Below are 60,948 nucleotides of genomic sequence, written 5' to 3'. Positions count from 1 at the left end.
GTGGTGTACATAGGTACAGTTACGTATCCATATTCAGAGTCCAGGACAAATTGTGAAAAATGAAAGTAAATGCCATCTGATGTTGAAGAAAATAATATGTAAAATGCTGGACTTCCTCATTGATAACATCTACATAAAATTGGGGGGTAAGACATTTAGGCATCCCCATGGGCACCAATTGTGCTCCCCTTATTGTGGATCTGTTTCTTAATGCATGTGAATCGGAATTTCTGTTCGGATTGGCAAAGTCTAAACAAGGTAATTTGGGCAAGAAGTTTAACGTAACCTGTAGAGATATCGGTGATCTGATATCGTTCAATAACAATCAATTAGCCACTTCCCTTCCACTGATTTACCCACCATGTTTTTATTTTCAGGTGAACAACTGACTTGCCTTTGCATGTGTTTGTGACGGGTGCCACCGGTGCTACAGCAAACGCTCACCTATTTGCGAACACCTCGTATCATTACTATTTGATAGTGATTATAAACACATGCCCATGATATACTCGGAAAGGTACAATCGACTCTGCTTTATGCAGAGATTTATATTGGATATGGAAAGGGTTTTGTCGCTTCATTAACTTCACCTGATCTGAGACCTGTGGCTTAACACCGCTTTGAACAATATTTCAGTTATTTCACACAGTGGCAGCTTGATGTGGGAGGAAATCCCGAAGCGATGTGTGTATATGGTGCTCGGATTCGATCCGCGATCACAGGTTTCTGGTACGTCTAGGAGACGCATCTCTGCAGAGCGAATTGCTCCGTCTAAAACGACAAAGCATACCGTAAGCCCTCATCGATTTGGAACTAAATTAGATAAAATTGCAAAGTGTTTGTTTTGTAGCTGTGAAAACCCGTTTGGTTTATAAAAAAGACAGACAATAATCATATATGAACTCATTTCTAAAGCAACGACGAACGATTTTTTTAAATTTTCAGAAAAAAACAGCCCACATTGTCATCGCTACTTTGGCGTTAGAACCATTTGAAAAGGAGCGTAACCTTTTCATACACTAATTCACTTACTACACGTGCGCACCATTAATCGCAAAGGGCGAGAACGCGACAATATCAATATGTTGCAATGGGGCGACAATGCGACAACCGGACAATAGGACAAATGGATAAAATGTCGCGTTGTCGCATTGACGCGCTTTGCGTTTGGTCAATTTTGACACTTTTTGCTTGTTTTCTTTTTTTGCAAGAGCGACAACGCGACAATGTCCCATATAGGATTCCATACTCGCGCAGTCAGGCCTTGTGCGGGGACAGGGAAAAGGAGGGATGTTACTGGATTTTGTTTCCAAGATAATGAGTTTGATACATCACGGGTATTGGCATATAAGGACAAGAATATTTACATATAGTACCAACTAGTAAATGACTTTATAACGCGTATCCAAACCATTGGCTAAATACGCCCGTAACCTAATCACCCCTTGTAATTATAACTGAGTCATTCCCGGGTCACCACCCTGCACCGTGCCCGGGGCAATAGTTCCCGCGCGAGCGTCAACCCTAAGTCCACCATTCGCGCACCGTCTCTCTTCAAGTACACACGTGTTTCGCTGTATCTTATCGCCTTCCCACCCACCCATCCAGCTTGCCACACCTTTATTTTCCTTTTCAGCCGGTATGTGGCCTCTTCACCTGGAATGCTATAGCTAATCTCTTCTTTTCTTCAGCGTTCCTCTATTATAGGTACCAGCAGATTGTATATATATATATGTAAAAAAAACCGTACATATGTAAAATAGGTTTTCAGGGCGCTTGTATATATGTAAATGACTACCTTTTAAACGATTTTGATACATGTAAAGAAACATGCCTTTAAATTATGTATATGTGTGAATATGTAAATAAACATGCCTTTACGGATATTGTCATTAGGGTACAAGCACAAGAATATTAAGTATTTTTAGTGGTTGAACTTTAGTATTTGATAGCATTCAGTCTCCTGAATAACATAACCTTGTATTTCTACGTGACCGAGTTTTGGCTTCGTGTGAACTCATAAAATTGGTCATCTGCTAGCAAATTGTATTTACTGTTTGTAGGTCGCACTTGAGAACGAGGCTTGGTTTTTACGGGAAAAGATATCAATTACAAAATTGAGGCTAAGTTCCCACACTGAATGTTTAAACATGGCCACTGACAGGCTGTTTCCGTGAAAACCGTGTTAGCCCCCAAGTAAACTCACACAAGGTGTAAGTCAACTACAACTACAAGTGCAGTAGCTTCGATAATTGTGTGACGGTTAATGGTCCGTTTGCTTTTTAACATAGAGTGCTTATCAGACCGCTCACAGAGAAGTTCATCATGTGTATACACAATATCGGGGTATTCGCAGTAGGACGACCCCTCGAATTTTTCCATTCGCAGGACGACGACCTGCCGGTACGCCTTTGATGTGTGGTGTTGTTTTAGGAGGGGATTAACTCATTGGTTAGTGTCAAAAACTGAAATATGTACACCAAAACTCAAATATGTTCACTAAATTGGGGAACTCTGATTTTGATAATCTAGTGAGTACCATTTACTCAACTGAATGACTCAACAGTTACTCTGAAACATGTACACGAAAACTGAAATGTGTTCACTAAATTGGTGAAACATGCATGGTAGTCTGTCATCATTCTATATATGGCAAACGCGCAGTTACAGTACACGTCTCTTCCAACTACACGCGACAGTAGATACCTTTGTACTGGTGGGAATATCAATGCAATAGAAACAATCTATGCCCACAAAACTATCTTGTTCCTTACATTGATCCTCTTACGTAGAAACAACATAGAAATAGGTTTATATAAATACTCTAATACTATTTCTTACAACACGCAGTTCATTTGATCACTGCACAGCTACAGACACGTCATTTATCTCAGATAATCTCTAACAGTTCAACCAGTGTGTATGGGGAATACTGTGCAACCTTGTGACCTAGTTTCTTATCAACATGGTGCGAATGGGCGGCGCTTTGTCACAGTTGTGCACGCTCTAAAGACCATGACATGTAGACCATGATAATTATGTTGTCGCTCTCCTCCTTGGTGATAGAGAATTTGTGTCATGAGTGTTTAGTATTAGCATGTGTTGAGCCTCAACCCCAACCCAAATGATTCAAAGCAATTTCACTGTTAAATGCTTTAATGTTATCAATAACAAGTACAAACACATAAAATAATGTGTTTCTCATAATGGTAGTGTCGCTGAATTCTTTCCTTGTAACATAGGAGTCAGGCAAGGCGAAACCATATCGCCATTTCTCTTTGCCCTTTATCTAAATGACCTTGAGTCTTATTTGTCAGATAACGACGTTATTGGTCTTGAAAAAGTAAATGATTAGGTTCTAAAAGAAATTGGAAGTTTTATCAAGCCATTGGTAATTCTTTACGCTGATGATACAGTCCTAATGTCTGAGACGCCTTCCGACCTGAAACTATGTTTAAAGGTATTTGAAAATTATTGTAATCACTGGAAACTCAAGGTAAACACTAGTAAAACAAGAAATGTAGCTTTTGCTAAACGATTTTATAAAGCCATTAAACTGTTATCGGACCAATCTTCAAGAGCAATGTTTACTATTTTTAGAAAAATACGAGTATTGGAAGTACCAATTGACTGTCAACTTAAACTGTTTGACTATCTTGTTCAACCTATATTGTTGTATGGATCCGAAGTTTGGGGCTTCGGAAATACTGTTATACTGGAACGTGTTCACTTAAGATATTGTAAATATATTTTGAAGGTTAAGCAAACTACCCCTGATTTCATGGTGTACGGGGAATTAGGGAGATACCCATTAAACATCCATGTTAAGTTAAGAATGGTATCATCATATTGGTGCAAATTAGTTCCGTCAGAAACCAAATTATCAGGTATAGTGTACAAACTTATGTTCAAACTCCAAATTGCCCACCCAGAGTTTAAGTTCCCACTTGTAAATGAAATCCAACGTATTTTACAAAGTACAGGTCTGAATCACATTTGGCTGTCTCAGGAATTTCCCAGTATACAATGGATAAAGCCTCACGTCAAAACTGTCCTTATAGATTATTTTTTACAAAGGTGGAGGAGTAGTAAAGTAAATTCCTCAAAAGGACACTATTATAATCTGTATAAAGATATCCTCTCATTAGAAGACTACTTATTGTATTTACCTCATAATTTACGCATCTGAACCACCAACCACCGACTCCCAACTGAAACTGGCCGATGGTATAACCTCAATAGGGATGATAGGCTTTGCTCTCTTTGTAAAAATAAAATTGGTGATGAATTTCATTTTACACTAGAATATCTCCCATCATATTATTGTTAATATCCAAATACTGAAAAAATTGTTTCACTTATGACTTGTTCTTATAAACCTCTCCTCTTACGACTAGCCCAGTATGTAAAATATGGACTGAGTATGCTCCACTAACTATTGTCTAATTCCTTTTTATATATGTCTCTCTTGTCAACTTCTTTATGTCACCTAGGTGATTCATGAGAAATAAACATCTTCTTCTTCTTCTTCTTTTTCGTCAAGACCTCCCGCTCTGGCCCTGCTAACTCACTCTGGACAGACAACATGTGGGATTATATTGGAGACTTAGTGACATATATAAATTCTAGTTTCTTTTCTTGTTTCATTGTTACCTTGGTGAGGAGAGAGGAGGATTTCTAAAAGTTTTGCATTGCTGTGTAAGAATTACTATTTTTCTTTTCTGCTCATAAGAATGAATAGGAACATTGATGAGCTTATCGCTTCATCACTGATCTTAAAATGAAGAGAGTCACTGGGCTCCCTTTTATTATATTTGTATTAAGATAACTGAACAACTGGGTTTTTTCTGTACGATATGTTCATTTCAGAGGCTAGATGTTAGTCTAAGTCCTGCCTTAAAGCTACAATAATAACACAGTTTTGCCATGTAAATGTAAAATAATTTATAAAATGTAAATGTTGAATAATTTTTAAAATGATTATAAGCGCATTTACCGTACATACTCCAGTATAATATACGTTGCTTATTTTTCATCGTCGTCATCATTGTATGTCATTATTAAATATGAATTAATGTATTTTGAATAATATGACACCTGGCTTAAATTAACCCAAGGAAAGCTCAGCGCTCTCCTCTCTTGTTTCAAGGCTGGCATCCTATAGCAATAGTTCTCCATTTGAGGCCTGACAGTACTGTGATCGCTACGAACAAAGCTGTGTTATGTCCAATGTATTTCACGAGGTTTGCATATGTGCCAGACCTGCCTATAACATTTGAAATCGCACCTTTACATCTTAATTTCTGGACCTACAGTTTGAAATAAGGTTTGAAATTGTAAACTGTCCAAATTTTTCCAAAGGGTATGCACACACGCTCATGTAAATGTCATCAAATTGGTTTTGTGTCAGTACTCCCTGGTATGCATGGCATGTTGGTCGTCAGCAACCCATGCTTGTCGTAAGAGGCAACTATGCTTGTCGTAAGAGGCGACTATGCTTGTCGTAAGAGGCGACCATGCTTGTCGTAAGAGGCGACCATGCTTGTCGTAAGAGGCGACCATGCTTGTCGTAAGAGGCGACTATGCTTGTCGTAAGAGGCGACTATGCTTGTCGTAAGAGGCGACTATGCTTGTCGTAAGAGGCGACTATGCTTGTCGTAAGAGGCGACTATGCTTGTCGTAAGAGGCGACAAACGGGATCGGGTTGTCAGGCTCGCTGACTTGGTTGATGCACGTCATCGTATCCCATTTGCGTGGATCGATGTTCATGCTCACTGTATTGTCTGGTCCAGATTCGATTATTTACAGACCGACCGCCGTCATGTAGTTGGACTATTGCTGAGTGCGGCGTTAAACAACAAACAAACAAACAAACAAACATAACACACCTGCCAGGATAATGGACGGGTATGGACAATGGTGTAAATATGTTAATTTTTACATTTCCATGCACTCCCAAACAAGGCATACATGCAAATATATGCAAAATATGTGGAATACTTCGTAATGTGTGCATTGACATTATACCAACAACATTCCACACGTCAGGGACCGCCTCCGTGGTCTTGTGGTAGAGCGTCCGCCCGGAGAGCGGAAGGTCCAGGGTTCGATCCCGGGCCGCGTCATACAAAAAGACGTTAAAAGATTGTACTTGTTGTTACCCTGTCTGGCGCTCGGCATTAAGGGGCTAAAACAAGGACTGGTCGGCTCGGAGTCAGTATACTGTGTCTGAGTGGGGTATTCATGTTAAACTGCGGCATGGTATCTCAGTGAGCTAGCACTATAAATCGGCATCAGTCCGGACTAGTACAAGCAGCCACACACACACATACACGTGCATGCACGTCGCTATTCTTGGACGCGACGTTAAACCCAATTTCACCTCACCTCACCTCCACACGTCAGGAAAAAGTATGTTTCGTGTGTCGCGCACGGTCGTCGTAAGCACGCAAGAACACGACATAATTATACACTCTATTTGTGGGAATAGTAATTAATTTCTATGTCGTTTGTCTCCTGCTGTTTGTGGGTGAAACATTAATATACCAGTCTGATCTATACGCCACCCAGGGTATTGTACCCGTATCAGTATTATCGTAATGTGATCAAATACTGACGTGTCGTTATTTGATAATTCACTTAAACCCCACTGCCGTTTAGGTCGAACTGTACCATTGGCCCAGTGAGATTAGCCCCAGATTAGTGTTCCCAGTTCCTGTGATTTGTGACGGCAACACCGTGTTATTTGAGACTTGGTCGGTCGATTGAATTACACTGCAAGAAATCTATTTGAACAGCAGACATACCTACTTCAACCAAGGTAAGCATGTTTTCAAAGATTGAAGAAATGTATGACTTTATGCTCCAAGGTAACCATACCGTGTTACGTAACATGTCAATGGTATGAGATACGCAAAATGCTTTTCTGTTCGTTTAACCAACAAGTAACAAGATCGATTTGAAAGAAATGTCGAAGATACATATATACTAACGGAAAAAAAGTAACTGTGCTTCATATAACGTGATGTAAATGTTATGTTAGTGAAAATAACAGCACGACATTTAGTCACCCGTCCGATCAATGCAACAACGCGTGTGGTCTGACGTTGATTAATGAATAATTTGCATACTCGTATATGCAAGGTGAGGTGAGGTGAAATGGGGTTAAACGTTGCGTCCAACATTATTGCACTTATATAGCGACGTGCATGCACGTGTGTGTGTGGCTGCTTGTACTAGCCCGGACTGATGCCGATTTATAGTGCTAGCTCACTGAGATACCATATGCATGCCGCAGTTTAACATGAATACCCCACTCAGACACAGTATACCGACTCCGAGCCGACCAGCCCTTGTTTTAGCCCCTTAATGCCGAGCGCCAGACAGGGTAACAACAAGTACCATCTTTTAACGTCTTTTGGTATAACGCGGTCGGGGATCGAACCCCGGACCTTCCTTTCTCCGGGCGGACGCTCTACCACTAGACCACGGAGACGGCCGTATATGCAAGGGGCCGACGTATGGTTCTCAGTAGGAAGTGACCAACTTGGAGACGATGGCTTGCGGTATATACAGTTTTACTCTATACATGTAGATATATGCATACAAAAGACACTATGTGCCAGGTCAGCACATAGTGGTTGCGGTTGTTGTCTAGGTGCCCCGGAGCACCCAGCCTAACCCTAGCTAGACTAAGGGTAAGACCTTTCTTTTTCTTTTTCTTTCTCAATCTCTTACTTACTTACTTATATTAGGAGATTTTACGTGCGCTTTCCGACTGGAGCGTATTTCGCACACGGGCCCGGCCGGGCCATTTAGTGGTATAAAAGTGGTAGCGAGAGGAGTGCAACCAAGGAGGGGGGTTTAGTGGTTGCTTATATAAAGTTTTGAAATTTTGAGATTTGGAATACATGCCTTGGGGGAGTGGTTGGGACTAAGGGAGTGTGTGGGGGTGAGCTGATGTTTTTTGGATGTTTAGTGTTGGTGGTTTAGTGAAGTTTTAAATACGGTTAATTAGTTCTGTTTTGGTTAGGTAAATGCCTAGGGCTTTGAAGTTTTCTATTTTATTTTGGGGGTTAAGGATTGCTTCTAAGGTAAGAGCGTTATTTGGATTTAGGTTGGTTTGTAATGTTGTACGTTGTGTGAGGTAGTGGGTGCAATGTAGTAGTACGTGGTCTATTGTTTCTGGGTGAGTGCAGTGTGGGCACTTCCCGTTTGCGTGTTTTTTTAGTTTTAGAAGGTGGTTATTTAGTTTGGTGTGTCCTGTTTGGAGTTTGGTGATTATTCTATCGATTTTTTTGGAGGGATGGAGGATTTTTGGTTTGGTGAGGGGTTTTTTGAGGGTTTTTAGGATTTGGGTTTTTGTGTTTTGATAGAGGTTATGCCATTTTTGGGTGATTTTACGTTTGTTTATACTATTGATTTCTGCTTTAGATATTGGTAGCTTAAGGCTTATGTCTGGTATTTTTAGGGATTGTTTTGCGGCTCTGTCTGCGTTTTCATTCCCGTAAATTCCTACGTGAGCTGGTATCCAGATAAGTTGTATGTTTTTGCCTGCCTCTGTTAGTTTGTTTACGCTTTTGAGAATTTGGTTTATTAATTTGGGGCGGTTTTTGGTGTTTTTGTTTTGGAGGGCCTGAAGTCCGCTTAGTGAGTCTGAGAGTATTAAGATTTTTTTTTGGTTTTTGGTGTGATGGCTGTGGAGCGCCGTGGCGATACCCATGAGCTCTGCGGTGAATATAGATTGGTTGTTTGGGAGTCGGAAGGATTGAGTATTTTTGACTGGTTGGGCTATATGGACTCCGAAACCTGTGTGATTTGTGATCGGATCAGCGGATCCGTCTGTGTATATGTGACACCAATTTGGCCATTTTTGATGGATGTAAGCTAGTGATGTGCTTTTAGCTAGGTTTGGGTCGGTTTGTTTGTTTATTGTGTTGGCTAGGGATGTGTCTATTTTGGGGATTTTAAGTTTTGGGGTGAATACGTTTGATTGTTTGCAGTTTTGTTGTTGGTTTCCTATTTGGTGTTCGTTATGGTAGTTTATTATTCGTTGGGATATTGGGGTGAGTAGAGGGTGTTTTCTAGTTAGTGCCTGGTTTTGGGGACGTATGTTTTGGTTTAGCATGTTTTGGAGAAGGGGGTTTGATTGAGATGCTGCCCAGAAGTTTAGTGTTAAGTGTTGTCTACGTAAATTTAGTGGCATTTCTCCTGTAAGGGCCTGAAGTGATGTGAGGGAGGTGCCATGTTGAGTACGTGTTACTAGTTTGAGGGCTTGATATTGTATTGAATCTAGTTTTTTGGTTAGGGTTTCGTTTAGGGTATCGTATATGGCACAGCCGTAGTCTAGTTTAGATCTGATGTGTAGAGGCTGAGGAGGGTATCTTTAGAGGCTCCCCAGTTGGAGCCGGTTAGGCATCTTAGTGTGTTTAGATCTTTGCTACATCTGGTGGTTAGGTTTTGGACGTGAGCATCCCAGGAGAGATGCTCGTCGAAGATTAGACCTAGGAATTTAGTTTGCTTTTGAAATATGATTGGTTTATTGTTTAGTTTGAGGAGAGGGGAGGCCCGTCTCATATTTTTGTGTTTGAATACTATTCCTGTCGTTTTTTCGGAGTTTAGGGAGAAGCCCCATTTGTCTGCCCAGTTTTGTATTTTGTTTAGGGATTTTTGTAGTAAGTCCTGAGATGTTAAGATACTTTTGGAGCGGATCCATAGGGCTCCGTCATCCGCAAATTTTGAGGTGTTTATTTTGGGGGATAAGCCATCAAATAGGTCGTTTATCATTATGTTAAAAAGTGTGGGGCTAAGAATGCTGCCTTGAGGGGTGCCGTTTTCCAGGGGACACTGCTCTGACAAGGCCTGGTCTATACCCACTGTAATTTTGCGGTTTTGGAGGAAGCTTTGGATGTAGTTTACGATTTGACCTTTAAGTCCTATTTTTTAAGTTTTTGGATTAATCCGTTATGCCATACCATATCAAAGGCTTTAGAGAAGTCCAGAAAGATGCCTGTTGTGTATTGTTTGTTTAGTTGACCGGTTTTAATATCCTGTTCGAGACGAGCGAGGTTATCTAGGGTGGAGCGGCCAGGAGTGAAACCGCTTTGATCTGAGTTTATTATGTTATTTTGAGATAGATAGTGTTGAAGTCTATTTTTGGCCATGGATTCCATTACTTTGCAAAGGTTGGAAGTAAGAGAGATTGGTCTATAAGAGTTAGCTTGGTTGGTTGGTTTACCGGGTTTGGGAATAGGTATGATTAGCGCCTCTTTCCAGGGGGTTGGTACATGGCCTTTTATGTAGATTAGGTTATATAGTTTGAGTAGTGTCTGGAGTAATTTAGGGGGGAGTTTTTTTAATATTTGGTAGGAGGTTAGGTCTAGTCCTGGGGCTGTTCCCTTTTTCCTATTTTGGAGTACATAATTGAGTTCTTCTATTGTGTACGGCTGATTTATTTCTAGGGCGTCATTATTTGGGTCTTGGCTAGGTTTGGTTTCTGTTTTAAGTTTTAGTTGGAATTTGTCACTGAAATTGTTATTACTGCTTGTGGCCGAAAAGTGGTTTGCTAGGTTGTCTGCTTTTTCGCTAGGGGTTGTTGAGTTATTTATGTTAGGTGTCTTTTGGTGACGTTTTAGGCCTCTAACGGCGTGGATTTTACGCCAGACCGTTCTGGCGTCTGTACGGTTGTTTAATCCCTCACAGAATTTTTTCCAGTCTCTAGTTTTTGCTATTTTAACTAGGTTTTGTACCTGGTGGTTTAGTTGGTGAGCTACTGGTATGTGGTTATGGTCGCGTTTGGCTTTGTTGAAGGCTGTTTTACGTTTTTGTCTAGTTAGTTCTATTTCCTCGTTCCACCAGGGTACAGAGGGCCTACCCGATTTATTGGGTTTTTTAAAGGGGATTGCGCTTTTGGCTGCGTTTATTATGAAGTCCGTTAGGTTTTGGCAATATATTTCTGGGTCACTATTTTCTAGTTCTACTAGGTTAGCTTGGTTGCATATGTCTTGGAATTTATCCCAGTTAGCCTGGTTGTAGTTAAATTTAGGTTCTGAACTTTCGGATTGATTTGGGACGTTAGTGTTTCCTATGGTTATGTTTATGGGGAAGTGATCACTTCCTAGGGGGGCGTCGTGAACTTCCCATTGGGTACTTTGAGCTAAGTCTGCTGTACATATGGTTAGGTCGACAGCCGACATGTTTTTATTGTTTTTGTCGTATCTGGTAGGTTGGTTGTTATTTAGTAGTACTAAATTATTTGTTTCTATCCATTCTGATATTAGTTTGCCGTGATTATCTAGTTTATCTCCCGTGCCCCAGGAAGGGTGGTGGGCGTTGAAGTCTCCTAGAAAGATGGTAGATTTGTTGCCTATCTTTGTGAGTATGTTTAGATCCTCCGGTTGGATTTTCTGTTGTTGCCAGTGGTAGATGTTTATGATGTTTATTTTTTGGTTTTTAAGGGTGATTTGGATACCATTGGCTTCTAGGTTTGGGGTGTTTATTTTGATTTCCTCGTAGCTTATGTCTTCTCTAATTAGTATTAGTAGGCCACCTGATGCTCTTATTATTTTGGTTTTAGGTCGATCATGTCTGACTATGTTGTAGTTTGGTAGGTGAAATTTGGATTTATTGGAGAATTTAGTTTCCTGGATGCACGCTATGTGTGGTCCTTGTTTTAGTTTAAATCTAGCTTTTAATTCGTGGCTGTGGGAGTTAAGCCCGGCCGCATTCCACTGAAAGATATTTAGGCCTGTCATTATGTGGGCTTTTAGTGTTTGGAGATTACGATTTTGGTTTGGTTTTTGGTTTATAGTCCTGCGATTGCTAGGTTGTAACTATCGTAGAATTCTTGGTAGGTTTGGGTAGTTAGATTTAGTCTATGTGCTACCTGGTGTAGGTTAGTGGCTTTAAGGTCTGGTTTGATTTCTTTAAGCATGTATACTAGTAGGAGTGTGAAGCTATTTAGTTTGGTGGTTAAAGTTTCGGGTTCAGGTTGAGTTTGGGGTTTGCGTTTGCGATTTTTCAGGGTTTTGGGGGCTGAAAATGTTTTATCATTTATGTTTTGATCAGTTGTGGTTTGGGAGTCATCTAGGTTAATTAGATTGGTTTCCTCACTATCCATGGGAGTTGTGTGGGTGTTTGGTTGTGTTGGAGTAGGTGTACTGGGTATTTCAATGGGTTTAGTAATGTTTAGTTTTTCGTGTGTTGCTTGCTCGTGTGTGGTTGTTGTTGCCCTGGTGGCTGTAGATTGTATGGTGTTGGGGTGAGATATGGTAGGTTTAGTGAGTTTTGGTTTAGGTGCGGGTGTGGATGCGGCGACTGGTTTGGGTGTGGCGAATGTTGGCGGGTAGTGTTGGGTTTGGGTGTTTGTGGCTGATGCTTGTGGTGTTGGCATGAGGACGCCGTCGTACGGGCTCTGTAGGTGTGGTTGGTTGTTTGGTTGTGGTGTGGGTAGTAGGGGTGTTCTTGGATGCTGTGTCAGTTTTCGTGTTTGTAGTTTGGCCGAGTCGATGTTTATGTGTCGGTTGGCCTGTTGGGTGAGTGTGTGTTTGTGGGGGCATTTGTTGGATAGTGAGGAGTGGGTGTTTGTTTTGCAGTGAATGCACCAGGGGGCGCATGGCCCTAGACATTGAGGTTGAGCGCAGTTTCTACATTTAGTTTTTTGATATTTACATCCGTTAGCGGTGTGATTGTATTGGAGGCAGTTTGTGCACTGTTTGACTTGTTTGATATAGGGTTTAACTTCTAATTTAGATGACGCTCCGAAGGAGATGTGTTTAGGGGCTTCTGGATACGTTTCTGATTTTTGGAAGTTTATGATGACTATCGGCGTGTTGGTTATTCTACCGTTCCTATTTGATGTAATTCTTTTAGTGCTGGTTATTTTAGGTTGGGGGAAGGAGCCTGTGTTTAGATTTGCTTCGTTACTGTAGAATTCTAGGTCCTCCTCTGACTCTCTAGGGTTTACTCTAATTACTCCTCTAGTGTATAGTTGCCAGTTTGGGGTTTGGTGGGTAACTGTGTATTGAAATATTTCCGTTATTTTTTTGGCTGCGTTAAGTGATTGTTGGTCCGGAAAGATGATCTGAAATCCTTTGTGGGCTTCCCTGATTTTATCGAAGAGTATTTGTTGTTTTTTAAAGAATGATCCTACTTTATTGGCGGAGAGTACCTTACTTAGGATGTTTATGGGGCCAGCCGCGCAGAAGTAGAGGGCGAAGGTGACTATAGATGCGGGGGTGGAAGGTGATGCAGGTGTTGTGTTTGAAGCATTTAGCTTCCGTTTCTTTGGGTTTGTTGTGGTTGCAGGCGAATCCGGAGTTTTGGTGGGAGAAGCGACTGTGGTTTGCTTTCCGAATTCGTGCGGGATGAGGGTTTCAGGTGTCCGATCGGAGGTGTTGTGGGCCTCCGATGGTGTGGGTGTGTCTGTGCAGTGGATGTCTGCCTGGGTGATAATGCGTGTGTCGGTCATGTCTGTGGTAGTGTAGCTGTTGTAGGTTTGTAGGTTTTGGTTTGGGGGAGGAGAGTGAGCTGGGCTTAAGAGGGGGCTTTGTGTGTAGAGTGGGTGACTGGGTGAGTAGTGTTTGGCTGGCTTCTACGCTATTTGGGTTTTGGCTGGTGAGTTAGTTTGTTTAGCTAGGAGATTTTGGAGAGTTGGTGTTTTAAGTGGGCTTGGGGTGAGTTACCTTTGGCCTAAGTTTGAAAGGGTGTGTTTTGGTAGTAACTAGAGGGTTTGAGGGTTTGGTGTTTTAAGTGGGCTTGTGTGTGAGTGGTTTTAACCTAGATTGTATGGGTGTGTTGTGATAATTACCGATGTGTTGCTCTTGGGCTGGCTATCAGTGGAACTGTGCTGGCTTGGGAGGCTTTGCTGGGTGAGGTTGGCTTGGTGGCTGGATGGCTTGGGTTGCTTCGTAGGCTGGAGAGGTGTTGCTAGCTTGGAGTACAAACTTCTCAATCTCTCTGGACCAAGGCTTATATAGCCAAGGTCACCTGACATTTAGTAAGTAATAAATATAACAGTAATTCATCAGCAGGATGGCAGACGGTCGATGTACACAAAAATGGGGATTAACAATTAGGATTAGCATCTTATAAATAACAGCAATTAAGTGTTTCAAGGCATATAGATGTCATGGCTCCAGGGTAATGAGCCTTTGCAATCAAATGTTTTTCAGACAATGGATGTCGTAAATCAGTCGCTATGACAACTGTTCTATCATAACGTTGTAATTGACAAGATATCCCATACCTGGTAACAGCAGACGGAGGAAGACGCCATAAAAGATGGGTTGCTTTAAGGATACGTTAAGTCAATATAGCAACTTTGCAGATTTTAATGCTTTACAAGATACATCACAAATGCCTGACCAAAATTAAAATTGAAAAACGGAAACAGCGTAAAACAGACGATAAAAAAACGACAACGGAAATCGTCTCCCTAACGAAACACCCCGCCACTAAGGGATACCCCGCTTGATGGGGTTAAAAGGGGATCCTGGTCTTCTCTACTTCTCTACATCCCACAGAATTGTTATATCTGGCCAAATATGTGTAAATTGCGTAAAACGTTATCACCTAAAAATATATCCACTTTGAAACATCTGTCCAGATTCATCATAAATTTGAACTCATTATTGCGTTAAGGTGTCTAATTTTATTTCTTTTGATGATGATGATTATTTTTATTACTTTATTTGCTTAATTTCTATTTATTTTAGGCTTGTTACCATCTTGATCTGCATTGTATATTATATGTTATATATATATATATACTCTTGTACCACCGTTGGTGGTTTTTCAGAGAAATAAAACTGAACTGGTGTTTGACGCGCTACGCAATTTCAACGATCACGACGATCACGACGATCACGACGATCAGGCCGACGCCCTGTCTACCTTCTTCTGCCTCGGATTTTTTAATGCATGAAATACATCTTTTTAAAGTAAGGATAAGAATTTATGGCTGAACAACTTTTTTACAATTAAGAGCGACGTTTCGGGGTAGGTTCTAACGCCGTTATCAAGCAAGTGATATACAGAGTATGGTTGACAAGTATATAGAAGAAGAAGAAGAAGAAGAAGAAGAAGAAGAAAATTGTTTTATTAAAGTGTCACATGCTGCAGTACTAAATATATGGACATATAAACATTTCATTAAAAAACAGCACCCGTCCAGTTGGCCTACGAGACACTAATTACATAATGGTACATTTAAAATATATTAAAAAAAAGAAAGGAAAAATTAGTTGCAACTATATATACAGGTAGGAGGCAATGTTTATACAGTAGAGTAGTTATACTAGAGTGGAGAATTACACAATTTACACTTGTCAGAGGGGTACCCAAAGTACGTGATCTAGACCACCAGTTGTCGGACTTTCATCTCGTGGAAGCCTCGGTGGCTGAGTGGGTGAACAACTTCTTTATTTCAATTAGTGCGACGTTTCGGTGTAGATCCTAACCAACCATCCCAATCAGCTTCCGTGGTTGTTTACCCTGCCCCATTAGTCAATCACTGGCTTCCAATCATCTTAGTCAGCTCTCTGTGTCCATTTATCAGTTTACTGTATCAACATTGATGTTAATAAGTATATATACTTATGTTGTCCAGCACTATCCATCACTTGCTTGATAAAGGTGTTATGATCTACCCCGAAACGTCGCACTAATTGTAATAAAGAAGTTGTTCATCCATAGAACTTGTCTTTCTTCATCACATCAACTACTAAATGCCACTGAAAGAAGCCACTTAAAGAACAAAGATGTAACGTCTTTGATAGGCATTTCGAAGTTGGAGTACTAAGTAAGGATAAGAATTTATGGATGAACAACTTCTTTATTATAATTACGTCACTGACTTCACCGATGATTGTTGTTACTACCCTTGTGTGCACATAACAGGCTTCGCCACTCTATGAATACACAATGTTATTTAGAGGTGAGGTGAGGTGAAATGGGGTTTAACGTCGCGTCCAAGATTATTGCACTTATATAGCGACGTGCATGTACGTATGTGTGTGTGTTTGTGTGACTGCTTGTACTAGTCCGGACTGATGCCGATTTATAGTGCTAGCTCACTGAGATACCATGCCGCAGTTTAACATGAATACCCCACTCAGACACAGTATACTGACTCCGAGCCGACCAGTCCTTGTTTTAGCCCTTTAATGCCGAGCGCCAGACAGGTTAACAACAAGTACCATCTTTTAACGTCTTTTGGTATGACGCGGCCGGGGATCGAATCCCAGACCCTCCGCTCTCCGGGCGGACGCTCTACCACTAGACCACGGAGGCGGTCGTCATTAACAGTGAGTGAGTATGGTTATATTGGGCTTTTAGCAATATTCCAGCAATATCACGGCAGGGGACACTAGAAAAGAACTTCACACATTGTATCCATGTAGGGAATCGAACACGGTCTTCGGCGTGACAAGCGAAAGTTTTAACCACTTGGCTACCCCACCGCCCCTTCTCATTAACAAAAAGGAGAATGTGTTTTCAGGCAACCTTATACACTTCCACCACCAAACTGACGACGTTGATTAACGCAAGCGTCACTAAAACGTCCCCCTGGGCGCCTGTGCAGCCTTGCACGGCCATCAGAACTGTCCAGATAAACCCTGAACTCAGTATACCGCCTATGTCTTATCTTCTGAACCTCAGTTTCTGTCTACACCAAAATAGGCGTGCCTGACTGTGACGTGGAAGCAAAATTGGGCGTATCGTTGGGCATCGGGGCCGGATGTTGTGCGCCCTCAAATCGGTTGTGTACGGTTCTGCCACTTCATGTAATTGGTCGCAATTGTCCGAGCTTTCATATTAATGTGACAGTTTGGTATCTCTAGATGCACCAACCGAATATGGTTGTCTTGACGTGACGTCACACGTGGACGACCGGCCCGTAGCAAGTCATGAGCGTTGACGTGCTGTATATAACGTCTCCAAAGAGATGATATGGTGTTTCGACGAACATTAAAATGTCTGGCAAGTTCGTTTTGCGCCATTTCTTTTTTTTTTCTTTTTTAAGCAAGCCATGGAAGTGCCTGATCACTAAAGTATAATTACTGTGGGCTGTTCATATTCAAACACCACGTGTGTGAGTATCATGCTCAAAACAAACACGCATATATCCAAATTGTACGCCTTGCATAACATAAAATTTGTGAATCACGCCCATATAGTCGAGGTGATAACTTCATGAATATGTATTGCAAGATGCATTGTTTATATTAATTTCAGAATATATTTTTTCATGGAACGTTATGTGAAGCACAGTTATTTTTTCCCGTCAGTATATTTTGATAATCTGAGTACATAATGCGGTCCCCCATAGCGCCTCGAGATTGACGAAATCACCTTGTTGTTCAACCCACACTATTTTGATAAGGGTGGCTTATGAAGTGAAACCGAGAGACTAGACTTACATCTAGTCTCTGAAATGAACATATCGTACAGAAAAAAAGTTGTTCAGTTATCTTAATATAAATATAATAAAAGGGAGACCAGTGACTCTTCATTTTCGGATACTGCAGTAATCTAGACTTGCCAAACATTATAGACTTGCATGGGCTGTATTTGATATATATTTGTATCAGGGTCTGAAAGACAGACTACCGAGAGACCAGTATTTCATTTATCTAAGGGTGTGTCGGTGATATAGTGAGGGAGGCAAATCGCGTTCACACTAAAACGGTCGTCTCCGCGCATAAGCTGGCATGCTTCAGTAACCCAGGAATTTACTTCAGCACATACACGACACCGCCTTTAAATGAACGGCAAATTGATCCTCTTAATCGCTAAACAATTAGAGCAAGCACTTTGGAAATATCTCCCGACCCGTAGATCGGGTCAATGTTTTATAACGCTTTGTCAACGTGACTGACTGACTGTGTATGTTTGTTTGTTTGTTTGTTTGTTTGTTTGTTGTTTAACGCTTGTGTGGAGCTTGTCAACAAAGAATGGTAAATAAATGGATGTTACTTTCTCCATAATGTTGTGCATCTGTACTCCGAAATATGGACATGTAGATACATTTTCGATTTCCAGGCTACGTTTTATTGTATTGCATTTTATGTTGCAGGTCCAGGCTACGTTTTATTGCATTGCATTTTATGTTGCAGGTAATGTTATTTTTTCGGTCTGTATCCAGAACAAACTATTTGAGTGAGTGAGTTGCATTTTACGTCGTTTTGACAGTATTTCAGTTGTATCACGGCGTCAACGATAACAAAGGGGCGGTGGGGTAGCCTTGTGGTTAAAAAGTTTGCTCGTCAAGCGGAAAACCCGGGTTCGATTCCCCACAATGGTACAATGTGCCGAGCCCATTTCTGGTGTCCCCCGCCGTGATATTGCTGGATTATTGATAAAAGCGGCGTAAAGGCTCACTCATTCACAATAGTGAAAGACATACCTGTTACTATTTTATTGCATATTACCAGGCGAGACAGGATGATATATATTATGCATTCAGGCATAATGACAAGCTAGCCTGATGTCCGAATACCTTGAAAAGTTGCCCATTAAACACCTCATGTAGGCATAACAGGCCTTGTAACAGTGTGGTCCTGGTAACCGGACATTTATTTTTACTGATACTAAATATGGGCGTAGTTTCTATCGAAAGTGTAAAACATTTATAAGAGTTGCAATACCGTGATTGTCAGGGCTGATAACCTCTTGAGAACCTTTCCAACATACGGGCAATCTGATGTGTCGTGTAACAGCAAACTAATCGATATAGGCTTATCAACATTCATTTTGTTTGTCCAATGTACACATGTGCTGAACAGGACTTTTGTGGAATTAGTGAGTGAGTATGTTTTTACGCCGCTTTTAGCAATACCACGGCGGGGGGCACCAGAAAGGGGTTTCACACATGTCGGGAATCGAACCCGGGTCTTCTGCGTGACGGGCGAACGCTTTAACCTCGAGGCTACCCGACCGCCCCGAATTAGAGTTAAATTGTCACACATAATGTCTTTAGCCATCACTCTACTTGTTAAACTGAGTTTAAGACAAGGTGAATGTGAAATGGAGTTTGACGTCGAGTTCAAGAGTATTGCGCTTACAGCGCGACGTGTAGAGTTTAAAACAAAGGGAACATTGCTTGACCCTTGTGACAATACACTGCACCATACACTGTGCCATTGTATGCAAGCAATACTGTTGAACTGAACTGGTGAATGGTACATTCGTCAGTATGGAGACAGTAAGATACACAATGCCATAATACTGAAGCTCACCTGGATATGCAGTAAAAAGTTTGAAATGTCCACAAAGAGAAAGTTGTCAGCATTGATTTCAAGCACGTATGTTCTTCATAACTGCGGAGGAATACCAACTAAGTCTGAAGTCTAATCTTTTTATACAAAATAAGAGCTCTTCCTTAATATACCTCCTTAAGTCCGGGAATTTCAGAGAAGTACTTTAAAGCGAAATGTGCAGAGAAAACAAGAGCATGGTCATAACAAGGTCAAAACGTAAAATGTCGCTAAAACGGAACATGTATTTAGCCCCACTACTAATTAATGTCAGGTGAGCTAAAAGAAACTATCGATGCCAATTTTACCATCTGGTTGAGTTAGTGTCAACGCAAAAGGTGATCACTTAGGTTACAAAATTAGTGTGATATTCAGCCTTGAATTTTCTTTCGCTTTCGGATTTAATACAGATAATCCTGGCATCTCGTCAGTCCCCAGAATGTCGACAGGATTGTCTGGTCCATACCGAATTACGTATATGCCGCTGTAAATCGCTAAAATAATGCTAGAGTGCGGCGTTAAACAACAAACAAACACATTTAAACCAGTATTTGGTCATTTTATAAGTCGCACATGCAATTGGTGATGTATTGAGAAAAAACGTGATTTCATCTGACTGAGGATGCATATACTTTTTAACGTAGTCGGCATGGTGCACATATCTCCATCTGTGTGCTCTCTCATATAAGGATGTGTTTCCTGAAAGTGGGAGTTCCAGACAAACAAAATCAACATCGTTGTTTATGGTGAATAGATATTAGGTATTCCATTTGATATCGAGTGCCATGTGGTCACCAGTTCCGCAATATTATGTTGTGAAAATAATACGGGAACTAGAGAATCCGCTACCAATACGTATTCTTCCCAATGCAGGAGGCGCGGGTGGCTCACTGGTCGAAGGCGCCGCAATTCGCCTTGCAGAGTTGCACCCCTTGGGCACGCTAGAAACGTATGCCCTATGAGTGTGGGTTCGACTCCCGGCTCGCCTCGATTATGTTTCTAGGTTTGACCGCACCATACCATTGCTTGTGGGTTTCTCCAAACGTCTCAGACCTGCATCACTTTGGGCTTTCCTATCACATTAAGATGACACGCCGTGACGTAACTGATTGGAATACTCTGAATAGTGGCGTTAACCCTAACTCACTCACTCACTCACTCTTCCCAATTCAGGCCGCGATGCCCTATGAGATTAAGCCGAGTGTTTTGACTTCATCGTTCGTTTTTTTACGAACACCTTCATCCCGACCTGGACCATCTCCGTGGTCTAGTGGTAGAGCGTCCGCCCGGAGAGTATAATGTCCGGGGTTCGATCCCCGGCCGCGTCATTCCAAAAGACGTTAAAAGATGGTACTTGTTGAAACCTTGTCTGGCGCTCGGCATTAAGGGGCTAAAACAGGACTGGTCGGCTCGGGGTCAGTATACTGTGTCTGAGTGGGGTATTCATGTTAAACTGCGGCATGGTATCTCAGTGAGTTATCACTATAAATCGGCATCAGTCCGGACTAGTACAAGCAGCCACACAAAAACACACACACGTACATGCACGTCGCTATATAGCTGCAATAATCTTGGACGCCACGTTAAACCCAATTTCACCTCACCTTATCACGACCTCTTTGTATTTTGTGAACTCTTAAGGTTATTTATATACTTAAACACATGTTTCAGCATCAGGAACTACGATCGTCCACATGCCTGTGCGACCCCGAACCAGTTACCGTGCCTCCTACCCAGGGCATGACGTTCGAAACAGTTCCTATAGAACCCCTCGCCCTGCCCCTAGAGTCAAACCTGAGGGTCACCCCAACTACACCCGGGGGTGGGGGGTCGTCAAGACATGGGCGTTTGGAAAAGGCTTGGCAGGATACTCCTCCTCCCGGCCAAAAGCTCGCTGCCCGACATCAGCTTCAAGAGACAACTGTCATCTCGGACGTAATGGGAACGTAGCCCCTATTCTTAATGGCACTGCATCACCTAGGCCTGTTTCGGCACCTCCTAGGATAAAGACGGAGGCTGAGGGTATTGCAACAGTCAGTAGAGGCAAGAGGATGAAGGTAATTGTTCATGAGTACGGGGAACACGGACCTACGCCTAGAGTTGCAAGGGTGAAACCAGAGGCTGAGGAAACTGCAACTGTTCACAAAGGAGGAAGGATGTATAATCTCGTTCACAAGTATGCCATGATGCCCTCGTCCTCTCGAGCTGTTCCTCGCGTCAAACCCGAAGCCGAAGAAATAGCTGAAGTAAGTAAAGGTAAGCGGATGAACAACATCATCCACAAATATGGCAAAAATGAAAGAACGCCGAGACAACCCTTACGCGTAAAACCTGAAGCAGAGCAATCTGCAGAACTCGATAAGGGAAAACGAATGAACAGACTGATCCATAGCTATGGGCGTATGCCGTTATCGTCGCGTCCAGTTCCGAGAGTGAAGCCCGAGGCTGAGACGAGTGCAAGTGTAGCTCTGGGTGGGAGGATGTCCAGACTGATGCATGACCCCCGTAGCTGCCCCATCACGCCACGCCCAGTACCCAGGGTGACCACCGCAGAGGCAGATACCATTCTCAGGAAGAGTTATGGTCAGATGGGAAGAATTCTTCGAAATCATGGTCAACGATCCTATATATTTGTTCCAGGGCAACAAAGGAAGTCTTTCGAGCAGGCTAGGACAATGTAGACACTGGCCGGTAACGGGATGGTGCTGTGTATTGGTAGCCGGACTCGATACTTGAATTGGAACAGTACAATTAATTTGGAATATTGTGGTTCGGAGTTTCGTTCAATGTCAAATGAAATGCAAAAGGGTGACAAAACTTAGGCGCTTGGCGTATGTTCATAGCCTCGTTATTGAAATGAATTCTTGGTATTATTGAAATGAATTCTTGGTAATTATATAATAGATTCATAGAGATTATTAGCCGAGTGTGTTTTTAACTTCACATATTAGGAATAATAATTTAATTATGCGAGCCTTTGGTGAACATGCTAGTTCTTTCTATTCCTAATATATATTTACGACACGGAAACACGACAGTGATAATCTCTTTATAATATGATGTCAGAAATAATCAACGTACACGACTTATTTCCATTCATGAAAGTAATTTTAGAAATAGAGTCGTAATACAAGGCCGGAGTGAACCGCACTGCTTTCAGTGGTACTAAACAGTCTTAACGTTCGGAGGTGCCTTGTCAACAAAATGCATCCGCGCCACGAAGCAGGCTCCAAAGGAGGATGACATGGGCAGAAAACTGTAGCTGACCGCATCTATGACATTACCACCCGCAAATAAGATATATAAGTTCATGCCAAGTTTCGATAATGATTTCCTTTTCAGTTCTTGACATGATAACAGCACCAGTTATGGGTACAATGTGTGAAGCCCATTTCTGGTGCCCCCCCCCCCCCCCTCCCATCCCCACCCCCCCTCCCACCCCCACCCCATCCCCACCCCCTCCACCCCCATCCCCACCCCTCCACCCCCATCCCCCCCACCCCCATCCACACCCCCTCCTCCACCCCCACCCCCACCGCCGTGATATTGCTGGAATATTGCTAAAAGCGGCGTAAAACCATACTCTCCCATTCACTGACTCCGCGTCACGGCGGGGGTTACCAGAAACGGGCTTCACACAGTGTACCCATGTCGGGATTCGAACCCCGGTCTTCGGCGTGACGAGCTAACGCTTTAACCACTAGGCTACCCGACCGCCCCAGGAGGACGCGGATATCAGTAGTAGAAGGTAATACGTATAGCTTTGTGAGTGATTGTTAGAGTTGGGTTTAACACCGCTTTGAGAAATGTTGGGTCAGTTACTTGGTTTGGGACCATAACGTGTTTAAATGGAAGGGGGATATAGATGACTTTGTTGACTATACGCTTGTTTAGTTATTGTTTCTTGTAATTTGTCATTTGTTTGCATAAAAAAAACCCACAGAAACACACTTGTTTTACTTTCCATTTCATATGGATGCGACCATGGTGGATCTTTTGTGGGTAAACAATGTATGCTTCTTCAAGAACATTCAACTGTTGACTCATTACATACAGAATTGCTCATTTACTTGTGGTAACTTTACAGACAGCTGCCGGGGGGTTATGTCATCTTTCTAAAGAGTCTTAATACGAAGTACTTGTCTCTCTCCTTTCTTGATTTCATCAGCGCCCACTGTTACAATGTTGGTTGGATGATTTGTTTGTTGTTGTTTAACGCCGCACTCAGCAATAATGCTGCTGTATGATGGCGGTCTGTATATATTCGAGTCTGCACCAGACAATCCAGTGATTGACATCATGAGCATCGATCGCAATTGGGATACAATGACATGAATCAACATACTTACCACCCGATCCTTTAAGTCGCCTCTTACGAAAACATGGGTTGCTGAAGGCAAATTCGAACCCGGAATCTTCAGCGGACTAACGCCTTGTCAACAGTATGCCGGTTGTATGACGGCGTGTCAGCTTAATGTGGGAGGAAATCCCGAAGTGATGCAGGTCTCAGCTGTTCACCACAGGTGAAACCCACGAGCACGGGTAAGGTGCTGCCAGACCTAGAAACATAACCGAGACGAACCGGGATTCGAACCCACCGTCATAGGATTCTGGCATGCCCAAGGGACGCAACTGCCCACAGCCAATTGCGACTACTGGGCCATCCGTGCCCCTACGTATTATGGGTTTGGTGGGATTACAACTTACTCTGTATGGGAGTGCACATTGTTGACAGTTTCTTGACATAACACCTTTTCTATGCTGAAGAAGTTACACAGTTTACTTGGATTTATCATGTTAGAGTAAGTGATATCCGCCACAATAAATAATTACGCTTAATACAAAGGTTTTAGTTATGTTGTCACAATCAGTGAGTGATCATCTCTCGTGTCCCGTCTCTTCCCATCTTCCCGAGGCAAGAGCGTTAACTGACTATAAAAGTCCAATATATGAAATAATATTTGGTATCGGGTTTAGAAAGAGGGTACCCAAGTCTTAAGTAGCGTATATGCTTACTTGTTCTGTCATAAGTCCATTCCTCTGCGAGAAAGAAGGAAGGGTTAACTTTGATTTCAAAGATTTCAAATAGCGTCGAGTGATTGGACCGATTAGACAGGGCATGCTTTCCCTTTTTTGGAAACCCCTGGTGGCATCACTGATTCTAAATCATCCATTAAAATGATTTAACCACTATTTTGCCATTCATTCTTAAAGTGGCCCATTTCAGTAGATGATCGAAGCTAAGTTATTCTCTGGCGATGACATTTTATATTTACGATACTTGCTCAAAAGTTGTTTGATCAGGGCTACGACATTAGTAGGGTAAAAACCTCCAGTTCAGCACAGACAATGGAATCCTCACTCATAAACAATGGAATCCTCACACTAAAACATCCTCAATCCTCGATCATAAATCCTCATAGGAAAACAATCCACAATCCTCGATCTCGAATCCTCACTGTGAACAATGCAATCCTCACACTAAAACAATCCTCAATCTTGAATCCTCACACTAAACAATCCTCAATCCTCGATCTTAAATCCTCATAGGAAAACAATCCTCAATCCTCGATCTCGAATCCTCACAGGAAAACAATCCTCCATCCTCAATATTAAATCCTCTCAAGCAATAACAATCCTCAGCAATCACAACGAGAAAGTGGAGCATTATAGGTTGTAATGTTCACAAACCTCAAAGAACAAGTCTCAAAAGAACAAGTTAAGCATGACAGTCTTCACCCCTCACATACTTCGCCTTCAGTAGAGCATGACAGACTTCAATCCTCAATGCTCACAAGTTTCACACAGCAAGTGGAGACGGACAGAACTCGAATATCTACAACATAATGACGTTAACACACTAACATGAGTGAGGTAAACTTCTATCCCTATCTTCAAATGAATGAAAACGTGACTCTTTCTATTAAATTTTAAACCAACGCATCCGATTTCGTTCCACAGTTTTCTGTTATAATTGTATGCAATTATCATTTTTGTTCACTCGTTCAAGAATTAACTACAATCGAAGAATTAGCTAATTTCATCCGTACACTTAAAATCTCAATTATTTCTCAATTTGAAGACGATAACACGTCCCATTTTAATTCTGGAAACCCAAAAGTCCAGAAACTCTACGGTCTTTTCCCAGTCTCTGTCAAAGGTATTTACAAAAATAAGCATGCTGTTTTCATGGGAACATACTTAAGAAGAAAAAATTTTAAAAAAAGGTAAAAAACTTTTTTAAAAAAAAAAATTTACACAATCTCGCCCTTGGGCGAGAATATTTTCCTTTACTCAAAACTCATGTTTTTGTTTCGCAAATACTTAACTTGTATTCCATCAAGTTTCATACACAATATTTAACTCATTTTAACTTAAATCAACGATTTTATAGCGATATTGAAATAGTTCGCCCATGGGCGAGAAAAAGGTTTGGCCCATGGGCGAGAATATTTTCCATTACACAAAACTTATGTGTTTGTTTCGCAAATATATTTTAATGCATTCATTCACGTATCATGACACAAAATTTAACTCATTTGAACTTAATTCAACGATTTTATAGCGATATTGAAATATTTCGCCCATGGGCGAGCAAAAGGCTTGGCCCATGGGCGAGAATATTTTCCTTTACACAAACCTAATGTTTTTGTTTCGCAAATACTTAACTTGTATTCCATCAAGTATCATACACAACATTTAACTCATTTTAACTTAATTCAACGATTTTATAGCGACATTGAAATAGGTCGCCCATGGGCGAGAAAAAGGCTTGGCCCATGGGCAAAAATTATTTTTCTTTACAGAAAACACATGTTTTTGTTTCGCAAATACATAATGTATTCCTTCAGGCATCATACACAAAATTTAACTCATTTTAACTTAATTCAACTCATTTTTGGCGTTATTAAAATATTTCGCCCATGTTTTCGTCAGTCCCTTTAAAGAATTAACTAATTGTTTACAAAGTATATTGTATCATGTGAAACACACTTTGTATTTATAATTACATTACTATTTTAAAAGGGCCTTTGGTTGGATGTTTCCTTTGCAGAAGTTTTACAAATTTCACCTTTTTTACATAGTGCAACGATCTTTAATGAACCCGGCCTTATCTCTCAAAACGTTTTGACAGTTTATCATACAAATTCATGCGCGTGTACACCAATTCATTGGCGTTATTTTTCAACGAAATAAAGTTTAGTTTGTTTCTTTTTCACTTCCCATTTTATGTCCCGTTAATACATCACACTGGGAAATTAAGTGACAATAGATATGCAATATACAGGTACACGTGCGCGTATTTATTTGGAAAAAAACCGATTCGTCTTTTATTGCAAAACGTCTAACTGAATATCTCACATTCTAACGAAATCTCGAAATAATTATTTCATTATATGCGGTGCGATGTTTACAGGCGATTGAGTGAATATTATGACACTAAAGCAACTTTTAAATGCATTGTCACTTTTGGTATGAAAATGGTAACAGTTCAGAAAAAGACAACAGCCTTCTTATGATAATTCCCATATTCTCATTAGTACGTTGTATCTAATTACAGTGTCGGTATTATTTACAGGTTATTCTACAATACCTGCTCTCGGTCAATTACGATCTACCACACCACGCGCGAATAAACAGTTATGCAGGTGTTGCTGTGGGCAAATACCTATCCTGTATATGCATATTTTTTTTGTGGATACATGTATTACATATTTTCGTTGATATACAATCTTCGCCCATGGGCAGGCCCATGGGCCACACTGGTGTAAATATTGAGTTTTTTAACTTTTTTTTTTCATTTTTTTTCTTCCTTAGTATGTTCCCATGAAAACAGCATGCTTATTTTTGTAAATACCTTTGACCGAGACTGGGAAAAGACCGTAGAGTTTCTGGACTTTTGGGTTTCCAGAATTAAAATGGGACGTGTTCGATACAATTAACTTTTTAGACGAAATTTACGAATACTTTTGTCGAAAATTAGAACCATCGATCGACATTTTATTATATCAAAGTAGATATCCTTTTCATTCACATTCCACACAAGTAAATGTTAACATACTAACGGACAGTGACACTGACGATACAGACTAAATTCATTCAGTCCGATGGTAGAGCACTCACTTATGAGGTATGTGTATTGATGGATTGATGGATTTCAACGATATACACTAAGAACTAACAGAACATAAATTTCATGGTTTAAGGTAAATAATTCGCTTGGAATATGTTTTAAAATGATATCACTTACAAAATTCAACTGATACAGAAATATTGTTCAAGAGAGCGAACTTTTGAGAGCTTATTGTCTAGATGTTAGCCTGTGTAAGAGAGTGGAATTTCCCCTCCCTAGCCTCCTCATCGGAAAAGAAGTTATATAGTCCTTTTTCCAAGGGAGGAGGTGAGGTGAAATTAGGTTTAACGTCGCGTCCAACATTATTGCACTTATATAGCGACATTCATGCACGTGTATGTGTGTGTGTGGCTGCTTGTACTAGTCCGGACTGATGCTGATTTATAGTGCTAGCTCACTGAGATACCATGCCGCAGTTTAACATGAATACCCCACTCAGACACAGTATGCTGACTCCGAGCCGACCAGTCCTTGTTTTAGCCCCTTAATGCCGAGCGCCAGACATGGTAACAACAAGTACCATCTTTTAACGTCTTTTTGTATGACGCGGCCCGGGATCGAACCCTGGACCTTCCGCTCTCCGGGCGGACGCTCTACCACAAGACCACGGAGGCGGTCTCCAAGGGAGGAAATTAGACTATATATCCCCTTTTCAGAGGAGGGGAGTTAGAGAGTAAATCCTACTCTCTCATATCGTCTATTATCGCAGGAGACATATAAATTAATACTCACCCGCTACAGAATCACAATACACGGTTTGCATAATCCAACAATGATATCTTGCACACTGATATTATGTTTTTGATAATCACTAATATTTAGTGTTTTAATGTTCACACAACACCGAATGTGTTTCTGTTTGTCCAAGAATGTTTTACAGGTTAGAATATCATGTAATATAGCCTGTTTTTCCATCCGATTTTGTATAAGGTTGTGTCTTATGTTATAATCATTTAACAAATTTAAAGTTGATTTTCCACAACATTGATTTTCTTAACACACAAAATTTCCAATTTGCTATTTTTTTCTGTAGTATCCGCAACACCTTTTAAACCAAGAGAATGTATTAAATCCGATTTATCCATATTAAAAGAAAAGCAAAAATATTGCACTGTCATCCCTTAACCCTGGAGTTTTCATGTGACTAAGTCCCACCCTAATCTCCTCAACAGTTGAAACATAATTAATATCTACAAAAATTGTTTATCATCGTGACTTTATCGAATCACCTCCAAACGGCAACAGGAGATACTAAAAGTAGTCATGAATGTGAGGCGTTACAAGGCGACTACTCTCTCTCTTTCATCAATCAGGGTTTAAAAGTAGTCATGAATATGAGGCGTTACAAGGCGACTACTCTCTCTCTTTCATTAATCAATGAACCCTGAACCTTTTTTCATATGGTTTTCAATAGCAAAAGAATAAAAAGTACTGATTTAACCCGCAACATATTCACGTTGGAAATACAAGTCTCTCACATATATGGCCGCAACAAAGAAAAAATATCGTTTTAATTTTACAAGAACCTCGCCCTTTTCTCACGAGGACGTATTTTTGAAACATGAATGTTCGAACTTGATAGCTCGGTCAAAGTATTGACTGTTTATGATGTTAGACTTCCTACAGTTATCGCATAGTTTGAAAAGACCGACATTAAAGCAAGTCTAGCTATCGTACTTCGGTACAATCTTGAAACGTAAATATTAAGAATGGTGTTGCTATAAGGAGGTAAGTATCTTATATTTTTAAGACTTTATTATCATAATGTAAATTAAACACATCTTTAAATATGTTAATTTACATACATGACATTAAGCTTTTGTGTGTGTGTGTGTGTGGGGGGGGGGGGGGGGGGGGGGGGAGTGGGGGTGTATTGTACGTGCGGTATAGCTTGATATATACCGCACTTATCATTTGACATATGTACGTCGCTATCAATTAACTTATCATAATGATATCATTCTGCATCATCACGTGAAACAATTGCTACATAATACGAACATGTATTACATCTGACAGCTTCTGAATAATGGTAGATACCGTAAAGGGTAAAAGTGTAAAATGATTAATGGAAGTCTTATATTGTTCTTTGTTTACATAGTCGCTACCTATTTCGTAAATTAGATATTTAACCATTGCATAGTATGTTTATTTTGGTATTGTAAAAAATATACATTTCTCAAATAAAATTCATATTCTCATTTCCTCTTCTTCTTTTTTTAATATTTCACGGTAATTGTTTCTTGTTATTCTAGAAATAGAACAAACCTGACCTGATTATTTCACTTGCATGCAGGTACGTGCGTACCCTCGGTTACAGGCCGGCAAAGCCACTTTTCGAAAATAGATAGCCCAAATTGATGTGGCTCTCGCGGCAATGGTTATGGTTGCGTGATTGTATAATGTGGCTCTCGCGGCTATGCTGTCAAAACATGCTTTGTGATTCTAACAGGTTACCGTATATAACAAAACAAGTCTTGTTTTCTCATTTTTTATTCAACAAGGATAACAGTAACATATTCATCAAAACTTTACATCGATGAATATGAATAGCATATGAATAGCATATGAATAGCATAATGGATTTAATGTCATTACTGCAGAAGAAAGGGGGTCGCCCACGTGGTCAGCATATTCCATGTGGCACTTCTTGGCAAGTTTCTTTATCTTGTTGTGCCACCCTTCCAGGTGATTGTTGGTACGGTGGCCTTGGTTTTCGAAATGGTTCCAAATCCCCAAGGCCCCTCCTTGAACCCAACTGGTTGTCACGTAGTCCATGAAGGCAGTCACTTTAGGGCCAGCAGGAGAGTCAGCGATGGCATCAAGCCACACATCATCCACTTTGTCACGAGGTACTAGAGGGAGGGCAGCAGCTCTTCACCTCCTCATCTTCCTTATAGTCCATCACCAGACCTTCTTTCTGTACCCTCCTCCAGATACATTGGGTGAAGTGAAAGAAACACCCTCTAACTAATGTCCCAGGAAAAACATCAGTCACGGCATTGTGAGCTGCACGTTCAAAGTCCAACTGAATTGTAAGTGGTAAACTCTAGACCTAGAATAATTACTAAACTACAAACAGGCCACACCAAACTAAATAATCACCGTAAAATAGCTAATCTACACACAACAGGAAACTGCCCGCATTGCAAACAACACGAAACACCAGAACACGTACTCATTCACTGCACACACTACCAAACACACCGAACAACGTTAACACTACAGACCACCCTAACTCTTAAAACGGGACTTACACTAATTTCAATCCTAAAACCACAAAATAAATTAGAAAAATTCAAAGCCTTAGGCATATACCTAATTAAAACAGGACTAATTAGTCGCATTTAAACCCCAAATAAAATATTAAAACCAAAACTACCTTATCTAACAACCACCCAACACACACAGCTCCCTTAGTTCGTCCCCCCACCCACTCTTGGCATTCTTTCCAAATTTCAAAATTACTATGTAAGCAACCCCTAAAGCCCCCCTCCTGGGTTGCACAAACTCACTTTCCCCTTTTTTGGAAACACATTAAATGGCCTGGTACGGGCCCGTGTGCGACATACGCTTGCAGTCGGAAAGCGCACGTTAATCTCCAATATAAGTAAGTAAGTAAGTACACCACGCTTGGTAATTTAAATGTGGGACACTCATTTAAAGGTATTCTAAAGAACACCACGCTAGTAATTTAAATGTGGGACACTCATTTAAAGGTATCGGTAATCGGATTAATTAATTAAGGTGAAATGCACTCAGCTGAAATGTGGCTCTACCGGCAATAGCCATTTCTGAAATGTGGCTCTCCCGGCTAGACACCGTGCGTACCCTCACATACACAATCTCATCAATCTTAATTGTAGGCGTGGTTTAGGTATTGGTGTCACTGTTTTTATATAATCATATCATTCTTCCCCGCCCTGAAGGCGGGTAGTATACGGGAACCGTTAATTTTGTAGCAGTATGTCGATATGTTGGTTTCAATTGAAATTTCAAGCCATGCAGTTACCGAAACGAAATATACAAATAATGTGCGTGAAATGTTGAGGCTATCTTTCTCAGCAATAAGAGATACTTCTAAAATCCGTCTTGCTATTCCGAAAGTTTCGTAATGCAGATAACCCATGAAATTTGTTCATTTTGTTTTAAAAGAGCTAAACAGGTTTAGGGAAATACATATCTCATTTCGCTAAAGTTAACCGGTCTATATTTTGTAAGAATAAACTATTGCGCATTGAGCGATTATCTCCTTTAGCTATAGGCGTAGTATAGACCTTTATCACTCACTGACCTTGCAATGCTGGTCATTGTATCTTATTCAAGCTGTATCACTGATCATGACAGTGAGTGATCATCTCCCTGACCCGAACAGCTCTATTGTGCACTGCCTTTGCAATTTATCGTATGTTATTCAGGAAGCCATCGAGAAACGTCCCGGGCAGGAATTTAGGTCAAACCTGTCACGTATGGTGGCCGAGAGGGGACATCGCTTTCTCGCTTTCTCGCTCTATCGCTTTCTCGCTTTATTCGCTCTCTCGCTCTATCGCTTTCCCGCTTATCGCTTTCTCGCTCTATCGCTTTCTCGCTTTCTCGCTCTATCGCTTCTTCTAATGACTAACTATAGTCATATGAAGGAATCGGGTGTTCTTTAACTGTTTTTGAATAGTATGTACTGTAAATCTTGAAATTAACGTTAAAGTTAAGCGTAGACATAATTACCATATTCGGACGTAATAAGCCCCCAGGGCGCTCTCAAAGTAAGAATATTATTTTGGTGGAAAAAAAAGTTGAGTTGAAAGATAAGTTTCGTGGTTAATGCTGACAGCCTGAAACGTTTATGTACGAAAGATATATTTTTCCCGAATTTAATTGCCCATAATTAAGTGTGCATATAACCCACGAGTGCGTATTATACGCGAATAAATAAGTCTTGAATACATTAATCAATCGAAAGGGGTGCTAATTGGGATTGTTCACTAGCCAATATATTAGCAAATATCGCCGTGTGCGTTTATTAGAGCGCGGCGCTTATTACGTCGAATACGGTAGTATATACTTTGCATTATGTCTCAGAAATGACTGTTGATAAGACGGCCTCACTGAACACTTTGAATAGCGGAAATACCAACTTGAATATAAAACCAATCAACTATCTCTTTCCACATTACGGTTACTGAGAACAATATGTCATCCAAAAACTAGAAATTACATAATGGACATCCGGTAGTATTACCATTGCTTGGGTGAGAACTTCCACTTTGATGACATCTACACCCGCAAACAGAATAAACAATGATATAAGCGTTGTTTTTAGGAAAACACTATTGCTTTTTAGGAACTACCTACTACTCAGCGCTATTGAGCGGTGTTATTTGCTATTTGTTTTGATAACTTGGCCAGGGGGCGGGGGAAGCAGTAGCTAAATAGGACCATAAATCAATCAAATTCTGTTTTTACGCAGAAATACCTGGATTGTTATAAAAGCACATATGTCTGTACTGTCAAATCATATTTAAGTAGATAGTGAGAAAATTTCAACACTCCGTCCTTAAGTAGAATTTGAAATGCGACTGGATAAATCTCAGTTCTCTTTTATGATTAAAACCCACATCAGCGCCCCCCCCCCCCCCCCCCCCCCCCCGCGCGCGCACACACACACACACTGAGGTCAGGTTTAACAATTCATTAATGTTGCTTTACGTATATACTATTTATCGTAAAGAAACACAACGCATGCGACCAATATCGTGGCCAAGAGGGAATATTACTATACCGCGAGAAAGCGATAGAGCGATAAAGCGAGAAAGCGATAGAGCGAGAAAGCGATAAAGCGATAGAGCGAGAAAGCGATAGAGCGAGAAAGCGATGTCCCCTCTCGGCCACCATAGTCACGCGCACTCCATCTTTCAACTACACATTGCTATTGCAATATATTGTTCAAACACGATTAAAATACCAGGTTTCTATAAAGTATGACTTTTTAATGAACAACACATGTAAAACAACGGGTTTGATATGAGAAATTAGCTGTCTTAATAATCGCATGTATGGGGCTTGCTGTGCATAGTTGAGCACAGTATTGTTTCAAATACTTCACTGTATGTAATGTATGATTCATACCGGTTCATGAGTCAGTTTACGGCTCTGCATGGTTTATTGCTTTGACAGTATTTTTAACTTCCGGCAGAGATTGTACACCCGTATACGTTCTTTGCTTCTGGATACATAGGTTGGGCTGTAGTTAGCAATTATTTTCCAAAAAGATTATACGGTTGCATGATATATTCACGATGTTTGGGTTGAACATAGTAACATTCTTCTAAACATACTTCAAATCTAAACTTGAAGCAATCACAACACAAACCCAGTTAACCAAACGGAACCGTACACAGGAGTGAGTGAGTGAGTTGGGTTTAACGCCATTTTGAATAGTATTCCGTGTCAGCTTGATGTAGGGGGGAATTCCGAAGTGATGCAGGTTTTAGACGTTCACCACTTTGGTGAAGCCAACGAGCAAGGGTTTTGTGCTGACAACAAAATCAGGGCGATCCGGGATTCAAACACACTGTCATAGGTTTCTGGCGTGCCCAAGGGAGACAACACTGCATAGCGAATTGCAGCGCCTTCGGCGACTGGGCCAACCGTGCCCCCGTACGCAACAAAGATGTTTTAGATGAGATATGTATTGCGTAACATTCCATGAAGAAACAGTGGCAATATTACACTATCACAAACTACAAAATACATGCACAATAAACGACAAATATAAAACACAGGTACATTCAACACACAAAGGAGGTACATTATAACAATTTTATTTCAAAACAAGGGTATTAGAATAATATGAAAACAATATGAGAATTGAGCAAAACTATGGTAATGTTGTACATACAAGGAATTTGTTTGTTATTGTTGATATGATAACAGATCTTGGAAGTTGTTTCTGGATAACTGTTGGTAAAATTATTAAGAACTGTTCCTTTTAACAGAGTGTACCAAATTCTCTATCATGATTGAGAATTGTCATTCTCTATCTTGGTTGTATTATGTAAGACAGTGCGTAGTGTTGTTCATCTTCTGAGACATCACATGTTTCACAGAAACGTTGATTCAATGGGTTGGTGTTTTTGTATATCTACCAATTTTCAATTTTGAGTTTGTGATTACTTAAACCAAGTTTTGAGAAAAGTGACCTATGACCTTTGTTTTTACAATATGTAAGATATTTCTCAATATTTATAGATGTCTTGACCAAACTGGGTGTTCTTAAAGGGGAAGTGTACACGCAAAAATCACTTTCTTTCTTTTTCTAAACAAAACGCAATTTTAGAGTTAGTTAGTATCTGTGTTTGAAAATATACACTCATTTTTTTCACAGTGAAAGTAGGAAGCTCACAATAGTGTGAAAATGATATGCCGTTATGAGGCCTTCGTTTTTCGAGCTAAACAGGCCTGAGTTATCCCCCTTAGATTATGACGTAATTGGTGCCAATTCAACTGGGCCCCTGTCTATTCTGAACGCAAAAGATATCAAGTACAAGTTTTCGGTAAAACAACATGGCCTACGACACACTCCGGCGCAGTGGTGACTCAGCATAACACTATGCTGGCTGGCATCTGAGACGCTAGAATCACACACCTGTACCTACACCACGTGAAGCGGATCTAACATCCGTCATAATGTTTATCAATTGGCACCAATGACGTCATATTGCAAGGGGCATAATCCATGGTGTTTTTGTTATGGAAATAGAACACTTGGTAAATGTGAAAAATATAAATCGTTTTAATGCAAAACATATGTTAATTACTTGTGATATTTTTATTTTTTTGTCTATGACACTTCTAGGTTAACACTTTTATTGTGGAAAAAGTACAAGAAAATTAGGTTAATTTCCGTGTGAACTTGCCCTTTAACATGCTACCAGATGAATGGGAATCCATTAATGAATACGTGAATTTTTACATTTAAACTGAGGTTTTATTTACAGTGGATTTACTACAATTTTTGTGTTTACTATTTAAACAGTTTGTTTTATTTATCCCAACCAACATTTTGACCAGAAATATTGATATTTGCGACAGAAGCATATTTTAGAATGACATTAAATTTTGTTGTTGTGTCATCTATATAGGACTTGGAATCAATTATTTTTTTATTGGTACCTATAGTGGATATATATCAAGTTCTGCCTGACAGGCCCAGTTTTCGTGCCTGGGTTTTCCTTGTGCTGACCATTTAAAGACACTGTTTCTTTTATTGTGCTTTCCAAATGTAACTACATTAATAACAACCAATTTGTACTTAACACGAATTCTCTCCTCCCATAGCTTACACTTCCTTGCTCTGCACATAGCATTATATTGCGGGGAACAATTGATGCTCTGCAGCAATCTTTACTTGTTGTTCTATACCCCATATTATTTAGTGTAATGTCTGTTATTCATTAAAGATCTGTCTCCGAACTGTAAACATCGCCAACCATGTTTACCCTTATAGTTTGCATATCCATGCTATCTCTCGGTTCGGGGACAACTTTCCCATGTCATCAAAAGTCCAGCACACTTATTTGCACAACGGGACAAACACCTCTCCAGCACACCCGAGTCGGCGTATATCGCACCGTTTCCGTTATGTTCGTTCGAGGGTCCCCGGTCTCGGTTGTGAGTGAGTGTGTGAGTTAAAATTTATAGTCACATCGGCAGTATTTCAGCCATATCGTGACTACCAAAAGTTATACATAATATATATATTTAAACAATAACGGCCTGTCAACAAAGGACAGTAAAATACCTAGATGATCACAGAATATTATTTAAAACTAGTATACAACCATAAAAAGATGTCACTATACCTAACGATACAATATAAAAAAAGGCTATAGATCGCCAGCAACTGAAGATAGATCACCTCACTGGGGACCATGGGGACTTACAATACTTTTGCTACCTGCATGGACCCCAGCAGGATTTACACCATCCCTTCAGGTGTTGGCGATGGCTGACACAATTAGCTGAACATTAAAACAACACACATTCTACGATTAAAAACGTGGTATCAAATAAATACATTTTGAAAGACGTGGTGTTACATACCCTCTCAGGGGTCTCGGTTGTGCTGGAGAAGGAATATTTCCCAGAGTTGAAGGTATGTTATCTGCTTCATTCATTTTTAACTTATCTAATATCATTCATACATTCCTTCATGCAAATTGATTATTATAAATTGTTTATTATTTTATTTCAGAAAATCATAGGACATGACATAACATGCGAAACACTGTATGCTGATTTCAACATCTTGGTGAACGGGCTCATGTGTCATGGAAGGTTATGTAGCTGTCTATAGAAAAACTTATCTTACACTTTCTAGTGAAAACTTCGGAAGAAATTTGACTTAGTTGCACCATGCTTTCTGCCATGTATCTTACTACATGAGACCTGGAAGTAGATTTTACGTACGACTCATTTTCTGTCTCGTTACTATTGGAAACCTAATAATTCATCCAGTTTTGTTTTATGTTGATTTCACTCTAAGTTGTTGACTAACATTTTTTACATATTTTTTTTCTGGTTTCAGGAATAAATAACACTAACTTAGACGCTTCTACTACTACCACAATGTTACCTATAATATCAGTAACCTATTCTCCGACTTCCTACACATCTCGCTCTACTCCGCATATGCTTTCCACTTCCAACACTGTCGCTTCTACTATTTTACCACATGCACCAACACATACGACAGCTCATACACCGACTCACTCTACAACGCTCACTTCTATCCCAACTTCAATCTCAACTGTGCTCACTCCCCACTTCCTACGTCGTCGCATCTGCTATTTTACCTCTCGCATTAACACATACGACAGTTCATACACCGACTCTCTCAACAACGTTCACTTCTAATTCAACTTCTATCTCAACTGCACCGCTCACTTCTAATTCAACTTCTACAACTGCATCAACTATTACTTCCGACACCATAGTAACCACATCAAGCAGCGTTATTGCAGATATAGTTATTATTCCTATTGGTTTTTGTGTTTTATTAATGGGTTGTTTTATATATCAAATAAGAAAGAATAAAAACGTTTCACCTCTCAATAATACCTATGAAATGGAACAGATGATCACACAAATGTAGATCATCTTAGTTAAAATCATTTAATGTAAATTTAATGTAGATAGATGTCAGTATCATTTATAAGTAACCCCCCTCTTCACACAACACCCAACCTCTTCCCAACACCTTTTTAGCACGCCTCCCTAATGACTACGACCGCAACAACACCTATGACGATGATGACGACGATGACGATGATGATGATGATGATGATCTTGATGGCGATGATGATCTTGATGGTGAGTTTATTTTTAATCAATGATGATGTTGAGTGATATATTCACAATATCATGTAACTAATTTATGAACTAAAAAAAGATTTGCATTTATTTAGGAAAAGTAACTAATTATATGATGTTGAGTGACATATACAAAATATCATGTCACTTATGAACTAAATTTTATCTAATTTTTTTTTGCATTCATGCAGTAAAAGTAACTTATGAACTATTTTATCTAAAAATTGTGCATTTCAGGAAAAGTAACTACAAAATTGGTTTTGATGCTGATGATGATGTTGTGCTTCCCCGTCTGCATTTTATATCGTAGAAGACACAAAGCTATCAGTATGTCCGCTCCATCCGATGCGCCACCATCTGCACGATCCGACGAGCTACCATCCACATCATCCGACGAACCACCATCTGTATCATCTGGCGAGCCTCCATCCACACCATCCAACGTAACACCCAGACGATCGCTGCCATGCACACCAAAATGTTCACATCTTCGAAGTGAAAGGCGCATGATGAGACTGGGGGCATCCTCCGGTATTGGAGATGGTTGATGAGAGTGCTCTCTAGACCATAGGTCGTATGGACATCATATGTACATTGACACTAAGCACATATTTCTTGATTTTGTAACGTGAAATAAACCTGAATCCACAATGTTTTGTTTTTGTTGTTGTCTTTAAAGTCTACTCTTGTGTAAAAGTAAAAGTCAAAGAAAGTCTATGTCTTTCGCAGTGTCCTGCATCTTCAAAATAATAATATTTTCGAAAAAACTTTCTTTAACTTACGCTTTCACATAATAACCAAGATATGTGCGGATGGAATGGAGATAACTAGGAAGCACATTAGGTACGATACACTACGGGGAGTACTCGTGTCGACATGACTTTGTTTCACACGACGTTGCACACGAGAAGCCTCTCTTTGCACAGCAATAACATATAACATACTGTCTAAGGGAGGTTACTCGTGAGTGACCTCCCTTAGACCGTTCATTTCACAACATAACATATAACAATTTTATTCATGACAATTTTATTCATGGAACATGGGGGCGGGTACACATAATGAATGGATACATCCTCCAATTGGCTGCTGGCACCATCGAATTACTGTTTGCGTGGTGTATCTGAAAGAAAAATACAGATTTGAAATAAATAACTTCAAAAGCTTATGTAAACACAAACTCACTTATATTTGACACTAAGATAATTGTGGTAAATTTTCCACAAAATTATTTCCTAAATATTTCAAACAATTTTATAAACTTCAAATACTATTTCTTAAATAACTTAATTATTATAAAAACAATCATGATAGAATAATATTTCTACAGTAATTGTATTACTCTCAAGTTTTAACCAAATACTATTACAATAATAATTTTTAAAAGTATTTCCTAGAAAAGTTTTAAATGTGGTAAACTTTTATATTTTATAAACTTCAAAAAAAAATTCTCAAATAACTTTTAGATTTAATTATGATAAAAATAATTATGATAAAATAATTTACTTTGAAAAATCTTTTATCTCAAAAATAGATTTATTTATTATAAAAATAATTATGATAGCATAATATTTCTACAGAAGTTGTAATAATATTGATTTTAAGTTTTAACCAAACACTATTACAATAATAACTTTTAAAACTATTTCCTAGAAAAGGTTTTAGTTTTGATAAACAATTTTATAAACATCAAAACTATTTATTTAATTATAATAAAATAATTTACTTTGAAAAATCTCTTTCCTCAAAGAAAGATTTTAGTTTAAATATAATAACTTCATAGCAGTGTTCTTCATAAACCTCACACAAATGAATTATGTCCTAAATAAGTTTTAGATGTAATTGTGATAAAAGTAATACTTCTACAATTGTAGTTTATGATAATAGGATACTTACCAACACGTGCATAGGGTGTGGATCGGTTGACTCTACCACCAGCAGTGCTCCCCGCTGCTCCACTCGCACCTACTCTCATCATTGTAGGTGTTGTTACCAGAGGGTATGGGACGGTGGAGGGGGGAAGCATCCCTCCAACATTTCCAACACCTGCATTGTAGTTGTTAACAGTCACCTCTGGAACAGGTGGGGTGTCAGGTAGTTCCATCTCAAGTTCCATATCTTCCATTTGCTGAATGTATAAGTCTCTCTCATCCAGCAGCTTCCGAAAGACCCCCGCCTTCAAGGAGACAGACTTTTTCTCCCCTTTGGCATTCCAGTTCATTAGATGAGCATAGACTTGACCATTGGAAACGTTGATAGTCAAGTAGTTCTTGTGAGCAAATTGGGTAGTGTACACTGGTGAAGACATGATGTCACAGAGTTGTTCTGTTCGCCAGAAAGTTTCAGATCGGACAGATCATAGAACACACAAAGTACTTGATTGAGCAGTACCTGAAAGCTATGCATCAAATACTTACCACAATAGACGAGTATGAAGGAGAACATTCCAATTTGAATATAGCAGAAATCGTGTTGATGAAACTAACCCTTACACAATTCAAACCTTTCAAAGGTGGGAGTTACATTCCACTACCGAAAGGTCTTGCATATAAAACCAGAAGTATCATCTACATCAAAAATGAAGATGAATTGTGTTTCCTGTACTCTGTGTTAGCCAAACTCTATCCAGCAAACCGCAATAAAGAGAGGGTCACCCATTATGAGCCTTATGTCAATCGGCTTCAATTAGAAGGCTTTACCTTTCCTATGACTTTGAAACAAATCCCACACTTTGAAGAAGTCAACTGATTGTCCATTAACGTGTATGGATACGAAGATAACACTTTGTTTCCACTACTCATCAGCAATGTGCATGATATAGACGAACGTAGACAGATAGATATGTTGTTACTTTCACAAGAAAATGAACCTGAAGATTTTGAAGGTATCTTAGGTATGGAAGGTGATGAAGATATGGAACTTGATAAGACACCAGACACTCATTACTGTTTAATCACAAATTTGAATCGTCTGGTCAGAACCAAAACTCATGATTATCTTGTGTATATTTGCAAAAGGTGTCTTCACCACTGTTCTAATATGACAAGTTTGCAAGCGCACAAGACTTACTGCTTTGAAAAATGTCAAACAGCCATCTTACCAAAACCTGAGGAAGCCCTGTATCAGTTTGGTTTGCGCTTGCAATCAAAAACAGAAAGAGCTAAATTCCTCATTGTGGCTGATTTTGAAAGTTTATTGATACCAGAGGACAATCATGCTATGCGTATGAATAAACATGTGCCTTCTGCTTATGCTTACAAAGTGGTGTGCTCAGATGAACAATATTCCAAACCCATACAATCTTATGTAGGTAAAGAAGCATCTGAACACTTTATAGAACACATTCTGAAAGAGTATCATGAGATTATGACTTTATTTGACTCTGTTAAATCTATGCAATTAACACAACAGGACCGACTACAGATAGCAAACACTACTCATTTTGGGATATGTAGAGGTGTTTTAGGGAAAGACAGGGTGTTAGATCATGATCACTTGAGTGGGGCATTTAGACATGTCTTGCATAACAAGTGCAATTTCCAATTGAGAAAAAAGGTCAAAATCATGTTACACAATAGTAAACGGTATGATACACACTTGATTCTGGAAGCTGGCCAAAATTTTGGGAAGAGAGACATTCAAGTCATTCCTCATAAATCTGAACAATTTCTATCCTTCACTTTTTCGATTCTTTAAAATTTTTGCAAGGTTCACCAGATACATTGACCCAAAACCAACTGAAAAGAGGTGTTCATTCCTTTGTCTATTTGAAAGAAGAGTTTCCTCACCATGTAGGTATGTTGACTCGAAAGCTTCCCTATCCTTATGAACGCATGGCTTCATGGTACACCTTACAGGAAACCTCACTCCCTTCAAAAGAAGCTTTCTACAGCACACTCTCTGATGAAGACATCAATGATGAAGATTATGCTTTTGCTCAAGAGTTGTGGCATACTTTTCATTGTCAAACCATGGGTAATTTTACACGATTGTATGTATGTGTTGATGTCTTGTTGTTGACTGACATTGTTGAGGCTTTCCGAACAGGCTGTTTGACAGATTATGGTCCCGACATCTGCCACTATTATAGCATGCCTGGGTTTTGTCTCGATGCTGCTATGAAAGTCACAGGTGTCGAACTGGATTTGTTCACTGATGTAGATTCCTACAATTTCATAGAATATTCTATTCGAGGAGGAACAAAATATGCCCATAGCAACAATGAATTCATGTCTGATTTTGATCCATGCAAAGAGACTTCTTATCTCATGTATTATGATGTGAATTCTTTGTATGCAACAGTCATGCTAGAACCCCTTCCTCTTGGTCAGTATCAGTTCATGGAGCCTAGTGAATATGCTACCATTGACTGGACAAGCATGGACGTACAAGGGGATACAGGCTATATTTAAGAAGTGGATCTGCTGTACCCCACCTATTTGCACGAAAACCACGCTGCCTTACCTATGGCACCCACTCATGACAATATTCCTTTCGAAGACCTTTCTCACTATCACAAAGAGTTACTCAGCCAGTTTCAAACACCTACCAAAACAGGTAAAGAAAGAAAACCAAAAGCTTCAGGGAAAAAAATGTTTGCCACTTTGAAAGATCGTTTAAACTATGTGGTGCATGTCAAAACCCTACAGTTGTATTTGAGGTATGGCTTAGTCCTTCAACACATACATAGAGTGCTCAAGTTTGCTCAAGCCCCATGGTTGAAACCTTACATTTAACTCAATTTGAACAGACGCAGACAGGCAACTGATGTCTGTAATAAAGACCGTACAAACTTATGAACAATTGTGTCTTTGGACGGTTTTGCATGAACAAAAGAAAACACAAAACAATGCATTTAGTGACTAAAAGAACTCAATTGCTCAAATATGCAGCAGAAACAAATTTCAAACAGGTGAGCATATTTTCCAAGGACGTGGTGGCAGTAGAAATGAACAAAGTGAGTGTTCATTTAGATCAACCTATTGCAGTTGGTTTTACCATTTTAGACCTAGCCAATTATGAAATTCTCTCTTTCTATTATGATGTCATGCAACAACAATATGGACCTGAACGGTTGGACTTGCTCATGACTGACACAGACAGTCTCTTTCTACACATCCATGCCCCTCCTCATGAACCTTTGCTTGATCCCTACACATTCATGAAACGCAATTTGCATTTATTTGATACTAGCAATTATCCTCTCAAGGATCCGTTGTATTCAGAACACAACAAAAAGGTGACTGGTAAAATGAAAGATGAGGCTGCTGGAGAAATCATATTAGAGTTTGTGGGGTTGAAAAGTAAAATGTATTCATTTCTGACACAAAAAGACACAAAGAGCATTGTTGAAAAAAAGGCTGCCAAAGGTATCAAGAAATCAGTCATCAAAAGGAAGCTGACACATGACATGTACAAAACATGTCTCTTCACATCCAAAGCTTTTGCTTGTTCTTTTCATCTCATTCAATCACATAATAATACATTATACACTGAGAAACAGTGTAAAGTAGCTCTCACACCTTTAGATGATAAGCGATATTTGTTAGAGGATGGTTTTGTGTACCTTATGGATAATCACCAAACTAAAAGCAACTTTGGCTGACACATTGGAAGGTTTGGAAGGCATTGCACACCTCAGGTACCTGATTTGCATTTCATTCAAAATCAACACACAGTTTAGTTTTTTTAACTTGCTCATTCTTGAATTATTCACTTACTTTCTATTTTTATGTTTTCGGAATGGATGACAATATGACAAGACAATATCACTACCATAGCTTTAAATAAATGTTTGTGAGTAATTCTCTTACTCTTTTTTTTCTTCTTCTTTTTCTTGTTTTCAGAAAGAGCACAAGTATAGCACGTCAATATGTCTATCAGGTCATAGGTTCCAACAACCAAGTGACATATGAAAGCTTGAACATATTCAAGAGGCGTGAAGATGCACAAAAGGCTGGTCTAAGATGGATAGGGAGAGTTGGCAGACAAATGGACAATGGAGTATCCACAATGCAGGACCTGAGACCTTATAATGTGACAGTACACAGAGTCTATATCAGTAGACAATGGCTTTCATCTCATAATGATAAGCCACTGTTTGAAGGTGTTCTAGAGACAATCTACCTTGATGAGCTTCAGAGAATGGTACGGAAGTTATGTAATGACAACTGTTATCAGGGTATGAAACTCCCAAAAATTTCAGCCTGACCACAGGACTGGCTAGCTGAAATACTTGCCAGCCCTGACCAAAACCTGCCTGCCCACTATAATCATATGTTTCTCAGGATAAGCTTACGGGATTTCTTTTTGGTTACATTTTATCATTCATCTTTACATGTGAATTCATGATTATCATCGGGAAATATTTAGAATATTGTCACATATGAAATATAACCCGACCGTCGGGCAGGGGGATTTGAAAATCTGGCAGGCCGAGTTGAAATCAACCCGTCTCGGACGGTCGGGCAGGCAGGTAGGTATTTCGAACACTGCTGTTATGGATGTCAAGTGGACCACCCCTCACAAGTGCATCAGCAATGCATCATGTGGTTAAGCAATGAGGTTGTGGATGTATATTTTGATGATGCATTACATGCTCTACCACATGCTCAGGTTTTAGAAAAAGCCAGGCATGAGATCAGAGGTTTTATGATACCTCTTGTTATGAGAGTATAGACTTTATGCATGACATTTTCTTTTCTGATGAAAGAAAAGAGAAGTTTAAATATCAGCTTCGCATAAAAATGAACATTGAATAGATGATTGCGAATAAAAGGCTGTAAAATACCTGTGCAAACTGTATGTTCCTTTCTTTGATGATATTGATGTTGAATAAAAGATAAATAACAAAGAAGTTGATGTTTTCACCCACAGCATACGAGTTTATTAAATAGTAATAGAAGTTCTTACACATATATATTATATCTTGCAAGAAACATTTACAAAGATTCAAATTCTTTAAAGTGTTTTCTTCCTGGTACACCTTTGATGACTCGTTGTTTAACATAAAGAGTTTTTTCTTTTGAGGTTTTCTTCCTTGGTTTGAACAATAGATGATTGGGAACGTTAAACTGTTTAAGAAGTTGGTGAAACATTGAGTATCCAGTAGGTGCAGAACCCTGATGCAAAATAGCAAAACGAATGAGTTCTATAACATTAGTCTCTGGTACTACATTTCCTTGTTCAGTCAAAAGTTCAAATTGTGTATTGAAGTTCAGTTTCTCCTTGACACGCCTCCATAATTTCATTAGCTAACCAATCCTTTTACTAGATTTAACACCACACAAGAGTTGACTTAAAAGATGCTCTGTGGTGTTCACTTCCACAACATCCTCCTTGGGTTTAACCTCTGCATTTATAGGAGACTGATTATTCAGAGTCTGTGGTGTCTTCTGTGTCTGTGTTGTTGTCTGATGTTCCTGACAAAGAGTCATCTTCGTCTGAGCTTGCTGGTCGTCCACCATACGTTGGTAGGTGTCTCTGGACAGAAGCACCATTGCTTTGCTCATGATGTAAGTAAGTTCTCATGGGCAAGATAGTATGTTGCTTCAACAACAGCTCCTGCTTTGCACCATGCCTGAATGTCTTGCCTGTCAAAGCTGTAATGTTCTGTTTGTTGCGATGAAGACGTCTTTTATCTCTATCAGACACTGGAATGTTGGCTTTCAAAATGTTCAACAATAAGGTGCTAATAGCTTTCATTTGATCTCTGGAAATATGTTGAAGTAAAGCCTTTCTCTGCTTGGTATAAGCCTCCTGTAAGGTTTGTAGAAAAGGTAGATATTGCTATAGTAAGTGCCCCATCCTGCTTCACTGAGGTGTTACAAGTGAATGTAAACGTTCACCTACTTTGTCTGTATTTAACCCTGATTGTGTTGTGGTATTGGGTTGATCAATCATGTGTAGGTACCTGCAGTTGGGAGACAACCGGAAATGTTCTGTCATAGGATCATCCACAGGTATCCACTTGTTCACTCTCAGTTGACACATGAAGCAATACAGTTTGTTTCATCTGAAGAGGCCAATTAGTAAACGATTTTAATCTGTCAGAGTACTTAAATCCATCAGGATATGATGGTGTAACCCGCTCTCCATCCGTAGTAAAATTATCAAATCGACCACATACATCCATTGTAGAATAACGAGGTAAGCTGCTGCTGCTGCTGTTTATTCCTCAATGGTACCAACTCAAATGAGATATCTCATGTCTTATTGGTATGATTTATATGGTTTCTTATTTCGGAATATATACTGTACATACTTCCACTGCGCAAACGTCCATATTGAGGATCGGCATAGGGAGAGGCATCAATCATGAGGTATCCAAATTGTTTACCACGTACAACATCTTGAAAGGCCTCATTAAAATATTTAGCCTGTCCAGATAAGATTTGGGACACCATAATCTATATTTTCATGAGCTGATCGGGGGTTACTCAACAAGACGAAATAGTGGGTGTTGAGAGAAATGGTGCGGTTACACTCTCCTTTCGGAAAAGCAGACTGTTGTATGTTAATCACACTAATACCCCAATGATGAGACAGGGTTGTGTAAAGATTCAACATTAATTCACTTTTACAAATACTCATCATTAAATCATCTGTCACCAGCAACATGTTGTGGTCTGATTGTGTGGACCATGACTGTAGTTGATTTTCGGAAGGGAGGCCTTCATGAAACTGAATATGATCCACAGTATCTTGCATCTCTCCAAACAGGTTCTGCCATACTCCATAACAGTACACAATAAGATTTGGGGCTTTGTCAAACATGAGATCAGCTTCTTCTAACAGTCTTTTCACCCACATAGTTTTCCCTGAGGAAGATCCACCAATCACCGATAGGATGGCGGGTGTTTGGAAAGGCAACAAGCATGACACGGTGTTGTTTGTTCAAAGTTCAGTGTACAACTGTAAGTTGTATGCATTGGGAAGCAATATTTAAATCAGTTCAATAAATAACACAACAACATTGTTCCCTAAAGCTAATTTTTATTTTTTATTTATTTATCTGAATAAATGCATAGTAATCATTATACATAGAGATGACAGGAAGGTGTACAATATCTAAAATAAGAACAGATAAATGTAGAGACATAGGCATCATTGTCATACAGTTGTTTCGTGTCAAATTTTTGTACAAAGTTCTGTAGTGTTACATCCAACTTGACTTCACACAATAAAAAGTACAAAGCAAAAAATCCCCAAGTCTGGGTATTTGTCGATTGCAGTGGTTGTACATTATGATAGAAATGTGATACATAAGACTTTAAATACCTGACAAAAACAGAATCTACCGGTTCAGCTAAGCTATCAAACAGTTCAGCAGTGTTGCCTTTGATATACAATGCTATCCAGTGACGTCCTCTTTGATGAGTAAGGTCTGTATTGACAATAAGTCCCACACCTCATGTTAACATGTTTTTGCTAAGTCTCGGTAGAGTATCTTTGGCATACACTCCAAAGACATGTTTCCTTAATACTGGCTCATATTGTTTAGCACACAAGAGCTCAGAGGATTTCATTGTTGTTGTTGTTGTTGTTCCTACTTGACAAACACGTTCCTGGTCTTGTCAACGTCAATGAGAGAATTTCTTTCACTCATGACAATGCAGCTTAGGGTGTGTGCAAGTGCTGATTTGAACTCAATCTCCAACCGAGTGCTTCCTGATTTCAGTAGATTCAAATACTCAGATTCACTGCACACTGTATCAATATCAAAAAAAAAAAGGGCACTCCCCAGCAAAAAGTCACTTCTGCTGATAGCATTTCCTGTATTCTTCCTCCACAAACATAATCCATCAAACATGTTCACATAGCTCTCAATGTCACCTGACTGGGTTGGTCTTCCAGGAACACTGACTCCGTTGATGTAGAGACTGATACTTTTCAACATAGAAGATTTGAAGTTGTAGGGGTTACCATTGTAGGAAGCATTTAAACTGCTACTGTCCACAAAGCCTACAATATAACGGTTGGCGATTGGATTGCTCAATCCATCAATGGTCGCAGTCAGCTGAGTGCTCGGAATTGAGGTTACTTTAACCTCACTCTTGGTATATGGAAAGAAAGCATTAGAATCTTGAAACAAGGTGTTGTGTGCTAAAATGAGAGCTGGGTTGACTTTCAGTTTACATACTTTCAGGTAAGCATCCAGTATTTCGATCTTGTACTCCTGTCAGGCCTTCCCACTGATCAGGCAGAACTGGGGTGGGGATTGGTATAGTTTCACTGTCAGATTCACACCATGCACCATATGTCTTCCCCTTTTGAAAATGTTTTTCATACAAAGGACCAGACATGGTTAGGGTCTTGCTCCCATCAATGAAGACATGTCGTGATTGTAGACCTGTATTGAGACCAGTGAGGGGATCTGTAGATTCAATGTCACTGTTAGTCTTGCCTGTATCTTTGTAGAACAGTTGTGAAGTCAGTTGAGTGTTCTTAGCTTCTGCACCATTGTTCAACAGAGTTTTCATCATGCTCTTGTAGGCATAGTGATTGTTGGTGGAGGACACCAATTGATTCTGATGGTACACAGAAACTTGAGAGAAGAGGGATTGCAGGAACAGGTTCACTGTTGCAACGGGTTCTTTTACATCCAGGGTTGTACCATCTGCATGTTTCACCTTAAATTTTACATGCAAACGTGTACGATTCAGATCAATATAATCACTACCTGCATTGTTGACTTGAAATTCCAAGGGGGATGAGTCATTGATTTGGCTGACTGGTCGTACTTCATCAAAATAATGTGATGCTGGTCTGGTAGAACGGAAGAGTAAAGAGATTCAGAGAAGGAGGTACTAATTCTTCAAAATTGTTATCATTAAGCAAAGCCATATTTTAACTGAAAATATCGTTCCCTTGCACAGGTGTACACTGGAGCACTTTAGCTGTCTTAGAAGGGATGTTGTCAGTCTGACGGATCTTCTTTGAAGTGGTGATTGGGTTGCCTGCAGCTCTCTTTAAAGATCTCCAGCGCTTCTCTTTTGCATCAGCTCTCTCTACCACACTCTGTGCCTCTGATGTGACTTCCACTTTCACCTTTGGTTCTTCTTGTTGGGTCTGAAGACGGGTAGGTATCACCTTTGGATGAGGTTTACCAAAGCAGAAGTACCTTTCATGTGCTTCTTGAAATAATTCTTCCATTTGTTATAGTCAGGTACATACAGTGGCATGGACTCCATGGTTTACTCAATGAAAGGGTATCATCTCAAGTGTACCGTTGCATGAGTCTCTTCCTTTAAAAATGATAAATGGGTACCATTACGTGCTTTTGTATGCAGTTCTATATGCGGAGTCTCCTTCACTTTGATGGGAATGATGTATTCATTGGCAAAGGTATAGGAAGGAGCCTGTCTAAGGTCGATCCGTCTCAATATAGGCATCTGTTGTTCTCCTACTAAGGAACTGTCACAAATATTGCACAACACATCCACATAAGTATCATTCAGGTCAGAGATATCAACTTTTCAAAAATGGAGCTCAGTCAAAGACACCACCCAGAAACCATCTAAATTCAACCTTTGATTCAGTTTGACTCGGAATTTGTAAGGTGTATTGTATGGAAAATAAGACTGCTTGGAGTCAGAGCTCTTGAGAAAAATGTATTTCTCCATTAGAGGTCTTTTAATTCAGCTTCCTCCACCCAGGAATCAAACGAACTCGGCCAACCTAACCAATGTACTAATACAAGAGTCTTTCCTTTTACACGTTTTTTCTTTAAAATATTCTGCACTTGCCACAGTACTTGTTGGTCTTTGTTCGTCTTTGTTCACCTTTTGCAACTCATTGAAGTAAAAGCTTCCCTTGATGATTTCGTCATGAAAATCTTTGATCTTATACTGTGGTATCTCTTGTCTTTTGAATCGTCTGACTACTTTAAACAGTTCTTCTGTCCACTTCAAATCAAGCTCTTTGCTGACGGGTTTTCGGAGATATGTGATACGTACAAGATCACCTACTTTATATACAAATTTCTTTGCTTTTCTTGGTTTAGTGGATTGTAGGGGTTTAATATACAAATGTTCCCACACTTCCAGTTTGTTATTCTTGTTGACTTGCGCAGGAGATAGATGGGGTAGTGAAGAATGAATTGTGTGGTTGTAGTTGTTCATCAATTTTGGGAGAACATGTATATAATCTTTAGTGTTGTTATGTGTCATATATCGTGTGATTAATGTCTTCAAGGTTCTGTTGAAACGCTCCAAATAATTGCTTTTGATATTTTCATTTCGAGCAATGGTGATAGTGATGTTATGTTTAGCTAGAAAGGATTTGAATACTCCTTTGAATTCTGATCCAGAATCAACACGCACCTTGTTTGGTTTCCGTGTTCGAATGATTTCTTTGAAGGCAGTTTCTGGTCTTTTGTTTGTCAAAGGAATAACAAAGACAAATCGACTGAGAATGTCAATAACCACAAGCAAATACCTGACACCATCATTCTCTTTACTGAAGCGACTCAGGTCAGCCAAATCTACATCAAACATTTCATTGATGGAATTTACCCTCACTTTCATTCTCTGGAATCTGTGGTTTACTGGTTTGTGTAAACTGTAAGCATCTTGGTTGTTCACAAAGCGCTCTACCTTGCGGAGTTTCAAGTTGGGGTGTTGCTTCCTCTGTAACTCTTGGTGTAATTTCTTAGCTCCAAAAAACCACCTGGCTTTTCTGGATCAAAGTAATATTTTGCTAATTCTTTCTTATTCACATGAGATACTCTCTTCTTGTTTGGACTACTCATGGTGAAATGATAAAAAACATAAGGCAAGAATGATTATATATCAAACTTTATTCATATATGTAGACAAATACAATGGTAACTTTCTATTATATGATTAATATGTAGAATTATATATGAAAAAGAAAATATAGCAGTGATTGTCTATGACAAACGTTTTTCCAAGAGCAACATTTTAACAGTTCGTTGTTTCAATCGTTCCAACCACTGAGTAGTTTTAAAGTGTGAGTTACGATAATCCTTACACTGATAAGGAAGAAAGTTAAAGGAATTTTTCACCAATGGATCATCAGCTATAATGTTCATCCATTTATCTAAAACATGTTCATCTTTAAGATCGTTGATTGCAGCTGAAAAATACTTTTCCACTTGTTCTTCTTCTGATAAATTACAGGTATGAATTGATTCGTCTTCTGTTTCAAACATACATCCAAAACACAATTCACAAGAAAACCGCTGTATCATCTTGGACACTTCCAGACTGTAACAGTGTTAAGAGTTCTTCCACATTTCTTAGCTTGTGATATGCATCTACTGCATCATCCTGTGGTAGAAATATTCTTGTGTGTTTGGTGATAACTCTTTGAATGTATCATCAGAATCATCCAGTTGAAAGAGAGTCTTAGCATTTGACACACACTGTTGACGATTTTGAAAGCTGTCTGAAGATTTCAGGATAATATTTTCCTGTAGCTGGTTAGCCTCTCGCTGTACATACTTCCAAGTGTAGAAAGAGAATTTATGAGCAGACATGTTTTTTCTCTTATGTCTGTAGCAATAGCGATGAACTCAATGTGCTGTTCAATCGAGTTCTTGAATATATAGTAAGCTGTCATAACTAAACATATATTTATATAGTAAGCTGTCATAACTAAACAATATATTGTTGTCTATTGGTGCGATTCACACTTAACGTGGAGCATAATGATTGGATGATTTCAAATTGATTCATAGCAATGTTCAGGACAAAAAACAAACAAACTGCACACTCACCCACCACATATTTCTCATATGAAGCTCGTTGGAGAACCTCACATTCCAACCTCAGTGCATTGTTATTGATATTGTACCTCATCATGGTGTGTAGTGAACCATACATTCAATCCTCATTTTGATTAATCCTAAGATAATGATAGAAGTGTATCTTGTTCATTGAGGATTCTTTTCACAACCACACAATGAGCATATTTATATTTTGTAGCTATGATATTTGTGTTCTGTCATGCTCCACTTGATCTTTTGAGACTGAGGATTAAAAGCTATCATGCTCCACTTACTCTTTGAGATTTGTGAGGATTGTGATTGTTTACTGTGAGGATTCAAGATCAAGGATTGAGGATAGGTTTAGTATGTGGATTCAAGATTGAGGACTCTATTGTTAACTAGGAGGATTTTATTGTTCACTGTGAGGATTGAGGATGGAGGACTGAATATGTTTTAGTGTGAGGATTGAGGATTGCGGATTGAGGATTGTTTTACCGTTTCCATTGTTTACTGTGAGGATTGAGGATTGAGGATGGAGGACTGAGGATGTTTTAGTGTGAGGCCTCCATTGTTTAGTGTGAGGGTTTCATTATTTACTGTTAGGATTGCTTTGTCACTGTGAGGATTAAGGATTAAGGATGGAGGATTGAACATGTTTTAGTGTGTGGAATCCATTGTTTACTGTGAGGATTGAGGATAAAGGATGGATGGTTGAGGATTCTTTTAGTGTGAGGATTGCATTGTTCACTGTGAGGATTGCATTGTTCACTGTGAGGTTTCACACATACTGCTGTGAGGATTCCATTGTCTGTGCTGAACTGGAGGTTTTTACCTTACTGACATTCAATGCCTTAGTAAAGCTTTAAAAACAAATCATGGTATTGACCAGGTTCGTACCTGTCTTGTTCAGACGTTTGTGTTTTAACATCTTCATATGTTTTCCCATCAACAGGTCTAGTGGTAGAGCGTCCGCCCGGAGAGCGGAAGGTCCGGGGTTCGATTCCAAGCCGCGTCATACCAAAAGACGTTTAACTATGGTACTTGTTGTTACCCTGTCTGGCGCTCGGCATTAAGGGTCTAAAACAAGGACTGGTCGGCTCGGAGTCGGTATACTGTGTCTAAGTGGGGTATTCATGTTAAACTGCGACATGGTATCTCAGTGTGCTAGCACTTTAAATCGGCATCAGTCCGGACTAGTACAAGCAGCCACACATACACACACATACACGTGCATGCACGTCGCTATATAAGTATCTTGGACGCAACGTTCAACCCCATTTCACCTCACCTCACCTCCTCAACAACAGTATAGTAGAGAATAACAACACGAATCAGGTTTTACATTTTATTTCCCGAGAACAATAAACTGCTGGATCCTCGTCTATGTATGGATTTTCTGGATGAGACTCTGGATTCTGGAAACAATGAAGAGGTCACATAGGTTTAAAGGTTTACCAATGAAGATTCGAGGTAGAATAGGTCTTCAGCAACCAATGCTTGCCGTAAAAGGCGACTATGCTTGTCGTAAGAGGCGACTAACTGGATCGGGTGGTCAGGATCGCTGACTGGGGTGATGCATGGGATCGTATCCCAATTGCGTAGATCGATGCTCATGAAACCAATCACTGGATTGGCTAGTCCAGACTCTATTGTTTACAGGCCGCCGTCATATAGTTGGAATATTGCTGAGTGCGGCGTTAAACAACAAACAAATAAACAAAGGTTTAAAAACAAAACCTTTATGACAGCAAACCTTGTAGTATCGGCTCAGTATATACAACTCATATATGTCCTCAGTATATCGTGACGAACAGTTCGACATGTAGGTGTTGGATCATACACTGAAGTTTGGACTTTTCGACATGTAGGTGTTGGATCATACACTGAAGTTTGGACTTTCGTTCGTATTTCGTTGGAGCGTCCACCTGGACGAGCCATGTACAAGTTATGCCTTCTCTATATATGGTAGGGGCGGTCGGGTAGCCTAGTGGTTAAAGCGTTCGCTCGTCACGCCAAAGACCCGGGTTGGATTCCCGACATGGGTAAAATATGTGAAGCCCTTTTCTGGTGTCCCCCGCCGTGATATTGCTGGAATATTGCTAAAAGCGGCGTAAAACCATACTCACTCACTCACTCTATATATGGTAAATGCATCAATGCATGACTAGTTACCACTATGTAGGGGTAATGCTTGGTAACGATGGGTAACGTTTTAGAGTGCATGATCTCAGTCAACGGATCAGTATGGATTTTCATCTCCCTGGAGAATATTCAACCCAAGACAGTTTTGTATTCATGATCACCATTTCATCTTAGCAGGTACACATTCGCTGATGGGTGGGCAGAGGCAAATTCCGAACAGTATTTACGTTGGCATCGCATCAATGCATGACTTGTTGCTACCGTTTATAGCTTATAATTATAATGGGCGTCATTTAGAACCAAGGAATCAACAGCTCGGCGAGGTATGCTCAAAGTGCATACTATTTCGGTCAAAGAATCAGTGTGCATTCGAAATGCATTCTTTGCTGCCTGGAGAACATACCCCACGTCAATGGAAGGTTTGCAATCTCTTTCTACCGGGTACCCATTCAGAGGCTAATTCGGAGTCGAACTGGCCTCTTGTGAGCTCTGTCCTATGCACACTACCACGTGTCCATGGTATATATTACCATTATTGACGTAAACCTGATGGAATTCGTGAAGGTAATTAAGACGACCCTTCATGTTCTTTGGTGAGTGAGTTGGGTTTATCGCCGCTTTTAACAGTATTCCAGTTATATCGCGGTGGCAGCTTAATGATGGAGGAAACCCCGAAGTGATGCAGGTCTCAGACGTTTACCACTTCGTTGAAACCCACGAGCACGGGTATGGTGCTGACAAACCTAGAAACATAATTGGGGCGAACCGGGATTCGAACCCACAATCATAGGTTTCTGGCGTGCCCAAGGGACGCAACTCTGCACAGCGAATCGCGGCGCCTTAGACGACTGGGCCACCCGTGCCCCCTCATGTTCTTTGTATACGATCTACAATGTGTAAAAATGTAAACAGGCAAGTATATATACATACCCCCTGCAGGCGAAGTCACAACCGAGATCGAGGATGTCGTTGGTGAAAAGGGCTGTGCATTCACGCTCACACTCCTGTTCTGTAGCGTTCGTCCCGAACTTCTCGACAACACTGCTCACAAGACTGTGCAGCTCAGCGCCATCAAGGACTGGATTGAAAGTGTGAGTGGGTTAGTCGGGGAAACTCATCAAACAATCAGTTTCACTCGGATACACAGAGTGAGTGAGTTGGGTTAATGCCGCGATGCAATGTACTTCAGTTACTAGTCCATAGCAGCATTATCACGGCATGTGCGCTTAATGTAGCCTGAGGTGATGCGGGTCAGTGTAATTTATCAACAGATCTCGAGGGGTCAGGTGTGATGTACCCTGTGTATGAGCCTATGGACCCCTAGCCGTCAGGTGTGATGTACCCTGTGTATGAGCCTTTGGACCCTGAGCCGACAGGTGTGATGTACCCTGTGTATGAGCCTTTGGACCCCGAGCCGTCAGGTGTGATGTACCCTGTGTATGAGCTTATGGACACCGAGCCGTCAGGTGTGATGTACCCTGTGTATGAGCCTATGTACCCAGAGCCGTCAGGTGTGATGTACCCTGTGTATGAGCCTATGGACCCCGAGCCGTCAGGTGTGATGTACCCTGTGTATGAGCCTATGGACCCCGAGCCGTCAGCTGGGATGTACCCTGTGTATGAGGCTTTGGACCCCGAGCCATCAGGTGTGATGTACCCTGTGTATGAGGCTTTGGACCCCGAGCCGTCAGGTGTGATGTACCCTGTGTATGAGGCTTTGGACCCCGAGCCGTCAGGTGTGATGTACCCTGTGTATGAGCCTATGGACCCCGAGCCGTCAGGTGTGATGTACTCTGTGTATGAGCCTATGGACCCCGAGCCGTCAGGTGTGATGTACCCTGTGTATGAGCCTATGGACCCCGAGCCGTCAGGTGTGATGTACCCTGTGTATGAGCCTATGTACCCCGAGCCATCAGGTGTGATGTACCCTGTGTATGAGCCTATGGACCCAGAGCCGTCAGGTGTGATGTACCCTGTGTATGAGCCTATGGACCCCGAGCCGTCAGGCTCACACATGGTACATCACATCATATGCCCTGAGAGATCGGTACAAAACGAAATTATCTCACCAACATTCATTCATACAGACCCGGAATTTATGTCCTATGTCCATTCTAACAATCAGCAGACAACATAAACGAAATGAATTACGTCCCTTTACCCAATGCATTCGTATAAGCATCTGTTCATTTCAGCTCAACGATACATATGCGAGATAAGCAAGTTACTTAAAGTATGTTTGATTTCTCACCGAGGTGCATGGGCGGGCTACATGGAACATAATTGTGAACGGGAGAATGGGGACGAATTCGCCTGGAAACGGCTGAATCGGGACGCTTCCTGGACAATATCTGATTGTTTTTAGAATTTCCTGCCACGAATCTTGATCAGACTTTTGACAAATTGTAATCGGGAATGGTCTTATCAAGAACGGCAGTAAAAATCCTGAAAGTGTGACTGAGACCTTAGGAGCGACGTTTCGGTGTAGGTTCTAACACCGTTATCACTTCATCACTTGCTTGATAACGTTGTCAGAACTTAAACCGAAACGTCGCTCCTATTTGTAACATAAACGTTCATCCATAAATCGTATCCTTATGAATGTACAGTGGTAGAGAAATGATGACTGTACCCATAGCAGAGATCAGGACATTTCAAACATGTAAATAACTGGTAATTATATATTAACATAGCCTGATATAAAGTGGTACTGAAAGCTGCGTCGAAGTAGTGATAGTGAAAGATTAGACTCTTCTTGGCTCACCCTTTCGCGAACATATGGTATCGTCACTGTATGACAGTGATCATAAACACATGCTCCTGATATTGTCGGAATCGTACAATCGAGTCTGCTTTTGACAAATATTTCTTATAAATATGGAAAGGGTTTTGTCGCTTTTATTTATTGAATGTTCTTATTTTACTCTTTTATTTAAATTGATTAAATATACAAAAACGATTTTACATTACACATGGAACATGCATTTCTTGGTCCTATTCATGTAAACAAAGTCTGAGGTCATAAATATACCAGGACAAACATTGAGCCTTTTGAAATCTCGAACTTCCGTGCATCTTTTGGAAAGTATCTGCCTACCAGCTATAGGTCTGCCGAAAGGTTGGTAAACTAACAATGTATGTTACCCAAGATGGTTGCAACTCCAAAGACATATCATGTGAAACAAAGAAGATGAGGATAATCGATTTCGGATTCAGTATTTGAAGACGACTAAGCAAAAGCACAGATAACTGATATCGATAAAGTGGTTATTTAACGTGGAAATATATAGTAATTGGTGCTTAAAGTTTTTCAAGGTGTGTAGACGTCGTTTAGTTCTTGTTCCTCCCGCCAGGATCCCCAACCCAAGATACAATATTTACTCATATAAAAGGTGGCTTACTGCTTCCAATCAGTGCCCCGAAGGCAAAGGGGAGTAGACACAGGAGAATAACGGCGGCCTTCATTCTGTGGGTAAATGAGAGGGAATGATTTGAATGTATACTGTAATTTGCGAGTCAGTGAGCGAGTGAGTGAGTGAGAACGCCGCTTTGGGCAGTTACATCAGTTTGGTTGGTTGGTTTGTTGTTTAACGCCGCACTCAGCAATATTTCAGCTATATGACGGCGGTCTGTAAATAATCGAGTCTGGACCAGACAATCCAGTGATTGATATCGTGAGCATCGATCAACGCAAATGGAATCGATGACATGCATCAACCAAGTCATCGATCCTGACCGCCCGTTCCCGTTATTCGCCTCTTACGACAAGCATAGTCGCCTTTTACGGCAAGCATGGGTTGCTGAAGACCTATTCTACCCCGGATCTTCACGGGTCTCATCAGTTTGGTGAAACCCACGACCACAGGTATGGTGCTGTCAAGGATGACAACCAGGGAGAGTCTGGTCGCCGGATCATAAGGGATATCGTTCAGTACAGTGCCGCTGAAAATCACGTTCCCATGTCACTAAGTACATAATAGGGACATGTTAGAACACACAATAGTCTGACTGTATGACGGCGATCTGTAAATAATCGACTCTGGACCGGACAATCCAGTGATTGACATCTTGCGTAGCCACACAATTGGGATACGATGACATGCATCCACCAAATCAACGAGCCTGACCACCCGATCCCGTTAGTCGCCTCTTACGACAAGCATGGGATGCCGAAGACTATTCTAATCCGGTTCTTCACAGGTATGTCGATAAAAGTAAATAAAAGCCATTTTGTTGAACTGCTTTAAACATTTTATAATTGGTAAGTCATCAATTTAGAAGTTCGTGATACGATACTAACATAAGTACCATGACTATTTTCACTAAATACAATGTAGACTGGACACGAGCAATACGCCTGCGACTGTAGCCCCTGATATAGAGCATTTGTTAAGGTAAGCATGAAATGACAAGGAGAGGAATAAGGTTGTTGTTCTTTTGTCTTACCTGAATTCTTGCAACTTGTGTAGAACGGCGAATGGGTGACGCTGTCAGTTATATAATCACAAGTCACTTGACCCAAATGGCGTTTCTCATGAACTGTGCTTGCGATGACCTTTCTATTAATGTTTCTGTTACAATGGCATAATCTTATCTCAATCTCACATGCAACACTTCTTTTAAAATGTGCGCATTTTAAGTATATAATGCTCTGTTGGTTGAAGCCCGTGAGGACCCGGGGTAGAATAGGTCTTCAGCAACCCATGCTTGCTGTAAAAGGTGACTATGCTTGTCGTATAAGGCGACTAACGGGATCGGGTGGTCAGGCTCGCTGACTTTGTTGAAGCATGTCATCGATCCCAATTGCGTGAATCGATGCTCATGATATCAATCACTGAATTGTCTGGTCCAGACTCGATTATTTACAGACCGCCGTCATATAGGTGAAGTATTGCTGAGTGCGGCGTTAAACAACAAACAAACTAAACGAAAACAGTGTTATAAACCAACATTTACATTTTCTTGAGCAGGGATGATTATGTTTCATGGTAACTATGTGGAGGATATTTCCAAATTTGACGCATCAATGACAAATATTATGTTTGATAGAATTCCCAGTTTGACTTGTACCACAGTGAATGAATGAACACCTGGTATCACCATTGTTTGTTCGTGGTTCATGAACCTTTATTAATGGGATTGTCGGAACCATACGGACCGCCTCCGTGGTCTAGTGGTAGAGCGTCCGCCCGGAGAGCGGAAGGTCCGGGGTTGGATTCCCGGTCGCGTCATAGACGTTAAAAGATGGTACTTGTTATTACCCTGTCTGGCACTCGGCATAAAACAAGGACTGGTCGGCTCGGAGTCAGTATACTGTGTCTGAGTGGGGTATTCATATTAAACTGTGGCATGGTATCTTAGTGAGTTATTACTATAAATCGACATCAGTCCAGGCACACACACAAACACACACACACACACACACACACACACACACACACACTCTCTCTCTCTCTCTCTCTCTCTCTCTCTCTCACACACACACACACACACTCACACACACACACATGTGCATGCACGTCTCCATATCAGTGCAATAATCTCTGATGATGTATGTTTGTATGTATATATATATATATATATATATATATATATATATATATATATGAGCGAGGAGATAGTAACAATATTCAAGCTATATATATATATATATATGTGTGTGTAACGCTCCTTTAATAATGACGACATGTCATATCATTCAGTAAGCTACGAAGGGATGGGCATGTGCTACACATATATGTCAAAGCATACATTGCATTTCTTCTTAGGTCTCTTCTTATCAGTAAACAACAGCTGTACACCAAAGCCACTAAAAGAAGGGATATATATCAGGGTTGGTTCAGAAGCATGTTTAAGATAGCATATGACAAAATTATCTCTATGATGTCACACAGGGACTAATGTCTGCCAGTGCTGTTAAACTGGACGCCTCACCCTTCACCTTGGAATTTTTTAAACGTTACTTGGCAATACTGGATACCTTCTTTATGTAGCTCTCTTGATCTGGCCGCTCAGGTTTGAGTGAGTGAGTGAGTTTGGTTTAACGCCGCTTTTAACAGTATTCCAGTTATATCACGGCTTGTCAGCTTAATGTGGGAGAAAAGTCTAAAGTGATGCAGGTTTTAGATGTTTACCACTTCGGTGAAACTCACGAGCAGGGGTATGGTGCTGACAAACCTAGAAACATAATCGGGGCGAACCGGGATTCGAACCCACAATCATAGGTTTCTGGCGTCCCCAAGGGACGCAACTCTGCACAGCTTATTGCGGCGCCTTAGACGACTGGACCATATCTAGCAAGTAATGAATTGTATTCATATGTAAAGGGGAAGAACAGAAAAATATGATGAAAGTGAGCGCACATGTACAGGCATGTCACACGTGAAAATATTCAGAGGCCTATCCTATCTGGAGTTAGTTAATGATCCATATAATGCGGGCCGTGGAGATCCGGGGTAGAATAGGTCTTCAGCAACCCATGCTTGCCGTAAAAGGCGACTATGCTTGTCGTAAGAGGCGAATAATGGGATCGGGTGGTCAGGCTCGCTGACTTGGTTGATGCATGTTATCTATCCCAATTGCGTGGATCGATGCTCATGATATCAATCACTTGATTGCCTGGTCCAGTCTCGATTATTTACAGACCGCCGTCATATAGCTGGAATATTGTTGAGTGCGACGTTGAACAACAACCAAACCAACCATATAATGCATGAGTCATACGGTGTAATTACAAGGAGTGTCAACTATCTTATCTGTACCAGGTCATGGTAACATTTTCCGTTATTTCTTGATCTTGCCTCACAAGTAGAGTGCGTGAGTAAGTATGGTTTTACGCCGCTTTTAGCAATATTCCAGCAATATCACGGCGGGGGACACCAGAAATGGTCTTCACACATTGTACCCATGTCGGGATCGACCCGGTTCTTCGGCGCGACGAGTGAACGCTTTAACCACCAGGCTACCCGACCGCCCCCTCATGAGAATGCACTTAAAACAAAATCACATTACCTGCATGTAGGACTGTAATGTTGATAACATCGTTGTCAATATCGCGAACAGATATAAGAATATATCAATCACATCAGATACAATTTACTGATGGATGCAGTTTTGAATTGACCTTTGATCCATCAGTGACAAACACGATGCTGATGCCATTTTCTATTGTGACTTGTACCACGTGTTTCAGGTGAACACATGACTAGCCGTTGCATGTGTTTGTGACGTGCGACATATGTGGGGCATAATACGTTCACCTTTTTGAGACCCCTGGAAGCATCACTCTTCGATAGATGAGGTGAGGTGAAATAGGG

At 40.3% G+C, this 60,948-nt stretch overlaps 2 protein-coding genes across 3 annotated transcripts; both read left to right on the top strand.

The window, feature by feature from the left end:
* Positions 1–6,707: 6,707 nt before the first annotated feature.
* LOC124144369 lies at positions 6,708–22,636 on the top strand. Of its 2 annotated transcripts, XM_048381302.1 has the most exons (3): positions 6,708–6,820; positions 18,077–18,116; positions 20,928–22,636. In XM_048381302.1, exon 3 carries the CDS (start codon positions 20,951–20,953, stop codon positions 21,935–21,937), a length of 987 nt encoding a protein of 328 aa, XP_048237259.1. In that variant the 5' UTR covers positions 6,708–6,820; positions 18,077–18,116; positions 20,928–20,950; the 3' UTR covers positions 21,938–22,636. The 2 variants fall into 2 exon arrangements, with proteins under 2 accessions (XP_048237259.1, XP_046369692.2); XM_046513736.2 differs by lacking the exon at positions 18,077–18,116 and having other exon boundaries at positions 6,716–6,820.
* A 6,401-nt stretch (positions 22,637–29,037) lies between these two features.
* Positions 29,038–38,395, top strand: LOC124144398 (trigger factor-like). Its single transcript, XM_048381307.1, has 4 exons — positions 29,038–29,118; positions 36,641–36,723; positions 37,654–37,758; positions 37,996–38,395. The coding sequence occupies exons 2-4, from the start codon at positions 36,717–36,719 to the stop codon at positions 38,304–38,306; spliced, it is 423 nt and encodes a 140-aa protein (XP_048237264.1). The 5' UTR covers positions 29,038–29,118; positions 36,641–36,716; the 3' UTR covers positions 38,307–38,395.
* Positions 38,396–60,948: the final 22,553 nt, after the last annotated feature.

This window comes from Haliotis rufescens, unplaced genomic scaffold, assembly GCF_023055435.1.
Source record: "Haliotis rufescens isolate VD_foot unplaced genomic scaffold, xgHalRufe1.0.p SCAF_37, whole genome shotgun sequence".
NCBI classification, from domain to species: domain Eukaryota; kingdom Metazoa; phylum Mollusca; class Gastropoda; order Lepetellida; family Haliotidae; genus Haliotis; species Haliotis rufescens.
Note: the sequence above shows the minus strand (reverse complement) of the source record. Positions and strands in the feature narration are given on the sequence as shown.

What these genes read in the sequence shown, in the direction of transcription:
- LOC124144369 (XM_048381302.1), top strand. Translation starts at nt 20,951, where the DNA reads ATGCCTGTGCGACCCCGAACCAGTTACCGTGCCTCCTACCCAGGGCAT.
- LOC124144398 (XM_048381307.1), top strand. An exon ending in TGGCGATGATGATCTTGATG is followed by an intron (nt 37,759 to 37,995) that starts GTGAGTTTATTT and finishes TGTGCATTTCAG; the next exon opens with GAAAAGTAACTACAAAATTG.